This window comes from Beta vulgaris, chromosome 2 (assembly GCF_026745355.1).
Source record: "Beta vulgaris subsp. vulgaris cultivar EL10 chromosome 2, EL10.2, whole genome shotgun sequence".
Classification (NCBI taxonomy): domain Eukaryota; kingdom Viridiplantae; phylum Streptophyta; class Magnoliopsida; order Caryophyllales; family Amaranthaceae; genus Beta; species Beta vulgaris.
In genome coordinates this window covers 40424239-40496327 of record NC_079203.1, presented here as the reverse complement: position 1 = coordinate 40496327, position 72089 = coordinate 40424239, and the positions used below count along the sequence as shown (strand labels likewise).

The window sequence follows — 72089 nt, the reverse complement described above, 5'->3', positions numbered from 1 at the left end:
GTGTTTTTTAATTTTCAAGTAATGGTTTAAATTGAAGTTAATATGGTGGCGAATAAAAAATCGTACATACACTAACTATAGACCATGACATTAGAGCTACTGGCCATGACATGCTATCAACCATGACATTAGAGCTGATCAAATGAGCTCCGACCGGTACCACTTGAATTTCTCTCAGGCTTGGGTAGATTTTTGGCTCGATTTGTGAAGCCAATCTGACCTTTTGAACAAGTAGAAAATTACTTTTTAATTTCAAGTTCGGTCGGCCCGACTTCGGCACAAAAATTTGGCCCGGTTTGACCCCACCAACGGGTATTTTTCTTAGACATGGTGCGGCCCGACTCATGATCAACTCTAAACCATGTACTACCCTCAATATTAATGTTTTTTTTTACAGTACCCTCAATATTAATGTTGACATGGTATAAGATCAATTATGACGTAACGTCTCCTAGGAAAATTTGTTTACATAATGCAAATTGTATATCGTCAGATAGTAAGCATTAACAATATTACACCACCAATCTACTCCATCAAGCATGAATATTTTGAGAGAATCATGTGGGAGTCTAATGGTTGGAGCTCTCACCTCCAAATTCCAACGAAAGTACATAAATATTAAATTATTAAGATGTTCGGTAAATTTTCCTATTCTCATCTTAGATATATATGCTCATCTCAAGTTCTCAACATATATCTCCCACTTGATTTGCAATACCTAATTATACAAAGTTTGCTGGTAAAGAAATTCATACTCAGTCGAGAGTTCGAGACAAGGGTAAACAGAATTTCAAGAGAATATTAAGAAAAGAAGAATAACAAAAATTACTACTTCATAGCTAAGGTGCTATCTCATTTATACTACAACTTACACCATTGCAGACTCCTAGTTATAACAACCAATCAACACGTAAAGCTAACCACTTGCAAATAAAACTCACATCAACTTACTACTGTAGTATATTGCTGCACATGGTGAACCCCACCCTCCTTCACACTTCACTTGTGTGAAAATAAATGCAAGTTTTGTACTATTCAATGTTAAGCATTTTTGCCACTCATTTTCCTTAAGTTCTTCTATTGAGATTCAGGCCAAAGAGAATGTTGTCATGTCTTGTAGCTTAGAGTGGGGAAAAAAAGGATAGTATATGAAGTAACAATAAAGAAACACTTAGCATTTCAACTATCAAAGTTCTTCATTTTACTGATTTATAGTTTCAATTTTTTCTATTTCAAGTTATTATAGTTTCTAGTATTCATTTCTAAATGATCTGAGTCTAGAATCTAGGCCACCTGCATTATTAAGTTGACAAGTCAATTTATATTCACATGTAGGAATTTGGAAGCTTATGTGCCAAATTATAGTACTCTTAAGATATTTATGGATCAAATTATATCTATATCATTCACTAGAAACAAACATAAATATATAGTGAATAGTGGTAGGTATTTACTTATTGACTAGCAGTAGATAATTGCATATTGTCTAAGGTGAAAGTATTGGGTCAGACCGTCTGACCCAATACCTTCCGTCGGACGGGCTGAGCCCATCAAAACGCGCGGGCTTTTTTTAAAAGTATGTTTCATGGCTGGACCAATAGTTGCCATCAAAATATTTAATCTTCACAGTCACGTTGCTTCTAAGAGTTTCATGGCTGAACGTGAGGTCCTTCATAGCATCCGACATCGAAAGTTAAAAGAGAAAACATGGAGAAGAAGAAAGATGAAGACATGGAAGAAGATCATGGAGATGCCAGATCTGAGAAGAAAGAAGAAGAAGAGAAGCGCACGTTAATGGCAAGAACAACTCCAATTACCAAGATCTCTTCACCGGAAAAGCCGCTGTTGTTTGGTTTCTTTGGCATCTTCCTTTTCTTTTTTTGATAATTTCAAGATCTCTAACCCAGTACATCAAAGAGGAGAAAAGAAGACTAGAGCCACGCCAGAAAATCAGATCTTCTTTGGCATCTTCTTCCCATTTATTCTTTCAGTTGGTATTTTCCATTTTCAGTTGGACTATTTTCCATTTTCAGTTGGACTTTGTTTTGTTTCAGTTGGACTTTGTTTTATTTCAGTTGGACTTTGTTTCGTAATATGTATACCAACTGAAACAAATAATGGACCAACTGAAACAAATAATGGACCAACTGAAAGAAATAATAGGCCAACTGAAAGAAATAATGGACTACCTGAAAAAAAAATGAAGACTACCTGAAACAAAATGAAGACTACCTGAAAAAAAATGAAGACTACCTGGAAAAGAATAAAGACCAACTGAAACCCAAAGTAAGTCTAACTGAAGCACAAAAACCAACTGAAAAAAAAGAAGACTAACTGAAAACAAAATGAAGACTACCTGAAAAAAAATGAAGATTACCTAAAAAAAAATGAAGACTACCTGAAAAAAAATAAAGACCAACTGAAACCCAAGTAAGTCTAACTGAAGCACAAGTGCTTCTAACTGAAGTCGTCCGACGAGAATATTGTGTCGGACGAGTCCGACACAATACGTTCTCTTGTCTAAGAGTGTGATCCATATTTTACAAAAAGCATTATGTAATTTTACAAACCACTAAATTGTCACTACTTCTAAATTATTAACCAGTGTATATCTGTGAATGTATACTAGTAATTGATTTCACCAAGATTATCACTCTAACAAATGTATGAGTAAAAATAATGGCATTATTGACAAAAAAAAACAAGGAAGTAAATTCTTGAGAAAAATAAGGGTTTGTTCTCCCCGGCTTATTTTCAGTTCAGTTCAATTCAGCTCTGGACAATACTTTTACTCTCACATATCACTATTCATTTCAATTCAACCCAGTTCACTCGTTTTATGTCGAAGAGAACATACCCTAAGGCAAAATATAGAGGTTAGCAAGGTTTGTGAAAATCTCTTCCAAAAGAGTATAGACATTAAGACATATAGTGGCCAAAAAAAAAAATTGGTCTCACCAATCTCCCGAGCTTTTGTTAATTGTTATAATATTTTCCTAATTATTATCTTTTATGTGACGAAAACTATTATGAATTGTACATCTTGCATATGGTATTTCCTCTTTCTTTAAAAAAAAAAAAAACTAACACACTTTGTATGTTTATATTTATCCACATATTTCAATTTAACCATCATAAATTCTTTATATATAAGGATAAACATATATAGTAATGTGGGTTATTGTTAACTTCGTCCTAATATATGTATTTTCAAAATTTACTTATATGTGTCAAACTATATTAAAAAATTTGAAAAATTATTAATTTTACATGTAAGTAAAAGATAACATAGCTAACACCACATAAAGGATGATTGTTTTAGATAAACCAAGTACCAATCAACCATGTTAGTCTGTTAGATGCAACAAAAATGGAAGATTTTTATAGGCGTCTTATGGTATAGTTGACTCTGATATGTGCTTAATTGCTCTTTATAAGCCCAACTTAACTCTAATTAGGACCACTAAAATGGTTGATGATAAGGAAGTACACAATTAATTTCTCTTTCACTCCAAATGTGTTTAGTTGTCTTGGAATAATTATGATAGTTTGGCTTTTGTAACCAATACTAGTAAAGACTAAAGAGTACAAATTGGCCGTCCAACAAGAAGCCAGTGCAACATTACCTCAAGACCTCAACTTTGGGCTCTTTTTACGGATTTCCAATGGTCGAGGAAAAAACGTCGATCAAAGGAGGTTATGCGTAACTGCAAGAGTAATACCTTAAAGAAAGATGAAAGATCCTTATGTTTCAATTGTGTTTCTGTTGGGTATAGGGTCATACATAGAGATGGCAATGGGTAGGATCTGGACAGGGTCCTCTAGGATCCAGATCCAGATCCGTTTTTTAGGCAAAGATCCATATCCTACCCGGATCCGCTGGGTAATAAGAATGAGGATCCAGATCCAGATCCGTATGGATCCTACGGATCCGGGTCCTAAATGGATCCAAAACGGATCCTTGCTTATTGTCTTCAAACTATCCTAATTTTCACAATAATTAAAGATTTTAAACAATAAAGTGATCTAATATAAACCAAAAAATACATTTTATTTTTGAAAAATAACCATTGTAACTACTTACAACTATTCAATTATCAAAATGTAGATTAGTTATCAACCCAATTTTCGAACTTAACTATCCAGTGAATTCGCACAAAAATCGCACATTAATTGGAACAAATCCAAAATTCAAGCGAAAATCCGTTTTACATGTAATAACTAATTTTATCAAAATATAATATTAAATTATAATAATATTATAAAAACGGGTAAACGGATCTGGATCTGGGTAATTATTTAGGACCCGGTCCAGATCCATATTTTTCGAGGAGGATCCAGATCCTACCCGGATCCATAGGGTCCAAAATTTGAGGATCCAGATCCGTCAAAAATGGATCTGGATCCACGGATCCGGGTAGGGTCCATTACCCACTGCCATCTCTAGTCATACATGTGACCATTAATTAAAATAATTTTACTTCTATCGTTCATTTTTAATTATACTAGTTTGACTTTTACATCATTTACATACTCATTTTTCTGTCTTGACTCTTGCATCATTTACGTATTCATGATTTACCATCTTTGGTGACTTGTGCATCACATAATTATGTAGGATCTTGTTTAAATTGTCTCTCTATATATTATTAACTTTTAGTTAAAAAAATTGGATTTTAAAAAAAAAAAAAATTTGCTTATAGATAATTGAAGATACCAATGATTTAAGTATTACATTGACAAAACGTGAAAACTAAAGAACTGCAATTCAAAAGGACTACGGAATGCCTCGGGTTTCTAATATTTCCATGCCAAGATTAATAGCATCTAATGTTGCATAGTTCATTGGTTAGAACTTTACTATATTAACTTGAGGTCATGGTAAAATTTTGTACGAAACATGTTTTTAATTTTTGAATGTACGTTGATGACATAGAACGAAACAAATAGAGGAACATTGTCATGTGCGTGGTGTGTAAAGTTCATGAAAAATGTTTTTTAATATAAACTTGCTAATCAAGTTCACATTTAAAACTAACGACAAAAAAAGTTTAAAAACATTTACATTTGTAGTTTCAATATTATTATTTTTAGTTTTCAAAAAATAGTGAAAAAATGAAGTATACAACGGTAATTAGAGGCAAAAGGCGACACAACCTGACACCCAATACAAATTCAACGGATTCGGATCAAAAATGTAAATCCAATTTAAATAAACGGGTTGAACCCGTTTAATAAATGGATTGAGTTAGAGTTGCACTCTCGTACACGACGTACACTACCTATATCTCAACACGAGCGCTGATAAGCGCATACCCGGTATTTGTAAATACCGGGGTAAAGTTGTAAATAAATACAACTTTTTTTTTTTGGGTTTTTACTTACATACATTCATAATCTGATTCACATTATAGTTGATCTGATTCACATTGTAGTTGATCTGATTCATATAATAGTTGATCTGATTTCTCTCCTACATAATTAGAGTTGTCTAAATTGTCATTAAGTTAACTTTTTTTGTCTTTTTCTGGCAAAATTACTAACATATCCAGGTATAGACACTGTTGACCCATACCGGGTATGCGCCAATACTTTCTCATCTCAACACATGTTTAGACGATTGATAGTATTTGTTGCAATGAGGTGGCAAGTACTGATTAGGTGTCTGTAGGAGAGAGAGAAATGCAATATCCCTTTCCCGGTTGCCGGTTGGGGTACATTGTTTGCTGTCGGAGGGGCATTACCCTACAAGGGGATGCACGGTGGACCCCGTTATAAACTTCTCTTCATTTCCTGATTCCAAACAATATTGCGTAGCCACAAACCCATGCAAAAAAAGCGGGGTAGTATAATTACTCAATCTACATGGTGTACTACGTCCATTTCACCTTTATACATCAATTTACTTTGTACCATAAGAGCACCTCCATCCATGGGGCACCCCATCTTTTCTCTCTCCTCACCTTATTTGTCCACCTCATTTTCCACTACCTCCCCATTTTACCTTACTCAAATTTGAAACACATACCTCCACTCATCTACCTCCCATTTATCTTCTCTCTCTTATTTCCTATACCCCACCACCTTTTCTCTCTCCTACTTTCCCATACCCCACCAATATTTTATCTATTGATTATATATTCCATATGTAACATGATTTCTTTGTAATTAAATAAAAAAATCGTAATTATCCTCATTAATTTCATAATTAATCAATAAATAATTGATACACTAATTAAATTCGGTAGTTGCTAATTACGCTATGTAAATTGGTAATCACGCTATTAAAACGATAAATCGTTAATTTATGCTCATATTTTAATTAAGCTACTTAATTGAGATTTCTTACAACAATGGCTACACTTAATATTACAAACAATAATTCACTCATCATTGGTTGATTGGCGACAATTGTGCCAAATGTGTTGAGCCAAGTCCTTTTGTAAGGAGTTGTGAACATCTCTATCCACGCATCAGCTCTATTTTGCAAATATTGTTGCATCCCTATATCATTGTAGCGACCAGGTTGAACATAGAATGTTTCAAGCCTATGGCTAGACGAAGTACTAGCAATCGAGGCATTTTCTTGCTCGAAGTCTGATGCGTCTTGATAATTTAGATATGTATCCCGTTCATCCTCGACAATCATATTGTGAAGAATGATACACGCCAGCATTATTTCCCACATTAAGTGTTCATCCCAAATGAGTGATGGCCTTTGTATTATTGCAAAGCGTGCTTGTAAAACCCCAAACGCACGTTCGACGTCTTTCCGAACTGATTCTTGACGTTTGGTGAACAACTCATCGACGGGAGATAGTGGGAGTCGAATTGCTGGCATGAACACTGCCCATTTAGGGTAGATCCCATCTGTTAGGTAATATCCCCTATTATAGGTATTACCATTCACATTAAATGTGACCTCAGGAGCTCTTCCTTGATAAAGATCATCAAACACCGGAGAGCGTGCCAATACATTGATATCATTGCAAGTTCCCGGTGTTCCGAAAAATGCATGCCATATCCACAAGTCTCCGGAGGCCACGGCTTCTAGAATTACCGTTGCAGATTTGGACCTACCTTGATACAACCCTTTCCATGCTCGTGGGCAATTTTTCCATTGCCAATGCATGCAATCTATGCTGCCCATCATTCCAGGAAAACCCCGCCTTTCCCCATCACGTAAGAGGCGTTGCAAGTCGGTTACCGTAGGCCTCCTTAAGTACTCGTTCGTAAAAACTTTTCGAATTCCTTGCACAAAGTGCACAAGGCACTCCTTTGCTGTTGATTCAGCAATTTTGATGTACTCGTCGACTGCGTCAGATGCTGATCCATATGCTAGACACCTCAATGCTGCTGTGCATTTCTGATGACTGGATGCACCTAGCTTCCCAGTTGCGTCTGGTAGTTGTTGAAAAATTTGTCTTTCGCAGCGAGTGCGTTCATAATTCGAAAGAAAAGAGGACGACGCATACGAAATCTGGTAATCCACTTTTCAGAAGATAAGATTCTCAATAGATAAAAAATATTAAAACAATACAAACTAGGATAGTAAATACTAGAATTATGAAAGAATTAAGGATACTAAATAAAACAACCTTATAACTAAACTACTTCATAAACTCTTCTCTCAGCTTCTCATAGTATTCGAACTCAACCGCATCAAGAGATGGTTTGGTCATCAATAATTGATACATCTTGAACCTCATTTTCTTTCATCTCGCTGCTTTTGGTAATCCATCATTTCTTCTATATTTTTCCTTATTGTAATTCGTTCACCTTGCATTTCACTTAAGGTGTTGTTGAAATCATCTAAACTTGTAGCTACTCCTTTCATCTTTCTTTGTGCCTTAGCCTTCTTCTGACCATCCGGGCGAACTGATACAACTTCATCACTTGACCTTTTTGAACTTGATTGACTCACAACAGTTGAATCATATCCGGGTTGCCATCTTGAAAGGTGTCTCATTCCCATCCAACAATGGTACAATTTGAAAGCTTTATTATTTTGTTTTTGTTTGTATAGTTCATGAGCTTTAGCCTCTACATCCGTAATAGCCATTCCACTTGATTTCATTCGCTCGGCTTCACCGAGTTGCGATACCCACAAAGTCACGAGTCGGTTGATGGTTCTCCAGTGCGCTTTAATTGACTTCATGGTCCTTCGGTGGATGAGTGATGGTTTTTTTACCACTTCAGCATCGTAGATGCGCTTGATTTCTATCCAAAGCTTTGCCTTTGACTGATCTGTTCCCACTAATGGATCACCACCACAATTAAGGTATCCGGAGACCAATGCTATATCCTCATCATGTCCCCACCTTTCTTTTAGTATCTTATTTTTACCTTTTCCACCTTGGTCCGCTTCATCTTCATCATCATCATCATAAGCATCATCATCGTCTCCGAGTTGTTGAGTTTGGTAATAATCTCCAATCGGTATTCGGTTATTGCTCCCGTCTCCCCCTGGAGTTGAAGGATTTTGATCCATATATTGAGACATTGGAGATGAGAGATTCACCGGAGTATGGGGCGGGGTTTCGAAATTAGAAGGTTGTTGATTTTGGAGTATAAATGCTTGGAATAAGGCTTGTATTTGAGGGTTATTGAGCATATTTGGATCAAAAGCAATATTAGTATTTTGACGATTTGGGTTTTGTTCGAAATTTTGATGGAAATTTGGATTTTGTGGGGAATTTGAATTTTGTTGGAAATTTGGATTACTTTGGAAATTAGAATTTTGTGGGGAGTTAGAATTTTGTGGGAAATTTGGATATTGTGGGTGGTTGAGATTAAATTGATAATTTGGGGTTCTTTGAGGCCTATTTCCATAATTAGAATTATTAGGATTCATAATTATGGATAATTTGTTTGGAAGTATTTAAAGAGTAGAGGAATAAAATATATAATTAAGATGAGAAAAATTAGAGAAATTAAAGATTGGAAAAGGTAGAGAAATTTGAATGTATCTAAAATATGGCAAAATTGGTCTCTATTTATAGACAATTAAAAATATGAACGTTGGTATAATTTTTTTTTTTTTAATTAGCAGATTTTTTTAAAAATGGCAAAATTGTGCAACGGCTATTTTAAAAATAACCGTTGCTTTTAAAGGAGAAGGTGACATTTGTCACCTTCTGATTGGGCGCGCGTCAGAATTGGCCAGCCAGCTCACCCTTCTTTTTTTCTCCCTCTGCCCGCGTCAGAAATCATGGGCAGCTGCAATTTTTTTTCTCTCTCTCACCCGCCATGTGTAAGCTTCCTATTTGTTATTCACTTGGGCACCTCCCCTAAAACTTGAGCATCCTCATTAAATGGGGAACCAACCCCACTCATGGGGAGCCCCATTTGAGGAGAGAGAGTGTATATGGGGAGGGTAAAATTTGCCATTGGAGGTGCTCTAACAACAAACTTTTTAAAAAGGTTATACTGAAAAAAGAAAAAAAAAAACAGATTTAGTATATACAATTCTAAAAGTTAATAGTAGATATTCTTATTAGGTTAGAGATTCACGATCAAATCATATGTAAATAGTGGTGGTAATGGAAATCTCAAATTGGATGTTTAATTATACTACCTTTGTACTTTTTAGTTGCATCATTTGGTTTTGTGACACTATTCATCAACCAATTTTGTTAAGCTATTTCGCATTATTATATAAGAAAAAACATAGTCAAGTGGGGTCTTGTTAGATTCGTCTCAATGCAGGGATTCCAAATATCAAATTTTTATAATTTTTACATACACCTAATAAGAGATATTAACGTTCAAAAATTCGTCTCGACAATTGTAAAAAAAACAAATGGTGCAAATAAAAAAATACAGAGGTAGTATAATTGTTTGGGCTCAATAAAGGGCCCACCCAATGTATATGCCACATCATCATAAATCACCAGACACGTGACATATTGGGTCCCACATGGGAGTTGACCTAGCTCTAAGGTGTCTAGAGATCCACATATGGCTAAAAAGGCCAATTGCCTGAAAAGACAACACAGCTATATATTGATCCTAGGAAAGCTCATCCCATCAATGTTACCTTATCAAAGAATTCGTAATGCTATGAATACCAATAGTCTCCTCAATGAACAAGTATTGATTTATCAACTAACAAACTAGAGAATCTCTCTCTAGACTTTCTCTCTCTACCTCAACTAACTTGACCGTCGGATGTGGGCGATCCCGTAAACCCCGAGGTAGTCTAACGTTGTCTTTCAGGTTGCAATTCAGGAGAACGTTCTTGGACTCAGTCCTACTTAGCACACTTTAGCAATCCTCAATTTCTAGATAGAAATAGTTTGGCGTCGCTTGTGGCGACTTTACAAACAAAGTTGCTTCGCCTCCACTCATCAAGATTCACCTCATTGTTATTCAGCAATGGCTCCAACCAAAAACACTCGCTCTAGACCCCAGCCTTTGGCACGGGCTCAGAGATACGAATGGGCGGGACCCCTCGTCCTCTCACCATCGAAGGTCTGAACGGACACCCCCCCAATTGGATCCCCATTGGATCATTGAAATTATTCACTATTGTTACATAAAATCTTTAAAATTAATTTTAAAAATATATAAAATTATTAATATTAATGAATGATTTCATTGTTTTTGAACTTGATTGAATTATAATATATGCAATTTGATTAAAATGTATACAATTTGATTAAAGTATATATAATTTGGTTGAATAATTATTTGAGCTGGTCTGGTCGTGGTTCATTGGTCGGGCTGGACCGTTTTATGGAGCGGGCTGGGCGGTTTTAGTAGCGGGCTTCATGGGTTGGCCTCAAAAAATTCAACACACGATCCACCCACCAATTTCACATTTTGAGGCGAACTAACAAGACTTTTTGCAGGCTCGACTCACATGGCCCACAAGGGGACAAATACGGGGATAAATAAGAGTTGATATGAATCTAGATAGGGGATAATAATGGAGTATGAAAATAAAAATGTCTCAAAATGACCCTTTTGCCATTAACAAAAATGGAGTAATAATAATAATTTCATAATTTTGTTTTCTATTACTAAAATAAATCTGTAGACACATAATCGTGTCTCGCCATTTGAGGATTCAATGATGAAACATACCGCAGTATTAGTTGGCGCGACCCAACGGAAGAGCAATTTAAAGAACCACTCCAAAGTTGTGTCTCAAAATGATATTCTAAAGTCCAATTAATTATTCATGATAATTAATTGTATTTGAGCTCAATTCTTTGAAGAGCTCAACTAATTGATGATTAATTCATTTATTTTCATAAATAAATATTATCAAAAGATATTTTTTATATAGTTAAAATTAGATTTTATCCCGTAAAATCATATATCCTTAGTAAAAAGATAAAAAAAATCTTTTAAAACGTGTTTCAAATAAAGCTGGCAAAGGCTCGCCAGGAGTCAGGCTGGTGCGCCTGGCGCAGGTCTGTCAACCTGTGTCACGTGCACTAATCTGCACCTGACACGTGGATTCCTAACTCATTCAGAGTTATGCGTCAAGCGCAGTTCTCTGCGTGAGACGTGGAGTTTCTTTTATATCTTTTTCAAAACGCGTGACATGTGTACGCTTTTTACTGGGAATGTCGCGTCATGCGCTTGACACGTCAGCTGCGCCAGGCGCATGAGGCGCAGTGTCGTTGTGCCTATAAATACTTACGAACACAAGTTCTCTCATAATAATCAAATACTTACAAAAATTTCAATCTATTCCTAATCATTGCGTTCTTGGTTCCACGATTGCTCCGCCTAAAGATTGTTGTGCTCTTCAATCTAAACCGCATAGGTATAATCCTAAGGATCCTTAAATAAATTCTCTATTTTTATATTGAAGTTACTAACAGTTTTCTTTCCTGATCTTTAATACAAAATCGCTCTACATTGTATATTTTAACCTCTTTTATTTTTGTTATTATACTTGCCTTTGTATATTATATGCTGGCAATCGTTCGATTCATATTATATGATTGTCTTGCATGATTGTTATCACCCACATGTTATTATAGCTAAACAAGAGCGTGCTAGAGAATTGTTCTAGCACTAATCAGATTATTTTGGACAACCTGCTAGGTTCCTTGTAAAATTGATTACATAATAACATAACGTTAAAAAAGTAGTCTTTTTATGTGTTTCCTGAACCAACTTAGACTAATTATTTTTAGGGTGTATAAAAACGTCATTTGATTATTCTTTGACATAAAATATGAAATTAATTGATATTTATTAGTAGATGCAGCAATGGAAAATATAGCTCCTGACTGTATTGTACCCTCACCCCCGAACTCAATTTTTGGTTCACTTTCACCATCTACGGAGTCATGATGGGGAAATTTACATTGGATAATTTATCCCTACGATTTTTCCATATCCAATTAGGTTTATGATTCTTCCTAAAAAGAATTGTTGGCGACTTCTTTCAAAACAATTTTCAATAAAACATTTACAGTGGGTAGTCAAACCTAATACGCGCTCACACCACGTAGGCGAATTAAAAACACGCCTACAAAATCAAACAACGAAATGATATCTCACTCTACATCCAACCCTTCATTCCTAATACCAGATGTTTTAAAGAAGTACTCCCTCTATTTTTTTTATATATATATAATTGCTACATTATTGTTGTATGCACAACAATTTAGGCAATGTCACTTTCATGCTTTTTGGATGGTACTTTTTGGCCTATTTAATGTAACATTGTTAAATTAGTTTAATTTCCGTCATCATTCTCATTGATTGTCAGAATGTATATTTATACATCCTAAATAGAGAGTCCTACTTCATCACAGCTTAGGAATAACAATCTTATTTCTAATACATATCATATATAGAGTCCTAACACCCTCCCTCAAGTTGGAGCGTGCAAATTGCGAACGTCCAACTTGGACAGCAAAAATTCAAATTGAGTCCTACCAAGTGCTTTAGTAAAAATGTCTGCCAACTGAAACTTAGTAAGAACATATGATGGACTAATCACTAGACCATCAGTCATTGAATCTCGAACAAAATGACAATTTGCCTCAATATGTTTAGTACATTCGTGAAACAAAGAATTCATGGCAATATATAATGTAGATTGACTATCACAATAGAATCGCATTCCTACAGGATGCTGCTGAACTCCAAGATCACCTAGTAGTTGCTTTAACCACTTTAATTAACACACAATAGCAGCCATAGAACAATATCCTGCCTCTGTAGACTATTAAGACATTGTAGGATGCTTCTTAGTCTTCCAGGAGACAGGAGAATATCCCAATAATAAAAACCACCCACTCAGGGATCTCTGAGTAATAGGACAACTAGCCCAATCAAAATCACACCACCCTTCAAGGCGGAGATCGCTGTCAGAACGAAAGAATATTCCTTGTAAATATCAAACCACTCGCAGAGCGGCCTCCCAATGAACAACCTTAGGTGTCTGCATAAACTGTGACAAAATATGAACATAATACGCCAGGTCAGGTCGAGTAACAGTAAGATAAATCAACTTGCCCATCAATCTTCGATATTTATCTGCATCATCAAACAAAGGACCATAAGCCAATGCAAGTTGATGGTGCTGCTCCATAGGAAATTCGGCAGGCTTGGAACCCAATAAGTCAACCTCAGATATGATATCCGAGGCAGATTTGCGTTGACTCGTAAAAATTCCATGTGCCCCCTCGCAATTTCAAGGCCTAGGAAATATTTCAAAGCACCTAAATCCTTCATTTTAAAACATTTGCCAAGATAAGATTTGAAGTTCGGTAAAACTTTATGATCATTCCCTACAATAATCATATCATCAACATAGAGAAGAACGTTCAGTTGAATATTTTTCTTGGTCAGAGTGAACAAGGAATAGTCAGAATAGGAATGCTTAAACCGATAAGCTTTCAGATCTGTGGCCAATTTCGCAAACCAACACCTAGGTGCCTGCTTCAAACCATACAACGTTTTTTCATCCTGCATACCAGATTAGTTTCATTCCTGAAACCCAGGAGGAATCTTCATATATACTTCTTCCTCCAAATCACCATGTAAATATGCATTATGGACATTCATCTGATCGATATCCCATTTTTTCACAGCTGCAATAGCTAGGAAAGTACGAATCTTTGTCATTTTCGCTAAAGGGGTAAAATCTCATTATAATCAACTGTTTCTACCTGATGATGATCAAATATAACCAATATGGCTTTCAGGCGCTGCAAGTTACCGTGCTCATCATATTTCTCTGTATACACCCACTTACTCCCCAAGGCCTTCTTGGCAAGAAGAAGAGGTTGCACTTCCCAAGTGTCTTGATCTTTTGAAGCTTTTATCTCAGCTCCCATGGTTGTGCGCCACCCTTCATGCTTCGTAGATTCTTTAAATGAGTTTGGAGGTTTCATTGCAGTTATAACAGCTAGAAATCTGCGATGTTTGTCATAAAACTTTTCACAACAAATATAATGTGTAATAGGATAAGGAGTACCTAAGGACGTTGATGAAGAAGGTGCCGGAGCAGATGAACTTTTCTTTTTCACTATAGTATGAGTCACATAATCCTATAATTTTTTATTTGGGATTTTGTTTCGCCTGCCCCTTCCCAATATCTCAACACCATCCCCTCGTCTTCCTCCCTGGATATGCACCCCCACGAGGCTCATCCACAACCTCGCAAGACTTACCACCATTCGGCACCCCAGCATCCGGAGCCACACGCTAGGCAGTCCACGAGGTTCACATGCCTCACCATCTGTGTCGAGCAAAGACCGAGGGCCATCCTCGCGACCATCAACACCCACATGCGCCCCATCCCACGTTGCACCAAGTCCCCCTTCCTCCATCACGGGAACGTCAACATGGGGCATGGAAGTTCCTCCTCACAGAATTCCAATTCCACAGTAGTAGGGGCATCATTCGACACTTCAGACACACTAAATGGAAATTTATGTTCCATAAACTTCACATCCAGGGAAACAAAATATTTCTTGGTGTCTAAGTTATATAATTTCCATCATAACTGAGTGTAGGATTAACCAACAAAAACACACCGACGAGTCTGACTAGCAAATTTATCACCCCCAATATAAATTATATGCATAACACAAAGAACCAAAAAATCTTATATATGTCATCGTATGGGTTTCTCCAAACAAACATTCATAGGGAGTTCTATTATTTAAAACAACTGAGGAGGTTCTGTTAATTAGATGACAAGCTACCTAAATACAACCCCGTCCCCCCAAATCTCAAAGGAATATTAGCCTGGAAACGTAAATCATGGGTAACATTTAAAATATGTTGATTTTTTCCGTTCAACCCTGCCATTTTGTTGTGGAGTTTTAGTACATGAAGTCTCAAATATGATTCCTTGTTGCACAAAATATTTTTTCAGACAATTAAATTTGATTTCATTATCACTGACTGCGCACATATTTAATTTTCTGATTAAATTGTCTGTCAACTAAAGCCACAAAGTGTAGAAATATAATCTCAATCTCCAATTTATTATATAACAAATACGTCCAAATAGTGCGGGGAAAATCATCTACTATTGTTAAAGAATATGAGGCACCACAAGCAAACTTTGTTCGATAGCCCCCCCATAAATCACAATGAACTAACTTAAAAATCCTACTAGCTCTACTATTACCTTTAGGAAAACTAGTTATAGGTTGACGGGCTCGAAAATAAACATCACACTCATATTTATTGCAACTACTAATACTCGATGGACTCACACACGGTAAACGACGCAAAATTTTATCCCAATGGTGATCCAAACGCTTATGCTAAATATCTATGCGTACCATGCTATCCACACCCATGATCTTCACCTCTGGAACACCCCGGAAAAAAAAAAGAAAAGTCCATCTGCCCTCCAATCAGTGTCCTCGTCATGTGGTCTTGTAATACACATAACATTTTAGTGAACTGAACATACAATTCGCAAAATCTAATAACTGCGGGATATGAATAAAATTACAATCAAGATTAGGCACATATAATACATTAGTAAGTTTGAGATTGCCAGGAAGAGTGACATCTCCTTCATGAGTAGCTTCTGCAGAACTACCATCTGGAAACCCCACCGGACAACCATTTATTTTTCGAGTAGTAGTCCACTGCGAAATCGTGCTTGTCACATGATGAATAGCACCAGTATCCGAAATCCATAGAGACTCACCATTCAATCGATCCTTAAGTTTAGGCAAATTCAGCATGTCCAAAAGTTGTTGCCACTGTTCAGTGCTGATGCCGGCCAAATCGACTCGTACCGGATCCCGAGGTTGCAACGACGACGCGCCGTTTCTACCTATGGGTTTGCCACTGGAACCTCCAGCCACCACCTTGTTTGCGCGAGCAGATGGACCCGTTCCATGACCCCCACGACCACGGCTAGACCGACCGCCGCGACCTGCTGCATCCCCACGCATAGTCCAAGGACGATCATCCCAACACTTTGGGTAACTGACCAATTGAAAACATTTTGAGGCATCATGACCAGAACGATTACAGTGGGAACAAAAAGAGGGGATCATTCAAATTTTTGGGCTTTGGACGCAAATCAGCTTCGACGCACTCGAGCCACACATGCACTCTTCTTAAGCGATGATCTGGTACGCGCACGTGCTAACTGCCAATAGGTGGCGGTTCCTGTGCAAGAAGATGGGACTGGAGCGGTCCTTACGAGTCATCAGGATTGATCAGGGTGGAAACGATCTTGAGTTCGGAGTTGCTCAAGAAAAACCAGGACTTGTCACTTCGAGTCACCGGTCAAGTAGGTCGACCCAATTTCTTGAGTGGACAATTCGTCCCCCAGTTGAGACAGGCGGCCAAAGTATTCGGCCAGCGATTCGCCCTTTTGTTGCTTACATTCGCTAATCTCATATTTCAATTAACACGTATGTGTCCCATTGGAGACAGAAAAACGTTCTTAAGGTGAGTCACAAATCATGCGTTCTAAAAGAAAGAGATCGACGAATGGACTTGAGGAGAAATAGTGTTGCACAACCACGAATCAAGCATCGAATGAATCGTGCTCCAATCTGCCAACTTGTCTGCAGTTGTAGGTTTAGGAATCGTTCCATCCAGAAATCCAAGTTTTCCTTTTGCATTCAAAGACATGCGAACTGCGCGTGCCCAATCATCAAAATTATTTTCTTTCAACTGAATCGTAGTGATTAAGTTGCCAAGATTATCATTCGAGCCTAAAAAATAGATTGGGTCAAGTTTGGTGTTGTTAGTTTCAGGTGAGTCAGTTTTTTCAATCATGATTACTCGTCGTGTGCCACGAGAATAGGTTCGAATCAAAGAATCTATGATGAAAACTCAAGCAAAGGTCCGAAAAAATCAAAGCTTTGGATCTAAATTTGGCTCAGCTGATTTGAGCTTAGGGTGGATTCGATTTTCTTTAGGTTTTTGGGTAGAGAGGATTTTCAATCTCTGACTCTTGATACCATGTTAAATGAGGTTCAATATATGTCATCTTTCTGATTAATTGTGAGAAAAAATTTATACATCTTAAGTAGAGAGTCCTACTTCATCACAGATTAGGAATAATAATCCTATTCCTAATACATATCATATATAGAGTCCTAACAAAAATAACGGAGACATAAAAAAAATATTACTTTCTGGTGGAAAAAGAGAAAAACAAATATAATAGTATTACTTTATGATGGGCCAACTACCCCAAATAAGGAAAATGTAGCAATTAAAAAGAAACGATCATTTAAGAAAAATGTAGCAATAAAAAAACAAAAATAGTATTAGGGTGAGTTTATCTCTCAAACTCAACTCTAAACTTCAGACTATGCCACATCAAATTTCCACAACTTTTTAGTTTTATAGACTCACTCCAGATTCATGCTAATTCTATATTTTATCCCTCATACTCTTCACAGACTAGGTTTTAAATTGATTTTTTTTTTTAAAAAAAATGTCAACTTTTAAGTGGCTAGAAATTTCATTCCTTAAATGTCCTGGTCTTAAATGGAGTCTTTAATTATCAAACTCACTCCAAGACTCTCATCTTTTTCTTTCAACATTATTGCATAATCTTTACTTAAAACTCCCCTTAAGACTATCAATATTCATACCTTTAGATAAGTGATAATTCTAATTTACTCCCTCCGTCCCATAATATAGTGCCTATTTCATTTTTGGTGGTCAAACTTTAAAATCTTTGACCGAATATTCTCATTTGTATATATAAAAAACATATTCATGTAGGATCTTGTTAGATTGTCTCAATGTGTAGTTTCATAATATCAACTTTTTATTTTTTATTAATAAGGAATTGAAGATATTAAAGGTCAAAGTTACGTTTTGGAGACCGTGAAAAAAGAAACAAGCACTATATTATGGGACGGAGGGAGTAGTTATTTTGCAATTTGTTAAGTGATAATTTTAATTTAGTTATTTTGCAATTTGGTGAGAAAATATTGGAGAATCAATATAAATTTGTCCTAGTTAAAACTAGAAAGTGGAAGGAGGAAGTGCAATTCTGACTGCTCATTTGCAATTGCATATTTGCATATTGCATGCCTCTCTTGACTCTCAGCTCCCAGGCCTCCAAGAAAAAGAAAAAAAGAGTCAGGAAGAGAGGGGTGAGAAGATGGGACAACCGGACAAGTGACCTTCCCGAGGGATAGAAAAAAAAAAGGAGTGGAGTAACTTTTCATTATACAAGAGGTAAAGAATGCCAAAGCTGGTAAAAACCCACCATCATCATTTTTATCTCATGTTATGATATGATTTCTTGATTTTTCTTTGTACTGTTTGATTTGATATGGACCTTTCTGGGTCCCACGCACCTTAGCTCACTAGTGCATTTCTCTTCACCCATCTTACATTTTTACCCACTCATTTTTATCTGGATATTCTGTTTTTTTTTTTCAATAATAATCTCAACTGACTAAGGTATCGTTTGGTTGCACTTGGGAAGTTGATCTTCCCTTGATTTTTCACTTCCCATGAAATTTCACTTCCTAGGAAGTAAACAAAATTGTTTGGTAGGCCATGAGAAGATGGAATTCCCATGGGAAGTGGCACTTATCTAGGGGAAGTGGGGAACTAGGTAAGCAACTTCCCCCATTGTGTGGGAAGTAGAACTTCCTATGAAGTGCAAATTCCATATTTTGCAAAACAACTTCATATTTTTACTTCCTAGGAATTTGCACTTCCCATGATTTGTTTTGTCAACCAAACAAGGCCAGGGATAACATCTTAACTTGTAACAAGATTTGAATGCATAACCTCTTGCTATTATACATTACACAATTATCATTTCAACCAACTTTCAATCATGCTTTAAGTGTTCACATTATTATATTTGTATCTTTTAAATGTTGAGTTTTCTTTAATATATTCTAATGGGAATGGAAAAAAATGCATATCAAATTTGGAAAACAATACCAACCCGGAGCAATGCCCAGACCCAAATACTAGTTAGAGGTGATTAAAAGTAGCCTGGATCAAGATAACTAGAAAAATGCCCAAGTTTGAGCATAGTTTCATGTAGAGATGGTCATTGGTACGGGCTGGGCAGGCCGGGTCGCTGGCCTTAACGAGTTGGACTAGGATTTCAACACCCAAGATCGGACAATGAAATTCATGGGCTGGTTCGTAGGCTGAAACTTCTTGGCACACACCGGTCTGTTACCAATTTTCAAGATTCGGTATGCGATTTTGGCGGTTCGTTGGTCTAGTGAGCTAGACCGGACTAGGGTGCATGAGGGTTTTTTTTCAAAATTATTTAATTCATGGAATTATTCATTGTTGTTACATAACACGTTTAAAATGAATGAATGATTTCATTATTTTTGAATTTAATTGAATTATAATATATGCAATTTGATTAAAATATACACAATTTGGTTGAATAATTACTTAGGTTTGGCGAGTTCGGGTCATGGGCCGGGTTGGTGCAGTTTTGGTAGCGGTTTGGACTCAAGAAATTCGACCCATGACCCAACCGCCAATTTCGCAGTTCGAGCCGGTCTGGAACAGGCTTTTTGCGGGCTCGACCCACACGACCCACGAGGTAGGCTGGGTTGGATTGGCCGGCACTGTTGATCATCTCTAATTGCATGCATGGTTCGATTTTGATTTTTCTTTTAATAGCCAAATAGGTTTTGTGCAAAAAAAAAAATTGCTAGAAGTTTTATCCGACTCAACACGGTGTACTGAATTTTTTGGACCCGACTTTGCCTGCTATTTGATCATCTTTAGCTAGAACAATGTTTTTTTTCGCTTTAAATGAGTTGATTAATGTCGATTTTACCTATTTTTATAAAAGTTTATAGAAGTAAGATAAGTTGAGGAAAATTAATTTGAAAGATTATACCCTTATATGCTGACAAAATAAGAGCACCATTAACCATGATTGGAAAAAAAGATCATGGAGGTGATTGAGAAAAAATGGGCCTTAACCATGATTAGAAAAAAGATTGTGGGATGAATGAAGGTGATTGGAAAAAAAAAAAGATGGGACGAGTGAAATGGTGATCAGGCGTGGGAGTGGGACCCACTGCCTGGTCAGCATTGCACTAATTTTTTTTGCCTCACCCAGCAGCAAAAGGCTGCGTTTTGCTGCTGGGTGAGGCAAAAAATTTTTGTCTCGCTGACACGCTGCAGCTGACACGTGTGTCAGCGCCAACTGCAGCGTGACACTTGTCTCACCCGCCAAATGTCAGCTTCCTATTGGTTCGTTAAAATATAACCGTTGTAAATTTTACAACGGTTATATTTTAAAAAATATAAATAAAAAAAAAAGAAAAAATACCAACGGCTCTATTTTTTCGAGATCTATAAATAGAGACCCATTTTGCTATACTTTGGACACACTTAATTTTCTCCCTCTTCACTAATTTCTTCTATTTGTTCTAACTCTTCTTCCATTGCTCTTTAATTTCATATTCTTATAATTATGGATCCTAATCATCCTAATTATATAAGAAATTCTCAAATTATTCTCCTCAATATGATAACCTCTACCATGAATCCCATCTGAAAATGTCAACCTATCATACCGTGAAGATGATGATTCTGATGGTTTTGTGGTAAGAGGGTTTGGAGTGAACATGAAGATGAACTCCTGATCTCCGCATTTACGAACACGACTCTTGATAAGGTGAGTGGGACGAACCAAAAGAAAAATGCCTTCTGGGGAAAAGTTTGGGAAGCTTTCGAGACAGGAAGAATAGCACACCCAACAAAAATTGCTCCAAGAAATGCTGCTATGTTGAAAGGTCGTTGGAGTAGACTTGCCAATACATGTCAGAAATTTGGTGGCAATGCTAATTAAGTTTGAAATTTTGATATGGAGAAGTTTTATGCACTTTTTTTCTTAATTAAGTTTGTAATTGTCGCACCAATGTAGCATTTTATGTATTTCGATCTTAAAATTATATTAAAAATGCTAATTGTGTCTCATATCAATAAAAACGCTAACTAGTTTCGTATTTAATTACTTAATGAAAACACTAATTACATACACTAATTATTAAAATGATAATGAAAATTTTAATTTTAATTTTATTTATTTAATTAATTAATAATAAAATATCAATTAGTAATTAATATTTCATATCATTAAAAAGTAAATAATAAAAATATTGTATGATGGTAGTTGGGTGATGAGAGGGAAAAGTAGTTGGGTGGGGTCAAAAAGTAAGAGAGAGAGGAAAAAGTAGTTGGGATGATTGAAAAATGGTTCATGGTTAAGGAGATGAGTGGGAAAAGATTGTGGGATGTAATTTTTTAGAGAGAGAAAGTTAGAAAGAGAGTGGGATGATCTCTTTTTTCAATTGTGAGTAATGGTGCTCTAAGCAACCATCACTTATAGTGGCGGTAACATAACTCATGTTAAGAAAGGTTATCCATCATCCAATTATATTTGGGCGCTCCTCCTATTTAATGATGAAATAAGTTGAAGTAGCTCTAGTATTGAGGTTTGTTAAACATCGCCCTAAAACTACTTAAAATTGCCCAAAGTTTATTTTTATAGATAATTTTGCCCTTCCTTTTTTTCCACACCTCCACCACCCACACCACCACCACCTACCTTCTCCACCCACTCGCGACCTCCACCGCCATCACCTACCTCCACCACCCACCTGCGACCTTCTCCACCCACCTACGACCCTCCCGTTCAACACCAAGCATTCATTGAGTGATAGTTTTAGAAATCAAACCACTTGAATACCCTCCGTAATACTATTAGAAGAGCTAATTTTTTTGCCAATAGTACGTACCCCATTCCAGTTCTGATGTACTGCCATTATTATCAAGCATTAGCATGGTACATACCTGCAAATTCTCCAATTCTGCATTATGAATGAAGAATGCAAGGACTGTAATTTTTTACTCGTGTGCCCATGTATAGGACTGTAATTCTCCACCTGCGACCTTCACCACCCATTCGCGACCTCCATCGCCAACTGCGACGTTCTCCACCGCCAACTGCTTCTACCGCCATCACCTACCTCCACCACCCACACGCAAAGCTTGCGAATTTTTTTTAGGGTCGTGGGCGAACGCCCGCCGTGGACATTCGCCCATGACCCTAAAAAAATTTCGCCAGAATCCGCGCAACCACAAAAGAGAAGAGGTAGAAGGTAAAGGGGAGGCTCGATTTCCAGGTTTAGTGGTGGAGGAAGAAGAAACAGGAGGTTTAATGGTGGAGGTATTGAGGAAAAAGAAACTGCAGGTTTAATGGTGGAGGTAGGAGGTTGGGGTATTGAAAGAGAAATAATGAGGTAAGAAGGGTGGTTGTTGGGTGGGGGTTAAAAATGTGATTTCAATTTTTTTTGGGCGATTTTAAGTAATTTTAGGGCGAAGATTAGAAGTTGAGCTAGTATTACGTACTTCTCTTAATGCATCATTATACAAGTTAGGCCTCCTCTCAATCTCCATAAATACTTTGACGACTAACAATTGGCCATCGAAGTTCATCCTTACATATCCAACAAGCAAGAAGTATGTGATTAGTATTATGGATGTTACTAATGAAAGACACAATGTATGAACGGAGTTGATCAATAATAGCATGATAATTCGTGGAACTTTTACATGCCGTCTTCGATGGACTAAGTCATGACTCGTGAGAGTTGGCACTACACGCAAATCAACGATCAATTTCTCTAGTTAATATGAATTCATCAAAATTCCAGACAATGGACGTCAAAGCGAACAAACCCAATATTTTCCAAATCATGCTTTATTTTGTTGTTTGATACACCATTCGACAAGAGTCTCTTGATATGTCACTACTACATTTTTAATCAAAGGCAATGGTTAAAATAAGCTATTGCAACGATTATTTTTTATACCGTTGCAGTAGGATCATCTATTGCAACGGCCCATTTCAATTTAGGTTCATGAATTAAGCTATTGCAACGACTTTATAATAACCGTTGCATTAGGTATATCTATTGCAACGACTTGCTTATTGTCGTTGCATTAGATGGAATTATACATTAACACAATTAAGGGTGGTCGTTGCATTAGACATTATTTATGGCAACAATGATCTTTCCCACTATTTTTTTCACGAAATTTCAAAACCTCTACAAAAAAAAACTTCTAACCTAATACCCTCACATTTTCGTAAAACAAAGAAAAAAAACTCATTCACACTCAAGTATTAAGAATTCCTAAGAATATCTGCTTGAAAAAAATTTCAATCTCCGAAGTCTTTCAACTGCTTAATGTATGAGAATTGCGATTATCAACTAAAAGGAAGAGGAATTCCAGAATTCACGAGTTTCTTAATTCATGAATTCCTAAATTCACGAGTATCTGCAAAACAAAGGAAACGGAAGAATTCAGAATTTCATGAAATACCTCCGAAATTCAAGTCTTCAACGCAGAAAGTAGGCGAAATTATTCAAGAAAACTCAAGCAAAGAGGCGCAATTCGAATTACCATTCGAGCTTCAGAGGTATGTTCTTCAATTACAATTGTTATGAGAATTTTAGGGCCGGTGACTTCTTCAAGCTATATGCCCTAATATCTCTGAGCCATGGCTTCTCACTATTATAACAAACAGTCCTTGAGTTTGAATGACTTTCAAATCTATCTAGTTTAATGTGAAATAAGAAAAATAATAAACTCTCGTAAAATATGTAAGCTTGAGGATGAGAAATTATTTGACCTGATTTACACCACTCAACTGCAAAAAATTGACAGTTACTAAGTATCAATTAAGTTCTAAGTGATCAATTTTGAAGTCTCTACTCTGAACAACAAGGTTTGCAAAACTGTTCCTTTTTGTTTTTGATTATTTTTGTTTCTGGGTTAAAGGATTCTTCTGGTTTTTGGACACAAGTTGTAATTTAGCTGAAAAACCAGGTAAATTTTAAGAAGTTTGTTGTGTTTTCTCCATGAATTTATGTATTCTTAACTGTCAGATTGAATTTAAGTTACAGAAGTTTGACAAGCAAATGGGGTAAAACAATAAGGGACAGAGGATTATCTATGTTTGCGTAGACCATTTTGCCAAAAAAGTTGATACAGGTCTTGGCCCTTGGTTGATGGAACCGCAAAAACTGACAAATGGAAATGGAAATCATACACCTTGAGTGCCCAATTAAACTGAGATGAGAGATTTAGATGTTAATTAAGAAAAAATAAAACAAAAGTAAGCTCTGATCACCATGGATCATCATGGAGCAAGTAGGTCGATTTATTATGCTAGTCATCAAGGCAGCATGAAACATGTGTGCCAAAAACATTTCGGTAAAATCAGGTGTACCTCTGGGGCTAAAATTCTATTTACCTCAATCTGCATACAGACTACAATTGCCTCGTTACATTGTTAGCTTTTGCGGTCTACAGATTTACGAGCAACTGTGGAAATCCATCTAGTTGCTGGATGACCATAACACAAGATGTCAGACCTCGAAAATTTCAAACAAATCAATATTCTTCAACTTTGTGCTAAAATTCCCAGTGTATGAAGTATATATAAGATTGTGCACAACATTCATTGTAAAGCGTGTGTGTTTCCATATAATGGAACAGAAGGGGGGGGGGAATGGGCTAGGACAAGTTAGAACAAGCTTGGCAGGCTAAAAAAAAAAGCAGTTGTATGCATGGGTCCATGTAGTGGCTTTACATATTTAACTGACTAAATGGTCAAGTTCTCTGCATAACGCTAATTCGAAAACGTGAACTCTGAACTTGTAGCTATGTGATAGCCATTAAATGGATGGTTTTGAAAGTCGTGGTGCCGAACTTTGACAGTTATACTTAATTACGAAAGCCATTTCACCTGTTATAATGTTGTACTATTTCTTTTGTGTATAGAAATGTTTATAACTTCTAGTTTTGCCTCTACAAAAGTTTAAAACTTCCTATCTTCCTAAAATTATAGGGTGTTAAATGTGTAGTTTCATAATTCTATTTTTAACTAGCAATAAATGTTTAGATCAACTTGAAGTATATTATGATATTAAGGTTCTCTTGTTTGGAAAGTTGAACTTCAGAACCAATTATGATGCCTTGGTTGCTATGCTTCATTGTGAGGAGTGACTGACTACTAATAAAATCTGATATTTCCTGAGTCTTGCTGGTGCAATTGTGCCATGTATCTTGGCATTATGATTGAATTGCTGGGTCTTTGTATGCATGGTTTGGTGTGACAAACCACCACTGTTCTTTGTGTACCATGGCCTTACCATATTCACCATAATTTGTTAGTTGTTGTTGGGACCCTTTTGCCATTGTATGTCTTTGGCTTCTCTACGTGTTTGAAACAAGAGCAAAGTAATATCTACAAGGAGCAAAGAAAGAAATTTTACAATCAGATCAGGAATTTCAAGAACAAGAAAAAGATTCCAGGACTGAGTTCTGATGAACATGTTAAGCATTATAACAATATAAGGAACCAGGAGGGTAGGAATTTTCACTAAGTTGCTTGTAGTATTTGGTGGGAACAAACGGCATTTTAGTGATGACTCCTCCATAGGGCTTTCCTCTTACTACAATGTTAACATTGGTGCCTGCTTTGTGGTTCCCCGACTTTACATAACCCATGGCTATGTTCTTTTAAGGTAAGTACTAAATCTTCCAGTAGTGATTTCACCGATATTTTCTCCTTTTTCATTATGAATTTCACTATGACCTCTAGCAGGTGGCCCTGAAGATATGAACCCAACTCGCCTCCTTGAAGGACCATCAGCTATTTGTTTGAGTATCGATTCTGCACCAAGAAACCCACCTTCTCCTCTCCTCCTCTTTCCAACAGCCCATGTCATTCCTGCCTCAATAGGTGTAATGCGTTGTTTGAGGTCGTTGCCATACAGACACAATCCAACCTCAAGCCTTAAACTGTCAATTATATCTAAAAATCAATATGAAATTTTTTAAAGTCAATTATCAGCCTGGAAAATGTATATTACTATCTGATTCATATGTATACTACATTTGTCTAGCTTGAGCAATCAAACAAATGCAGTGGAGAATCAATGAATGCATGAAGTGTGAAAACAAAATTATCAACAATTCAAAAGGCATGCAAAGGCCTGAGATGGAAGCGGGAGAATCATACCCTGTCCTAGTGAGGTAGCAAGGGACTCCACTGATATAATACCAATGTGAAACAAGTAAGGTCACATAATGATACTGAAATTATTCAGGATCAATGTCTTTCTTAATTTGCTAATAAAGGTATTATGCATCAAAGTCGTATATGTTTTCAAATCACAGATAATCCCTTGTTCTTCATTTTCTATTGATATGAAAGAGCTGCCTCCATGTTATTTAGATTAATAATGCAAGCTACTGTAATTTTGTCTCTTTTATATTGTCATCTCCATCCCACATTATTCTTATTATAGCAATAATGCAAGGTATTGTAATTTTGTCTCTTTTTTTGTGTTGTTGATGGTGTACGTTTATTAACTATTACAATGTTTGAATTTTTAGGTGAATAATGAACCAACTGGAGGAGATCAAACGTAGACGTCTCACTATACATACTATCGGCCAGATTTAGCTAGCTATATTATAGTGATGCGGTACTTGGTGGTTAGAAGGAAAATGATTTATATGTACTTATTAGAAGTATTTGTGGTCCTAAAACAAATATTATTAGTTAGGTTTGATTAAGTACATTAATTTTCGTTAATTAGGATTTTTCATGTATACTCTTAATTTAATTATTTTGGAAATTATAATATAGATATGACAATAATTTTTGGCATTTCAAGAGTATTTTTGCATTTGTTGCTTCGTTACTAATATATATCCAGGCTGTAATATTATAGGTTTTCGGTAGGCATCAGGAGGGGTTTTTAAAAAAAAATTCCGTCATAAAGGCGTTGCAATAGCTATATGATAGTGTTGTAATATATAGAGAGGCGTTGCTATAGAAGCCAAAATGAGACACAATATGAATATTAGGGTCGTTGCAATAACTATCGAATGACGTTGCTATAGATATAGAGGCGTTGCAATAGACCTTATAGATGACGCAACGGCTCTATACATCTATTGCAACGGCTTTGTGGTAGCCGTTGCAATAGGCCCCAAAAGTCGTTGCACTAGGCCTATTGCAACGCCTCCAAATGCAATGGTTCAAAACCGTTGCAATAGGTCTACTGCAACGACTTTTGGACCTATTGCAACGATTTTTGTGTGTTGCCTTTGCCTTTTAATGTAGTAGTGTGTTTAAACGTTTTAGTATACATGCAACATTTGTTATTTGATGACTATTTATCAACCAATTTTGTATCATTAATTATGTAAGAGAAAACATATTGAAGTGGGTCATGTTAAATTTATCTCAATGCGAGGAATTCAAATATCATCTTTTTCTTTATTTTACTTATATGCAACCTGAGATCATATTAACGTCCAAAGAAGCATGTTGGAGTTGAAAAAACAAATGTTGCATGTAATGTGAAACAGGGGTAGGCCTGTTTTTTTGGGGGCAATTTCAACTCAGTTCAATTCAAATCACTTAAGTTCAGTACAATATGGTCTAGTTCAGTTACTTTCTTCTCATAATTTTACTTTAGTTCAGCTCAAAAGATGAGGGTCGGAGTATATGAATAGAAAAACTTTCAACAAATATAGAGCTTATAGTTCTATCATAAATCAAAGCTTATAAGCTAGTAGTATTGAAGAATAAAATAGGCTTATGAATTCCTATATAGTTTTTTTGAGAAAGAGAGAAAAAATATATCATGTACAAAAAGGTGTATTTTTAGTCATGATTATAATATATTTGAATTATTTTTCTTTTGTGAAGGTGAAAAGAAAAGTTTTAGGAGGCCCTCCTAAAACATCAATTAACAAGGATGAAATGAAGAGCTGAATTAGAAATGTCTTATACCAGAAAAATGATCATCGATCAAGTGGCTGATATTAGCAATCTAATATGCTACTTTGACAGTTTCAAATTAAATATGTTTGATATGCCAATAGTTGAAATGTTTGAGGAGAGTCTTGATGAGCATGATGATAATCATAGATATGGACTACAAGCTTTTCAATATATTCATGGATGAGCATGCTCTTATCAATACATTAATACCTCATTTCAGTTCTCGAAAATGCTAATTTGATATAGGGTGAGTTTATACCTCATATTGGGAGTTTTAAGGGGAGTCTTGATGAGAGTCTTATGACAAGGTTCGGCTATATTTGAGTAAAGTCTTGGACAAAGTCTTGTGTTTGGGTTTTGATATTCAAGACTTTTTTCAAAACTCTTGCCATGCAAAAGATATATTTTAAGGCCAACAATAAAATGCCATATGTCTAATTCCTTTTTTGTAAAGTAGTGTGAAGATAATACGAGGAATAAAGTATAAAATTGGAATAAGTTTGAAGTGAGTCTGTAGAATCAAAGTTAGTGAAAATCTGATGTGACACAATCTGAAGTTTGGAGTTGAGTCTTAGGGATAAACTCACCCTAAACACTAAACTTCAGATTGTGCCACATTAGTTTTTCACTACTTTTGAAACTTTGCGGACTCACTCGAGACTCATTCCTATTTTATACACTATCCCTCAAACTCACTACAGAATACGTTTTAAATGAATTTTACAAAAGAAGAAAATAAAAATGTCAAGTTTTAAGTGGCTTAGAAATTTAACCCCTTGCATGTCATAGTCTTTGATGGAGTCTTGAATTATCAAACCCACTCCAAGGCTCTCAACTTTTTCTTTCAACATTATTGCATAGTCTTTGCTAAAGTCTCTCAAAGTTTTTGCTAAAGTATCTCAAAGTCTTTGCTCAAGACTTTCCTTCATATTCCCAATATTCATACCTTAAGAATTACTCACTCCGTTTCAAAATATAGCTCATGGTTCTTTTTGCACAAAATTCCAGATGTATATTTGACCTACAATATATTCTATTTCATATTAGTAAAAAATATAAAAAGTTGATATTATGAATGTACATATTGAGGAGAATATAACAAGACCTTACATGAGTATGTTTTTTTTTTATATCAATGAGAATATTTGGTCAAAATTTTTGAAATTTGACTTTCAAAATAAAAATATGAACTATATTTTGAGATAGAGAGAGTACCAGTATTATAGTCCAAAATAAACTCTCACTCTAGTAAATCAAACCATTCTCATTAAGGATGACAACGGATCGGACTTGGATCGGATTATGCATAATCCGACTTTGACCCTATAAGAAGTCGGATTTTAAATCCGAGCTTGACTTCAGCCCCGACATTTGTCTCCAAAATCTGAATCGATAACGAATCAAAATCCGAAAATCCGATTCTGACCGGATTTGAATTTCGAACATGCGACCCCGAACCTGACCCGACTTATTTTTCTGCACATTTTTTTATATAATAGAATAGTCTTCTATAATACAATAATCTAATCGTTATAATTTAATCTAACCATTATAATTTAATCTAATCACTACAATTTAATCTAATAATCATATGGAAATCTTATATAGTACAAATAATCTAAATACTGTTATTATTTTAACAATCATTTATTCAATGAGAAAATCCTATATAATACAATTGGTTGAAAGTCGAGTCAGGTTATACATATAAAATACATTAACATAAATAAGAAAAAAGTATTGATTGACTCAAAAGTCGGAGTTGGATTTAGATGTGGGATTATTTTATAAGATCCGACTCCGACCCTCCTCTGACTCGCCCTCCTCCAACTCGGGGTCAGACTTTTTAAGTAAGGTCGGATTGCTCTTTTGTCAGAGTCGACTTGAATTTTTTTCTGCACATCGAAACGGACTATGGTCTCATCCGGATTGAGTCCCTAATTCTCACCAACTCCTTACTCATCGATTATGGGCAAAGCAAAATTTATAATAGCAATAAATAGTATAGCCTCATATTTAACCCACAAGCCTACAATGTTTCAAAAGAAGAACAATGGGCAAAAGCATAACTACCAAACTAGTGTTACAAACCATAAATGTGAAAATCTCAATAATGACAAGAATTCCAATATCCACCCCCCTACTCAAACCTCACACAAAATCAATTATTTCAAAATTACCAATCTCCATAAAGTAGTACATAAAACAAGCAAATTTTTTTCCCCCTAAAAAAAACACCCAAAAAAAAAAATTATCTCAAAAAAAAGAAAAAGTGAAGAGTTTTAGAGGAGAGATAAGAAAAAGGAGGATCACTGTCAAGTCCAAAAAGTAGTAATAAGGGAGGCGTCTGCAGGTGCTCAGACTTCTCTCTCTCCTGCAAAAAAAATACAGCTGCTCCTGTCAACACCCAAAACAACAGAAAGCGACCCTTCTCTCTTTCTCTCTCATTATCACCTAAAATATGGAGGAAAGAGAAAATTTGATCAAAAACTAAAACCCAAAAAAACTACTCCTAATTTATTGCAAAATTTTTACTAGTAGTTTATAGTAGTAGCTCCCCTATATACTACAAATTACAGGTGGTCCTTTAAAAACCCAGAATTTTTGCAGAGCTAAAAACTAGTCCTTTTCTTCTCTACACTAATGTCACACTGCATTACATAATTTCTGTCCTTCTCTTTCTATCTCTAGAATTGAATTTAATTGAGGAGGAGAAAATGCAATGCACATTGTGTTGAGTTTTTATTCTCAAGAAAGAAAGGGTGCACCTTTCAATTTTTTTTAGGAGAGAGAAAATTGATTAAAAGGGCAAGTTGATCGTGATTTTTATTCACTCTGCTCAGTTTTTGTATGAAATTTCAGTTTGTGGGTCTTCTTCTTCTTCTACAATTTTGACTCTTTTTTTTCCCCTGCTTCATTTCACTTCACTTCTTCAACAGTGCTTTTTAATGTTGAAAACCCAGAAAAAAAGTGAAGTGTTTTTTGGGTAGAAGTTTTTTTTTTCTTCATTTAAGCCTGGAATTTGGATTTTAATTTGTGGGTTTTACTGGGTTTGTTAAAAAGCTTAAAAAAATTGAGGTGGGTTTTTTGAAAAACTCAAAAATGGAGGTGGGTTTTTTCTCTGGATTCCAACAATGGCGGCATTCTCTTGTTACTTTGGTTATTCTTACTTCTGTTCTGTTATCTAGCTTGGGTTCTGTGGACTCTGACGATGGTAAATTTTCTATTAATCTTGTTCTTACTCTTTCTCTCTCCTCTTGATACATTTTTTAATTAGTTTTTGTCTGTGTCTAAACAATAGTTAATTTACCAACTTTCTGTGTGATTAATATAGTAATGCCACTTTTTTTGTCCTTAAATCATTCTTAAAACGAATACCCTGATAGTAGAAAATTTTAGTAGATATTTCTTCTATTTTTTAATTGTCCTTTTCTCACTATTATATTCTCCAAATCTTCCTGAAGTTACAATTATTTAGGAAGGTATTATGATTGTCGTTGATTTAGGTAACAACAGTTATTTGAGCCGTTATTTTATTTTTTTAATAAGTACTTAGGTTTAGTCTTATCATTTGAGAGTGATTTTTTTTAGCTCTATCTTCTTTTTAGATTTGTCAATGCTATTTCTTACTTTTGCTCAATGCTTTCCTTTTTCTGGGTAGGTGAAATACCTTTTGCTGTCTTATCAATTTTTAGTTTGGTATATAATGAATTTGTTTTAATGAACCTTTATTTTTGTGTGTTTGTTTTTTGGATTGAAAGGAGTAACACTGTTGGAGATTAAGAAGTCAATTAGGGATGTAGATAATGTCTTATATGACTGGTCAGATTCACCATCAGCAGATTATTGTGTATGGAGAGGGGTCACTTGTGACAATGCCACCTTCAATATCGTCGCTTTGTGAGTTTTTGTTCATGTTTTCTTCTTCTATGTTTCTCTCTTTATTAAATTTTGTTTTGTTTTTATTTTATAATTTATATATTATTTATGTCTTTTTTGTTTATCCTTGAAAAATAGTCCAACTAAATCATCATCATGCTATTTTGGTTGTTTTGTATATTGGATTTGTTCTTTATGTAAAAGTTTTTAATGTTTTGTTTGCCTTTTGGGTGGTGGGATCAATCTAGGAATCTTTCAGGGCTAAATCTTGATGGAGAAATTTCATCTTCCATTGGAGATCTCAAAAGCTTACTATCAATGTACACTATACTAACTTTCACTTTTTTCCTTATGGCCTTGCCTATATATGATCAATTGCTGATATATCGTATGTTGTTTGAACAGTGATCTTAGTCGAAACAGGCTCTCAGGCCAGATACCCGATGAGATTGGAGACTGTTCTCCTCTGAAGAGCTTGTATGTTTCATTTGATTTGGAACCTAGGTTTATAGGTATACAAACCTCTATATGTCCAAAGCTTATCATGACTTATTTTTCGTGAACATTTGATATTAGGGACTTGTCGTTCAATGAACTTTACGGGGACATACCATTTTCAATATCGAAGTTGAAACAATTGGAAGCTCTGTAAGGATTCATCTGCTACTGATCAGTTGATTGGTTTATTGTGCAATAATGAACTCTTAATTTTTCGTCATCTCAAATGGTCTTCCAGGATCTTGAAGAATAATCAATTGACTGGCCCAATCCCATCCACCCTCTCTCAGATTCCAAATTTGAAAATATTGTAAAGTTCTGAACCCGTGGTTTAGTTGCAAACTTTTGATCATTATCACATTGTTTCAAGTGCTAGATAAGTACAAATTTGATAATTCATTCATCATTTATTCAGAGATCTTGCACAGAACTCTCTAACAGGGGACATCCCAAGGCTTATATACTGGAATGAGGTTTTGCAATATCTGTAAGTATAATACCAGCATTTCGCTGAAGCTTTATTAGATGATGTTGTAAGCATAATTTTTATCGTCTGTTCTGGAGATTGGTATATTCACATACTTCTTGATGACTCGCTGAAATGTAGTGGGCTTCGGGGAAACAATTTGGGTGGGACACTCTCACCTGATATGTGCCAGCTGACTGGCTTGTGGTATTTGTAAGTCATCTATACTTCTAGCTATATATGTACTTCAAGCATTTGACACTTACCTAGATCTTAGTAATGTGGAGTCCTCTAATTTTTGCAGTGATGTTAGAAACAACAGTCTGACTGGAACTATACCTGAGAGTATAGGCAACTGCACTGCCTTCCAAGTATTGTATGTCATTAAACTTCACTCAAGTTGACTTGTTTATACTTTGCAGCTTGATTACTGAAGAAAAATTGCTCATTGTTTTCTGCTTTAGGGACCTGTCGTACAATCAACTCACTGGGGAGATCCCATTCAACATAGGATTTTTGCAAGTTGCAACCTTGTATGTGGATGAAGAACCTCTAACTGTCTAATTATTTGGTTTATTTAATGTGCTCTGACCAAATGACTTTCTTGTCAATGCATAGGTCATTGCAAGGAAATCAACTTTCAGGGGAGATTCCTTCTGTTATTGGCTTGATGCAGGCACTTGCAGTGCTGTAAGTTCCTCTAAAATGAATTTAATACTCCCAGAAGTGTGCTAACTTGATATAAATGATAGTATTTCTTGACCCAGGGAATAGTTCCATTAGCTTTACAATTCTCCTTATCATTGTTGATATTTTGTCACTTTCAGGGATTTAAGCTTCAATCAGTTGACTGGTACAATCCCTCCAATATTGGGGAATTTGAGCTATACTGAGAAGCTGTGAGTATCAAATTTATCTTTTTACTTATGTTTTCTTTTGTTGTTGCTAGTAGATTTTTATAGTTGCCTTGGCCAGTTTAGTATCATATTATCAATCTTTATTGAAATTTAATATTTTGATTATCTACTGAATTGATTATGTTGTCAATGTTTATGTGCTGTATATGTGGTTTAACTGTTTAAGTGAACTGTTGTGTGTTGCAGATATTTGCACGGTAACAAGTTGACTGGCTCAATTCCTCCGGAGCTTGGGAACATGACAAAACTCCATTACTTGTATGTGTTTATGGGCAAAAATGCCATATTTCTAAATCACTATTTCATGAATTGTTTCTGTATCTAGGTGACTTTTTGTTGATGATGCACATTACTAACTGTTTGTCATCTCTCTGTGAATTTGGATTCTTAGGGAACTAAATGACAACCATCTCACTGGACATATTCCGCCAGAGCTTGGGAAGCTTACGGACTTGTTTGACCTGTAAGTTTACTTTTATACTCAGTAAAGGTGGCGGGCATCACATCAAGCATCTTACTTGGTTAATTTTTCTATAGAAATATTGCAAACAACAATCTTGAAGGCCCCATACCAGGCAATCTCAGTTCGTGTGCTAATCTCAATAGCATGTGAGTTACATACTTTATGTTGATCCCTCCAGCTATGTGTTCCAACATTCAATTGTGGTTTAATATTATTTTTTTTCCTTTTTTTTTTGTTTTTGTCAGTAATGTGCATGGCAACAAGTTGAATGGAACCATCCCAGCTGCCTTTGAAAGCCTGGAGAGTATGACATACTTGTGAGTGATACAAACCTTGTGATGAGAAATTAATTAGCAAGAATGATCAAATCACTGAATACTTGTAAGTTCTAACCCAATGAACTTTTTGGAGCCGTTCTGTAGGAATTTGTCAGCCAACCAATTAAGAGGTTCTATTCCACTTGAAATTTCTCGAATGGGAAATCTTGATACGCTGTGAGTTTCGTTTTCTGGTTTCTCCTTTCGGTCTATGTTGCACTTGTCTCCAGATAAATGGTGAGCTTAGTCAAATGATAATTTTTGTTTTATTCAGAGACCTTTCTGACAACCATATCAGTGGATCTATTCCGTCACCTCTTGGAGACTTGGAACATCTTCTTAAGCTGTATGTTTAATTATCTGAAATGCTGATCCATAAGAAGTTCAAAAACTTCATCCATCTTGCTCAATTTTCTATTTTATATGCAGGAACTTGAGCAGAAACCATATAGGTGGATTAATACCAACTGAGTTTGGCAACCTCAGGAGTATTGTGGAAATGTAAATCCTTCGCTGCTGATATCTTTACAATCCTTTTAAGACTTGTACTTACTCCTAAACTAATATCTTTTACCTGCCTTGCAGAGATCTGTCTAGTAATCAGCTTGTTGGTCCAATCCCACAAGAGCTGGGTCAACTGCAGAATTTGTTCTCCCTGTAAGTTCTACTGGATGCTTACTTTCTTTTTACATTTTCCCTCCTGTTATTGGATTGTTACATCTTCATTGTAATATGGTGGCAGGAGATTGGAATACAACAATTTGTCTGGAGATGTGTTGACGCTGATGAATTGTCTCAGCCTTGCCACGCTGTACGTTCTTTAGGAACACTCCCCTGCCCCTGCCCCTGCCCCTGCCCTTAGTTTCAAAAAATTATGGACATCACTTGTAAATAACGTATCTTCCCTTTATATGCCTGACTAATATATCAGCTTACGTGGTTGTTTCTTGCAGAAATGTGTCATATAATGACTTGGTGGGTGATATTCCTACAAGTAACAATTTTTCAAGATTTTCGCCAAACAGGTAACGGCAGTTATGTTAAATAGAAGTGCTCTATGTAATATATGTACCTTCAACTTCGCTGTGGTTTTTTATTTTGAATAGATATGTATCATGATTTTGTCATTTTATTTTTCTCAGCTTTATCGGGAATTCTAATCTATGTGGATATTGGCGTGGTTCAGCATGTCATGATGCGCCTCCCACTGACAGAGGTAAATGTTGCAATTTAAAAGCATGTGTGATGGATTACTCAGTCACGCATCATGCCACTAGTTTTTGAGCAAGTGACATTTTACTTGTACTCCCTGCCTTTCTAAAGATTTAATGTTTTTGCTTTATGACGTTTAACTTTTGACTATTGAATAGTCTTAACTTTGTTGAGATGAATTCCTTTGCTTAATTCATACTTGAAAATGCTACTGCAAACATTTTTGAACTTCTAAAGAAAAAAAGTTTTGCAATTGTTCTTGGGTGTCGGAAATATTATTCTCTACCACCTTTCTAGTAAATTACAAACATGCTAGGGTACTTCAGTCACTTGAATAAATATTGAGCACCTGTTTACTCACTTTAGGCAATGATTTAAATGTCGGTATTGTGAAACACGAGAAAATAGTTACCATCTTCAAACTTGTCTCTGATCATCAATTTAGGCACCAAGTACCTGTAGTAAAGTTTTAGCTCTTTCATCATTCCTTGATCCCTTGTATTTGGTTTTCTAATATATTCTTTTGCATATGGAAAAAAAAGATTCTATGCGATCTCGTTTTCTCAGAATGTTGTGTTTACTGTTTTTCTATTATCTTTAACACTTTCCGTAAATGGCTAGTAAATGTGTGTAATCTGGATGGTCAGTGCTGTTTTCTCTAAGTTATTTTATGTTCTTTGGCGTATGCAGTTTTCATATCCAAGGCAGCCATTTTAGGGATCGCTTTGGGAGCACTTGTGATTCTTCTTTTGATATTAGCTGCAGCTTGCCGTCCTCATAAACCAGCTCCATTTTTTGAAGGTTCCTTGGAAAAACCAGGTTGTTTTTCATACCCGTTCCATGACTTTATTGAGCTACACTTTTGCTGCTTTTGCTTATCATCGGTTTCTATTATTTTTGGGCTATGGGGAGCTGGGTGTGTTTCATCTATCCAAACAGGATGCACCTTGCAATGATATTTGAGGACTCTATTGAGTTCAGCCTTAATCACTCAATGCTAGTGAGAATGTATTAGGGCAACCTCCTTTTTCTGCCCTTTTCCAAATTCTGTTTTTAATTAGCATTAGTTATTAAGGAATTGTATCTCACAAGTCACGAGGTATAATTGGCAATTGATTTCTTGTGACAATGGCAACAAATGTAAAATTGAATTACTGTGGTTATTGATGTCTGGCAGTTTGTTCTGGTTTATTGATGCTCATATTTTTAATTTTCCACATAACGTGTCATCTCAAGGTTAAACGATTGAACTCTTAAATAAAAATATTAGCTAGAAATCGAATAACTGATTGTGCTTTAAGCTGCCTTCTCCGTAATTTCTGTAGTTTTAATATGTGATTATTGTCTGTTTTCTAGCAGTGGTTAGTTATTCATCACCAAAGCTCGTGATCCTTCATATGAACATGGCACTACATGTGTATGATGACATCATGAGGATGACCGAGAACCTGAGTGAGAAGTACATCATTGGTTGTGGAGCCTCCAGTACTGTTTACAAGTGTGTGCTGAAGAACTGCAAACCTGTGGCAATTAAAAAGCTTTATTCTCATTACCCTCAATCTTTAAAAGAATTTGAGACAGAACTTGAGACAGTTGGAAGTATCAAGCACCGGAATCTTGTTAGCCTGCAGGGATACTCCCTCTCTCCATCTGGAAACCTACTTTTCTATGATTATATGGAGAATGGTAGCCTCTGGGATCTACTTCATGGTAAGTTTGTGACTAAAATTTTCATAACTGAACTCTTTTACTCATGGAGTTTTCTGAACGATCAAGTAGATAAAACTGTTTTTTACATGCTTGCTGTTTTTTTTTTTTTTTTTGGCAATGTACATTTATTGAAATGTCCTTTTTATTTAGATTATGCACAGCTGAAATTCGTGAAACTTATTGTTCAATTGAGTGACTTCAGAGGGTTAATTTTGGAGAATACTAAGGTTCTTATTTTTCTTTTTGGCTCATGACTTGCGTAAGTACCTTTGATACCTTCTCGTCCCATATTTGTATGTTATGTTTGTCACTAACTCACTATGTAGATACTATGTGTTTCATGTTTCTTCTTCTCTGTTTCGGATATCTTTCAGTGCAATATAGGTTTTAGGATGTGTTTCTCTCCATTATCAGAACTCTAACCACTGTACTTTAGATCAGGTTTTGAGTTTTCTGCTTAATTCTTGTATTGAACAGGGCATGCAAAGAAGAAAAAGCTGGACTGGGAAACTCGTCTTAGAATTGCATTAGGAGCAGCTCAGGGTCTTGCATATCTTCACCATGATTGCAGTCCTCGTATAATCCACAGGGATGTTAAGTCATCTAACATCTTACTTGACAAGGACTTCGAACCTCATCTTACCGATTTTGGCATCGCAAAAAGCGTGTGTGCCTCAAAGTCCCACACGTCAACCTATGTAATGGGGACCATTGGTTACATAGACCCTGAGTATGCTCGCACTTCACGGCTTACTGAGAAATCTGATGTTTACAGCTATGGGGTTGTTCTGCTTGAGTTACTGACTGGAAGAAAAGCTGTGGACGATGAGTCAAATCTCCATCATCTGGTTAGTTTAGTATTGTAGCTCAACTTACTGTTTGAATAATTATTTCATTGTCTTACTTTTTTGCAAGAGTGCATGATGTTAGAGGTCAAATGATAAATTTTTTGTTACAAGGCTCTTATTCATTTACTACTTCACCCTCACTCTTGCCTACTAGTTTTCACCTGGCGTACGTTAAAAACTAACCAATAGTCTTGCCTCTATTACATCAAGCGAATTAGACAACAAGTGGAAATATGGATTTATATCGTTCGGGAAGAAATTTAGCAAGTATTAAACAATATCTGGGGTTGACAAATAGCTCTAGAAAACCCTAAAGGGCCATTAGATATATAAAGAAAATCATGTAGATGTGCATAAAACCTCCATGTTGAAAATTATCCTGCATTCATTGGAGAAATTTGCTCAAGGTCATCAGTTGCCTGAAAGTACCTCACTTGCTCAACCATTTTACAAGTAGTTCTGTTTCCTTTCCATAAGTTACCTAGCTATCTACAGCGACATTTCTACTTGTCCAAGAGATAGTGAACAATTTAATGATGAAAGTGGTAATGGTAGGTCAACTCACTCCGGTTTTTATTAGTTTACTTGTTTTGACACTATTCATATACATGACTTTGACTATCTCTTGGCATTTGTACATCTTGAAAAATAATCATGTAAGATCTTGTTGGATTTGTCTGAATGTGTATTATTCAAATATCACTTTTTGTTATTTTGGCTTATTGAAAATTAGAGATATTAAGGTTCAAATTAGTGACTCGGCAAATGTGCCCTAAGGAAATGGGTAAACTAATAATAACTGGAGGGAGTGCATTGTAATTTCTAGTACCGTATAATGAGTTTAAAAGAGATCTAAACATGTGCTTGTTTTAGCCAATTGTTTCAAAGCAATATGTGAAAGTGGAGCATTTTTACATCATGGGTGCATGTATCTTGCTGCTTCCCTTAATAAACGCCTAACGTCTTACATAATTTTATCTTAATCATGTAGATTTTGTCCAAGGCGACAAATAATGCAGTAATGGAAACTGTTGATCCAGAGATCACAGCCACCTGTAAGGATCTCGGAAATGTTAAAAAAGTCTTCCAACTCGCACTTCTTTGCACTAAGAAGCAGCCCGGTGATCGACCCACAATGCATGAAGTTACCCGTGTTCTCACTAGCCTCATTCCTGAAACGCCTGTAAAACAAGTTGCTCTTACCCCATTACCGCCACTCCCACCTTCTCACATGCCATCGTACATGAACGAGTATGCCAATCTCAAGTCTCCTCACATGGTTAACTGCCCTACAATGAGCACATCAGATGCCCAGCTGTTCCTCAAGTTTGGTGAAGTAATATCCCAGAACAGTGACTAATTAATATATATGGAGAAGTAATTAATCTTTAGAGCATAAAAACGATGAAATGTGTATATTTTGGTACCAATCATTGCAAGTTAGGAAATATTGAAGTGATAGTACCTAGTAGGGTGATGTCTAATTTATCAAAAAAAATTCACCAAGAGGTGTAAAAGGCTGTAAAAAAAGAAACATTTTAGAGTCAGGGATACCAACTGATGGTAGTTTTTGTAGTACTCCTTAGTATCAAATTGAATATATGTGGGGTCTCTTATCTGCTAAGTTCAAGCTTCTTGTGTGATCTTATTAAGTATTTTTGTGACTTCTGACTGCAATAAATTATTGTGCTCTGTAGTGCAGCAATAATATTATATAGTGGACCCTGTACTGTATTGTATCATTGTGTGTACTACACTGGTAACTGGTAAGTTTTGTTTTGAGTTATCAGACTAATGCTATCTGCCACCATGTTACCTTCTAAGATACCAGTCATGACTCTTGAAGACTCTGATTTTAAATTTTTTGCCAGTAAACAGTAGATTATCATGTTCTATGAGAAATAATGCCAATTTTTGACAGTAAACAGTAAATTACCTTTTCTATTGTCAGCAATAATGCACTCTTGATCTTGAATGCTTGCATTATTTTAACAATATTTGGTTCTTGAATATATAAACTTTGAAGATAGGATAGTTTGCTGGAAATTGTGTAAACTGCTCTTTTTTGGAATTAAGCAAAAATTTTCGAGTCTTAATCTGTTGGTAGACAAGTTTATTCAAATTATACACAATCAAATCATATGTGCAAAGAAGTAAGGCTGCAAGGGTTATCGTAACCTCATCTTTGAGTTGTGTAATTCTGCATATTTGCTTTTGCATGAGAATAGATTAATAGAGAAAAGTGAATTGATTTGTCAATTATGTCCTGTACAGTTTCAATTCAATTAAGCTTTGTTCAAGTTTAGTTCAACTTAGCTACTTTCATCACAATTTTACTTTACTTAAAGTTAAATTTAGCCTAACAGTTTGTTTGGTACAAAGAATTTGGAAGGAAAGGAAAGGAACTGGAAGAAAATTTATTACTTTTCAATGTTTGGTTCATTAAAAAAAAATTAAGTGAAAGGAAATGGGAGGAAATGGAAGGAAAGACTCTTTAATAAAATTTCACTTTACTTTCCTCCCAAAAGCGGGGAAATTTGGAAAGAAAGAGAAAATTTATACCAAACATGGTTTGTTTTCCTTTCTCTTCCATCTTTTTCTTTTCTCTTCCCTTTCTTTCTCTTTCCTTTTTTTCCTTTACTAAAAATAAACCAAACACACTGTAAAGGTACTCAGTATTAAGATCATAATACAGTGGTGTGCTATACTACCTCTATGTTATTTGTTTGTAACAATTTAACTTTAATTTTGATTATAGACCTGAAGCAGATTTCAATATATATTGTCAAAATGAAAGGTTTATTTTTAACTAGATGATAATAAATTTTTTTCAGGATCATAGTGTAATATGGGAAAACAACATATGCGAGAACCAAAATGTTGAAAGTTGAAACTAATATAGTGGCCGCACGAGAGTTTATATTATGGTGAGCCTGATTTGCCTATCTTACAGATAGATCATAGATGCTATCACCACTCTCACTTGGGTACTCAAGCAACCAATGAGAACTAAAGAAGCCTCAATTAAATGGCCGCAATGGTACAACTTACAAGCAATCAAGACCCTCAACATTACAAACGTTAAAAAAGGGCATCTCTAGGTGAACCTCATCTTATATTACTTGTTCATCAATATGGTAAGCTATTTGGGTTATGATAGTGTTAGATTATGGAAAACTCCTTCATTGGAGTGTTATGTATTGATCCATATATATAGGTTTACACAAACCGAGTCTGATCATGAATAGGAAACTATACAAAATATATCCTAACTTTACAGAAATATATCCTTCTAACAAAAATATTATCCTGAGAAAATATATCTAATATTATTCTCTATCACACCCCCGCAGTCATAGCGGGAGGAGGACGCACGCTAAGACTGGATTTAAAATCCAAAAATAATTGCCGAGGGAGTCCTTTTGTGAAAATATCTGCAAACTAATACCGAGTAGGCACATGTAAAACACGAACTTGTCCTAAGGCAACCTTTTCACGAACAAAGTGAATATCCAGCTCAACATGTTTTGTACGCTGGTCCTGAATCGGATTGCTGGACAAATAAATAGCACTGATATTATCACAATAGACAAGTGTAGCCTAACGCAGGGGACAATGCAACTCGAGTAAGAGATTGCGCAACCAACAAGATTCAGCTACAACATTAGCGACGCCGAGATATTCAGCCTCTGCACTGGACCTAGAGATGGTAGCCTGACGCTTAGACGACCAGGATATAAGATTGTCGCCGAGGGAACAACAATTGCCGGAAGTAGAGCGACGAGTGTCAGGACACCCGCCCCAATCAGCATCAGTATATGTGACCAGTCGCAGGGAAGATGAGGGATATAAGTGTAAACCATGATCAATAGTGCCCTGAATGTAGCGCAAGATGCGTTTTAAAGCATCATAGTGAGAGACCCTAGGGTCGTGCATAAAGAGACAGACCTGCTGAACAACATATGAAATATAAGGACGAGTGAAGGTGAGGTATTGTAGAGCACTTGCAAGACTGCGATATAAAGTGGGATCATGAAACTTGGGTCCAGCGTCGGCACTAAGTTTGGATTAGTGTCCACAGAGTAGCAGCTGGCTTGCAACTGCCATACCTCCCGCTCAAGAATTTCTTGGCATACTTGTACTGAGATAGTAACATATAAGACGATCCTGGTACAGCAATACCCAGAAAATAACTCAATGTCACAAATCAGACATGGGGAACTCAGTTTTGAGCTGAGTGATAATCCGTTCCCGTAATAGATCAGAGGAAGTGACCAATAAAATATCATCAACATAGAGAAGTAAATATGCCGTGTCGGAGCCGTGATGAAATGTGAAGAGGGAGTTATCACTTTTGGTGATCATAAAGCCCAGGCGCAAGAGGTGAGAAGCAAAGCATTGATACCACGCACGAGGAGCCTGTTTGAGACCATATAGAGCCTTGCGCAGGCGGTAAACACAATGAGGTGTACGTGAATCAACAAAACCCGGAGGTTGATGCATATAGACGGTCTCACGAAGGTCACCATGAAGGAAGTCATTTTTAACATCAAGTTGATGAATAGACCACTTGCGAGCCAGAGCTAGACTTAAGACAGTACGAATCGTCTGTGGTTTGACAACAGGGAAAAAAGTTTCATCACAATCACCAACTTCCTGAGACCTACCATCACAAACAAGCCGAGATTTGTGCCTTTCAAGGTCACCATTAGATCTAAACTTATGTTTGAACAGCCACATACAATTAACAATATTCACCCCCGTAGGCCTAGGCACCAAATCCCATGTCCCTGTTTTAATAAGAGCACCATATTCATCTCGCATGGCCGCATTCCAATTAGGATCAATTAATGCTTGTTTTGGATTTTTCGGCAAGGGAGATTTGTGAGGAGCTTCAGCATGGAGGTTGTATTTGGGATTGGGTTTAAGGATGCCATGTTTGGACCGGGTGACAAGGAGCGAAGGAGGGGGCCTGGTGGGCTGCATGGTGGGCTTGCCATGCAAAGGAGGGGGCGAGTAAACAGCCATGGGCTGGACTCGCGACTGGACAGGAGGACGGGCCTCGGTAGGCGCAGAAAGCGCTGGGGAGGGGGGTCTGTTGGGGCTGGGCCTGCTGGGTCGCATGGACAGGAGAGGGAGGCGGGACAACATCGGGTGTGGCTGGGGCAGGTGGAGTTTGTATGGGCTGGGCGTGAATCTGGGGTAAAATGTGGGTGAGGAGCGGGGAAGGCTCATCTGTAGTGAGAAAATGGTAGTCACTAACGGAATATTTTGTGGAGGTCATGAAAAGGAATGTGGATTCATCAAAAGCAACATGACGAGACAAAATAATTTTATTAGTGGCCAGATCAAGACATTTATACCCATGGTGATTGGCCGGATAACCCAAGAAGACACAAGGGGTGGACCTGGGAGACAATTATGGGGAGCTGTTGTAACACCCCCGAAATCCACGCGCGCCCACCACTGCTGCGTCGCGTCGACTTCGGGCGTGTTACCGCCGCGATGGAACGCAAGGCATAATAAGAGTTAACGATAACTTAAAACATTAACTTGAAAACTAAAATGCAGGAATCAAAATATAAATACAACTCGGGAATCATCAATGACCCTTTCATTCAAACCACAAAACATATATAAGTCTTAGAAAAACCAATAATACTTATTTAAAAATGCTTTAAATGTAAATACCCAAGCCTAGTCCCCGTATGCTCGAGATTATGCAGCAGCACCAGCACACCTAGTCTGCTCCCCATTGTAGCATCAATGGTTCATCGTAGTTCATCAAACACATAATAACACACAATCAGCTATGCTGAGTACGTAATGAACCATTGAATTTATGTAAACATAAATGATGCACACATGAACAATCTTAAGCATGATGCTACACTATGTTACATCCTTTATCCTTTAACCTTTAATCTTTAATCTTTAATTGGCATCGAACGGGCACCGTCATCTTACTAGAATCATACGGGCTACTGAATCTTAACAGACACTAGGTCTGTTAGATGAAATGCAAATACGGTTTTGTTCCGTCTCACACCCATCACCTTAGTATGCATACCCCCAAGATCGAACGGAACCTTCCGCCTACTTGAGTGTCAAAAATATAAGGACACTACTGTCGTCACAGTAGGCCTGCGTAGGAGCGTAGGACAAGTCCCACACTCCCCCCATTGTTCATCACTTGTAGGGAGTCCAACTACAAGATATTGCCATAATTCATTTTAATATTACCATTCATTTCATAACCACATATAGTCATTTACCTTTCTCTTAGTTACAATGCTCAAATCGTATCTCTTGTAACACTCTTTACACTATGGATACATAGAATCAATTACCTTTTCTCTTCATTAAAATGCTCAAATTGTATCTCTTGTAACACTCTTGTTACACTATGGATACATAGAATCATTTACCTGTCCTCTTAGTTACAATGCTCGAATCATATCTCTTGTAACAACCTTGTTACACTATGGATAGATTAAAAATGCTCTTGTTTATACTACGATAGAATTACGCATTCCAATGCAACATATCAATTTCAATTACAAATGTCTAACCAGACAATCTCAATCAATCAAACGTTCCTATCATGCTTCTAGGTTCCAATAACTAGATTGCAACTAATCATGATACTAATACTTGGATTAAACTGGTACGCGTACGTACCTTGTAACGGAGAATTTTCGTGTCTTAATCGAATGTTCCGCTTATGAAATTGGGACCTAAACCGTTAAATAAAAAGCTTTAGTGCTACGCTTGGTAAATAAACAACTACTACGTAACTAAGACTAACGGTTTAATAATTCAAGTAAACGATTAATAAACCCTTGTTTAAGAATTTTCGTTACTTTTCTTATTATAAAGAGTTTAACGTCTTTTAGGAACAAAGCTAGTGAACATACTAATATCAGTTAGTGTCATTAGTCCACTATCTTTACCAAACCAGTTAACTTATAAGTCCAACCATGCTTTATGTCCAAATCTTATGTCCAAAGTCTTAGGTCCAATCAGTATTATGTCCAAGAGTTATATTCACAATTATAGCAAATAATAAAATGAACTCATTAACTTAATTATTAATTAACTAATTATAATTTAACATAATTATGAAAACATAAATTATAATTAGACTTAATATAATATATTCAATATATAAAATTGATTTTTATACCGTTAAGCTTGCCGGAAATCAAATTCCGGCGACCGATCTCCGGCAACAGCGCAACACACTCGCGCACTACCGCAGCCCTCGATCCAGCCTCGTTGCTCGCAGCACACACACGACAACACGCTTCGTCGCTTGCAGCCTTCGCACCAGCACCGCACTCGCAGCCCTCGTCGCACCAACCTCTCGCACCTTCGTCGCGCTTCGAGCCTCGTCGCACAACGTCGCGTCCTGCTCACTTGTCTCGCACAGCCTTCGCACCCCTCGACGTTTCACCCGACCACACACCACAACTCAGCGCGCACCCTCGTCCCTTGCTCGTCTCGCAAACACCGACACGCCTGCAGCCTCGGACTCGCGAAGCCTCGTCCACGCGAGCCTCGCACAGCAGCACACGGCGAGAGAGAGATGAAGAAAAGGAGGAAACACGACAGAAAGAGAGGCAGCGAAAGGGGAGAAAGAGCAACGAGAGAGAAAAGAAGGAAAGGAAGGTGATGGCTGAAGGAGGAAAGGAAGAAATTTAGGGTTTCTGAAGTTTTTCTCCTCTTCCTTTCCTTTTTATAACCTTCTACAAATAGTAACCCTAGATCGGGTAAACTCGGCTTAACTTTTATAAATCCGAAATTAACACAACCGACTCGTATTAATATTATTATATTCTTACTATTAAGTAAATAATATTAAAATACCTTTTAATTAACTTCCTTATATTTTCTTAATTAATACGAATTAATTCTCAAAAATACGGAGTATTACAGGCTTTCCCCCTAAAAGAAGTTTCGTCCCGAAACTTGGATAGTCTTAACGACGATTTTTGCACTTCTAAGTCCCAAAATTTCATAAGCGTTTTCTAACGTTCGCACAACAGATCAGCAATAATTACAAATAACTATCATAATTAACATACTTTGGGTGAAAGCGCGAAATTCTATCGCATTCTTCCCCCCTTAAAAGAAAAGTTACGTCCCCGTAACTCACGTACCTCTTGAAAAAGCTCAGGGTACTTCAGACGCATTGCATCTTCGGCTTCCCAGGTGGCTTCTTCAGTATTTTGATTTCTCCACAACACTTTGACAATTCTGAGTCCTTATTCCTCGTACTACGCACTTTGCGGTCTAGATTTGGACAGGTTTCTCCTCATAGGATAAGGTTTCGTCTATTTCGACTTTTTCGGTTCAAGTACATGTGACTCATCAGGTACGTATCTCCGGAGTTGGGATACGTGAAACACATTATGGACCCTTTCTAAGTTATTGGGCAAATCTAGGCGATAAGCGACTTTGCCTACTCTCGCCAGAATCTCATATGGTCCTATGAATTTAGGGCTTAGCTTCCCCTTTTTCCCGAATCGCATCACTCCTTTCATTGGAGACACCTTAAGCAATACTTTTTCCCCGACTTCGTAATTCTCATCCCTTCGCTTCTGATCCGCATAGGATTTCTGCCTGTCCTGTGCAGCCTTAATCTTTTCTTGAATGAATCGCACCTGATCCACTGTCTCCTGAATCATCTCAGGTCCTAACACCACAGTCTCACTAATGTCGTTCCAACACAAAGGGCTACGACACTTTCTCCCATATAGTGCTTCAAATGGTGCCATCTTAATACTAGCATGGTAGCTGTTGTTGTATGAGAATTCTATGAGGTCCAAATGGTCTTCCCATGATCCTTGGTATTCTAAGGCACACGCTCTCAACATGTCCTCTAAGGTCTGAATAGTTCTTTCGTTTGACCGTCTGTAGCTGGGTGAAAAGCTACTCATCAATAGCTCACTACCAAAGCTTCCTGGACCTTTTTCCAGAAATTCGAAAGGAATCGCGAATCTCTATCTGATACTATACTCGTGGGTACTCCATGCAATCGAATGACATTTTTCACATAGGCCTTGGCTAAGGCTTCCATACTCCACGTATCTTTCATAGGTATGAACCTTGCTGTTTTGGTTAGTCTTCCACTATCACCCATATGGTATTATTGCCTCCCCGACTCCTAGGTAAGGCTACAACAAATCCATGGATATGAGTCCCATTTCCATGTCGGAATGTCTAAAGGTTGAATCTTTCCTTGAGGTCTCTTGTTTCACTTTTGACTTTCTGGCACGTTAGACATTTGGAAACAAACTCAGCTACTGCTCTTTCATCCCAGGCCACCAGAACATCTTCTTGAGGTCCTTATACAACTTATCTCCCCCTGGGTGGACGGAATAAGTCGTGTTATGACCCTCACCCATTATCTTTTGTTTCAATTCTTCACATTTTTGTGGCACACACCACCTACCCTTATATCTTATGCTTCCATCCTCATGGATCGCAAACCCTTCTGCTTTTCCCTCCTTAAGCTTTGCTTTGACTCGCTCAAGCTTCACATCCCCAGGTTGACTCTCTTATTTCGTCTAGAAAGTTGGCTCGATGGTTAAGGCACTCAGCAATCTTTCTACCTCCCCTTCATGAACAACTTCTATCTGGAGTCTAGAAAACTCCTCACAAAGTTTGTCGGCAACGACTAATGTATTCAGGCTATGGCTAGACTTGCGACTTAACGCATCAGCAACGACGTTGGCTTTACCCTCATGGTACTGGATGTCTAAGTCATAGTCCTTGATGAGCTCTAACCATCTGCGCTGTCTCATGTAAGGTCTTTCTGGGTGAAGATGTATTTGAGACTTTTGTGATCGTGAAGATTCGACAAGTCACCCCGTAAAGGTAGTGTCTCCAGATTTTTAGGGCAAACACTATTGCGGCCAATTCTAAGTCGGTGTTGGGTAATTGACTTCATAGGCTTCAACTGCGAGACGCATAAGCTATGACCTTCCCATTTTGCATAAGAACACAACCCAACCCATTCTTGGACGCATCACTATACACATCATATCCCTCATTCCCATTAGGCAAGGTTAGGACAGGGGCTGATGTTAACCTTTCTTTGAGCGTTTGAAAGCTTTCTCACTGTCCTCATTCCAGTTAAACCTACAATCCTTCTTCATCAAAGTGGTCATGGGCTTTGCTATTTTGGAGAAGTCTTTCACAAATCTCCTATAGTAACCGGCTAAACCCAAGAAACTTCATGTCTGTGACATTCTTTGGAGTAGGCCATTCACTCACGGCTTTGATCTTTGCAGGATCTACTGACACACCCTCCTTGGAGACAAAGTGACCCAAAAATGACACTCTTTCCAACCAAAATTCACATTTCGAAAACTTCGCATATAGTTGGTTGTCCCTAAGTGTCTGCAAAATGACTCTCAAATGACCCTCATGTCCTCCTTGCTCCTAGAATAGATCAGTATATCGTCTATGAACACAACGACAAATTTGCGAGGTAGGGTCGAAAGATCCTATTCATAAGATCCATGAAAACTGCAGGTGCATTAGATAACCCAAAAGGCATTACCGTAAACTCATAGTGGCCATATCTAGTCCTGAAAGCAGTCTTAGGTATATCATGATCAACAATCCTCAATTGATGGTAACCTGACCTTAAGTCTATTTTGGAGAACACCCCGCACCCTGAAGTTGGTCGAACAAGTCATCAATCCTAGGCAATGGGTACTTGTTTTTCACAGTGACATTGTTCAACTCTCGATAGTCTATACACAACCTCAAACTACCATCCTTCTTTTTCACAAATAAGACGGGTGCTCCCCATGGTGACATGCTAGGTCTAATATACCCTTTGTCGAGTAGTTCCTCCAACTGGTTTTTCAACTCGTTCATTTCTGCTGGAGCCATTCGATATGGGGCTTTCGAAATTGGTCCAGTCCCAGGTACTAGGTCAACGGTGAACTCTACATCTCTCCTTGGTGGCATACCAGGTATATCTTCAGGAAAAACATCCGAACTCTCGGACTACTGGCACATCCTCAGGCTTAACGGATCATCCTCAATTCTTCTCACCGAACACATAAATAGAGGCCATCCCTTGTCTACATAGTTCTTAAGTTGTAAGGCATTGATCACCTTAATCCCGGGTTCTCGAGGTATTCTCCTATATGACACTCTTTTTCCCGAAGGATCTCTCAGTTCCACTTTCTGCGCATCGCAGTCTATCTTAGCCATGTACTTTCCAAGCCAATCCATCCCCAAAATAAGTCTAGGTTTGATAAGTTAAACTCTATCAGGTCAGAAGGAAAGAAACTCTCTCCTATTTTCAGTGGCACTTTTAGAAATCTTTTAGAGCATTAACAGTCTCCCAGACGGAATGACTATAGGCATAGAAATCGACTCAGACTCGATCAATGTTAAAGTCCTAACAGTTGAATGGGCAATAAATGACAATGATGCTCCAGAATCAAACAATACTTTAACAGGAGTGGAGTTGATAGAAAATGTACCCGAGACAACATCCCTTCGAGCCTCTTGTTCTCTAGTCGACATCATATACAGCTTCCCCTTGCCCTTATCTTGGGAATTGGTTGCATTGTTCCCATTAGATGTCTGATTATTGGTGTTGGTTGAATGCTTGGAGTAGTTAGAATTCCCATTATAAGCACTTCCCCCATTTCCATTCCCGTTTCCATTTCCATTTCAGGGCTTGTCCCCATAATTCCCCTTCCTTTGGTCATTGGGGTTGATCAGTTTGTTCTTCGATAGCACTCATATGCCCTATGTCCCAATTTCCCGCATTCTCGACATTCCACCTTGTTACCCTCACAGTCTCTACCAGGATGGTTGTTAGGGCACTTTCTACACCTATAACACGCTCAGATCTGCGGTTATTGGTGTTGTTATTGCGGTTATTGTTGTTGGATTAGTTGTTGTTATTGGGTCCCTTACCGAAATTCCTTTGAGGGTCTTGATGGTTTTGGTTCCCATTATGCTTCTTCTCAAACTTCTGGACCTCAGGGTTTGGATTATCCTTTTCTTTCTCACCCTGCTTACCCCCTTCCTCTCTCTTCCTGATGGCATAAAGATGAGCAGCTTTGCCAAACACATGATCTAAAGAGGTGAATGTATCTCCCCCTAGTCTTCCTTGCAGGTCAAGGGTAAGTCCTAGTTCGAAACGTGAGGCTTTAGATTCCTCAGTAGGTGCTATTTCCGGGGCAAATCTCATCAGCTCGATGAATTTCCGGTAGTACTCCTCAACAGACAGAGTCCCTTGTTCCAACATCATAAATTCCTGGGCTTTCTGCTTCTTAAGGTATGGAGGGTAATATTTGTCCCTTAAGGCCTTTTTGAAAGTTTCCCACCCAAAACCAGGCTGACTCAGGATTGCTCTTAGCTTGGGTCCACCAGAAATGGCATCCCCTGAAGGTAGTAGCTCGCTAAGGGCACAGTTTTCTCATCAGGGCAGATAAGGTGAAGAAAAGTTTATCGAATTCCCCAACCCATTCTCTAATTCTTCAGGTCCCCCTTTCCCATTCAGTATTGGTGGGTTCCTACGGGCAACCTTTTCGGATAAATCCCCTTCACGATTGTGACCTTGGGCTAGGTTGGCAGTGATTTGCACCAAGTCACGTATCGATTGCTCGATATTCAGAGAGGTTTCAGGCGTGCCTCCCTCCCGAACCATTCTACGCTGAAAATAACATAATAGCTATCTCAGTGACACACATCATCCTGTCCTTTCTTAACCAATACACATTGCACATATAGCAAGCATTGTCACGAACAAATATTAAGTCTTTATTGACTTGCAACACAAACATCTCACATGAGACGTCACAACCATAACAAGGAATATCATAAAGTATCCTTAAAGGTTTTCGAACATATATCATATATATGTATATATATGTATTTAAGAGATAAAACGATCTTTCAATCAAGTAAATAGTTTTGTCGCAACATAAGGTTTTGGTTCAACACCATTTTTGAAACATCCTTATACATCCTCTTTACCTATTCATATTCGAATATTGCAAGAATCGTTCGCAACTTCAATTGAACAATCAAACAACACATATGAGTCAAGACACGAAACAAATCACTTTAATCATTCCTATGACTTAATGCACATAACATAATATGTTCTATATGCTCCTATCCCATACTACCCATTTTGAAATCGTTTTTAAAACGTCTTAGAAAAACCACGCGCGCCCACCACTGCTGCGTCGCGTCGACTTCGGGCGTGTTACCGCCGCGATGGAACGCAAGGCATAATAAGAGTTAACGATAACTTAAAACATTAACTTGAAAACTAAAATGCAGCGGAATTAAAATATAAATACAACTCGGGAATCATCAATGACCCCTTTCATTCAAACCACAAAACATATATAAGTCTTAGAAAAACCAATAATACTTATTTAAAAATGCTTTAAATGTAAATACCAAGCCTAGTCCCCGTATGCTCGAGATTATGCAGCAGCACCAGCACACCTAGTCTGCTCCCATTGTAGCATCAATGGTTCATCGCAGTTCATCAAACACATAATAACACACAATCAGCTATGCTGAGTACGTAATGAACCATTGAATACATGTAAACATAAATGATGCACACATGAACAATCTTAAGCATGATGCTACACTATGTTACATCCTTTATCCTTTAACCTTTAATCTTTAATCTTTAATTGGCATCGAACGGGCACCGTCATCTTACTAGAATCATACGGGCTACTGAATCCTTAACAGACACTAGGTCTGTTAGATGAAATGCAAATACGGTTTTGTTCCGTCTCACACCCATCACCTTAGTATGCATACCCCCAAGATCGAACGGAACCTTCCGCCTACTTGAGTGTCAAAATATAAGGACACTACTGTCGTCACAGTAGGCCTGCGTAGGAGCGTAGGACAAGTCCCACACTCCCCCCATTGTTCATCACTTGTAGGGAGTCCAACTACAAGATATTGCCATAATTCATTTTAATATTAACCATTCATTTCATAACCACATATAGTCATTTACCTTTTCTCTTAGTTACAATGCTCAAATCGTATCTCTTGTAACACTCTTGTTACACTATGGATACATAGAATCAATTACCTGTTCTCTTCATTAAAATGCTCAAATTGTATCTCTTGTAACACTCTTGTTACACTATGGATACATAGAATCATTTACCTGTCCTCTTAGTTACAATGCTCGAATCATATCTCTTGTAACAACCTTGTTACACTATGGATAGATTAAAAATGCTCTTGTTTATACTACGATAGAATTACGCATTCCAATGCAACATATCAATTTCAATTACAAAGTCTAACCAGACAATCTCAATCAATCAAACGTTCCCTATCATGCTTCTAGGTTCCAATAACATAGATTGCAACCTAATCATGATACTAATACTTGGGATTAAACTGGTACGCGTACGTACCTTGTAACGAGAATTTTTGCTGTCTTAATCGAACGTTCCGCTTATGAAATTGGGACCTAAACCGTTAAGTAAAAACTTTAGTGCTACGTCGTTGGAATATTAACAACTACTACGTAACTAAGACTATACGGTTTAATAATTCGAAGTAAACGATTAATAAACCCCTTGTTTAAGAATTTTCGTTACTTTTCTTATTATAAAGAGTTTAACGTCTTTTAGGAAACAAAGCTAGTGAACATACTAATATTAGTTAGTGTCATTAGTCCACTATCTTTACCAAACCAGTTAACTTATAAGTCCAACCATGTTTTATGTCCAAATCTTATGTCCAAAACTCTTAGGTCCAATCCAGTATTATGTCCAAGAGTTATATTCACAATTATAGTCCGAATAATAAAATGAACTCATTAACTTGAATTATTAATTAACTAATTATAATTTAACATAATTATGAAAACATAAATTATAATTAGACTTAATATAATATATTCAATATATAAAATTGATTTTTATACCGTTAAGCTTGCCGGAAATCAAATTCCGGCGACCGATCTCCAGCAACGGCGCAACACACTCGCGCACTACCGCAGCCCTCGATCCAGCCTCGTTGCTCGCAGCACACACGCGACAACACGCTTCGTCGCTTGCAGCCTTCGCACCAGCACCGCACTCGCAGCCCTCGTCGCACCCAACCTCTCGCACCTTCGTCGCGCTTCGAGCCTCGTCGCACAACGTCGCGTCCTGCTCACTTGTCTCGCACAGCCTTCGCACCCCTCGACGTTTCACCCGACCACATACCACAACTCAGCGCGCACCCTCGTCCCTTGCTCGTCTCGCACACACCGACACGCCTGCAGCCTCGGACTCGCGAAGCCTCGTCCACGCGAGCCTCGCACAGCAGCACACGGCGAGAGAGAGATGAAGAAAAGGAGGAAACTGCGACAGAGAAGAGAGGGCAGCGAAAGGGGAGAGAAGAGCAACGAGAGAGAAAAGAGGAGGAAAGGAAGGTGACGGCTGAAGGAGGAAAGGAAGAAATTTAGGGTTTCTGAAGTTTTTCTCCTCTTCCTTTCCTTTTTATAACCTTCTACAAATAGTAACCCTAGATCGGGTAAACTCGGCTTAACTTTTATAAATCCGAAATTAACACAACCGACTCGTATTAATATTATTATATTCTTACTATTAAGTAAATAATATTAAAATACCTTTTAATTAACTTCCTTATATTTTCTTAATTAATACGAATTAATTCTCAAAAATACGGAGTATTACAGCTGTAGCAGTCAAATTAGGATAGCATAGACAACCAAAGACCCGAATGTGAGCATATGATGGGGGTTGGCCAAACAAAACTTCAGAGGGGGAGGTGTGATGATGAAGCTTGGAGGGTAAGATATTGAGGAGATAGGTGACAGTTTCGAGGGCATGGCACCAATTTGGGAGAGGGACGGAGGCATGAAATAGAATGGTACGCATAACACTGTTAATGGTACGGAGCATGCGTTCGGCTTTACCATTTTGAGAGGAGGTGTGCGGACAGGAGAACCTAAAGACAATGCCATGTTAAAGACAAAATTGTTTGAAAGGTGCATTGTCAAATTCACGACCATAGTTGCTTTGAAATGATTTAATGCGTTTTTCAATTGAGTGTTAACGTTTGATATGCTTGAGATTTAAACTTTAAGGGGACAGTCCACACATAATGAGTAAAATCATCCACTAAAACCAGATAATATTTGTGGCCAAGAGTACGATGAATAAGAGAGGTCCATAAATCAGCATGCACAATATCAAAAGCAAAAGTAGTAGTACTAGTGGATAAAGTAAAGGGAAGGCGAGTATGTTTGCCAAGTTTACATGAATTGCAAAAATTAGAGTCAAACTCTTTATTACAATCTATTAATTTTTTATGCTTTAATAAACTAAAAATTGGTGCTCCAGGATGGCCGAGGCGGCTGTGCCAGGTGGGAGATGAGACAGCGGCTAAGAATGTGGCGAGGCAAGCAGAGGGAGTGGAAGAGGTCACTGGATAGAGATCCCCCGAACTATTGCATCTCGTAAGAAGAGTCCCCGTGCGAAGGTCCTTCACAGAAAAACCAAAGGGGTCAAACTCAACAGAGACATGGTTGTCAGTGGTAAATTGGCGAACGGAGATTAAGTTTTTAATAATTTTTGGGGCAAGGAGGGCATTACGTAAGTGAAGGTTGGGGTTGGTTTGGGGAAGGGTAGCATGACCATAACCCGTAATGAGAATGCGAGAGCCGTTGCCAACTAAAATATGATTATTAGTACTCAAATTAAACAAGGGACAGAGAGTACCTGAATTGTGGGTCATGTGTAATGTGGCGTCTGAATCCATGTACCACGAGTCATCTAGGGGTTGAAGGCCCATGGTGGCGAACGCATTCCCGAGGTTAGTGGGCATCATGGGTGGGCCATGTTGAGGAAGTTGGGTCGCGTAAGCCTGCTGGGCTGTTGCTGGGCCACGCGTAGGGTAAGAAGGGCGAGCAGGGGGCTGCTGTTGTTGAGGGTATGGGCAAGGGGGCTGGGCCCAGGTGTGGGGCGCTGGGGGAGCCCAGTACGGCTGTTGGGAATATGGGGCTGGTTGGGAGGCCCATGTTGGAGGATTAGGAGTATTAGGCTGTTGGGATTGAGGGCCCCTACCTCGCCCTCGGCCTCCACGAACCCCGGGACTGTTGGCCTTGGCCACGACCGCGACCACGACCATTAGTGCCGCCACCACGCGACTGGTTGGCTGGGCCAGATGAAGGCGGCGCCGGCGCCGGAGGAGCAAAAAAAGTCTGGGCGGTGGTTGTAGGGTCATGGGCGTGGCACGATTCCTCCAATAAGAGTCGAGAGCGGGCGGTTTCGAAGGTGGGCAAGGGCTCCGTTTGCTGGATGAGGGAAGCAACGGTGTCGAAATCCATATTGACCAATCCAGCGACCATGCGGAGAACCAACTTCTGTTCACTGATGACTTGATCAACGTTGGCGAGTTGATCCTTGAGGCCCTTTAACTTCTGACAGTAGGAGGAGACGTCGGAAAAATTCGACAGATGTAAGGAGTTAAATTCGTTCTCCAAGTAGACAGCACATGTGTGTTTATTGTCTTGAAAAATAGCTTTGAGATGATTCCATGTCTCCTATGCTGTGACGCCGCGGTAGAGGATGGTTTGAAGGAGGTCGAAGGAAATCGTCCCATAGATCCATTTTTTGACGATGGAGTCAAGCCTGGCCCACAACGCATCATTGATGGCCGGTATGGGGATGCGAGGGTCGATATGGTCAAGCACGTTGCACGCATGACAGTGGGTTTCGAAAAGTTCGACCCAATTGGAGTAGTGGGCGGTTTCACGATCAAGGAGGATGGGGATTTCATTCTTTATATTGCTCACAGACTGAGCCGGGTGGTATTCCGGCGTGGAGGCAGGTGGGGGCTGTGAAGGGGAGGTCATAGTAGGATCATCTATCATCCTTGGCCATGAGGCAGCAAGCGAGAAGTAGGCAGAAAGAAAAAAAATTTATGGCTCATTTGGTAATTGGTCATAAATGGTGGTAATGGGAATGAATTTGTGTGTATATTTGTGAAAAATATCATTGTCCATTCCCATGGTAATGCTAATTTATCCTAAAGTGTCCATTTTCCTTCTTGAATTTTCATTCCCATCCAATACCACCTTGTAGGTGGTAATGAAAATTGCTTCCCCTTGAAGACAAAAACACAAGTTTAGGGGTGAGATTGCTTGCCCCAAAGAGAAAAAATGCCTTCCTATGGAGATTTTAAGGGTGCTTCCCTATTAAAATTACACTTAAAATTCATTCCCATTACCGCAATTTATTAACAACTACTAAACGGGCCGTTAATGTGCGAAAGCGGTTCGGATCACCTATGCTCTGATACCATGTTAGATCATGGAAAACTCCTTGATTGGAGTGTTATGTATTGATCCATATATATAGGTTTACACAAACCGAGTCCGGTCATGAATAGGAAACTATACAAAAGTATATCCTAAACTAGACAGAAATATATCCTTCTAACAAAAATATTATCTTGAGAAAATATATTTATATTATTCTCTATCAGATAGAGATGGCCAACAGTGCGGCCCAATCCGGCCCAACCCACCTCGTGGTCGTGTGGGCTAGACCCGCAAAAAGCCCGATCCAGTCCAACTTGAATCGTAAAATTGGTGGGTGGCCTGTGGGCCAAATTTCTTGAGCCCAGGCCACTAAATCTCGCTACTAAGAAAGATTGAAATACTTACATACAGTAATTAAAAGCACATTAATAAATAAGTATAAGTAATGAAATTGCATCTTTAACTAATGTTTTTTGTCAAAACTCTGAACAACCCCATGAACCATGACAAAAAGAGACATAAATATTGCAGTCCTTTTTCTCTCTCTCCAATTCTTAGCTACTCTCCCAATTTTCAAACCCATCTCTCAATTTCACGTAATTCTTTTATCTTTCTATTTTATTGAAACAATGCATTCGTCACTTTTTTTTCTCTTTTATATCATTTTCCTCAATTTTCCCCAAATCAAACTAACACGCGATTTCTCCTTATTCTTAGCTAAACCTCTCGAACTCAATCTCCGCTTTTGTGGACTTCGAAGAGAAGCATCGAGTTTCTCAGTGAGTTCTCGGTGAGTTCAGCTCCTGAGTCGCCGGGTTCACTCTCCTGAAACCTTTGATAATTATGATTTCGTCATCATTTGAGCTAGCTTTGACGGTCATGGCGATGCTCTTCATGTCGTCGATAAGGTATTTTCGAATATCGAATTGATGAGCTAAAATTCAATTATGGGAACAAATTTTTAATTTTAATATATGGGTTGAAGTATTTTTTTTTTTCTCAAATTCTTTATAATATTTGGGCACACAAATAATACATGTTGAAGTATTTTGTCTCAAGTTTTTTTATATTTAGGCACAAATTTGAAGATATTTTTTGACAAAATTAGATATTTTTTCCGACCATTTATGATGTAATTTCAATTTGAATTTCAACTATATTTGAATGGAATTTTAAATAAACTGTAATTTGAGTTTAAATTTACTCGAACGTATTACATATTCTTAAAATTTACTGAACATAGAACATTACACATACTTTTATTTTCATTAACAAATTACGTAATTGATTAACAGTAAAGTATTCGCAAATTTAAGAATGTTGTATTTGAAAATGTCATGAAGCTCTAATCTATGAAGAGAACTGATTTTTTTTTGGTTTGAAGTTTGTGTTTGTGTTATGGAAAAATTTATTTGAGTGAATTTGAATTTAAGTTGTCTCTATAATGTGAATGTCGTGTATTTTTTTTGTTATTGTATGTGGTATTAATGTGTGGTTATGAATCTTTTATTTTAATTGAATCTTTTATTGGCAGTTTATGTGTTTGAGCATTATATGAGTTGATTGGATTTAATAGAAATTTGATTTTTTTTGGGCAAGTTTATGCATGGAATTGGTTTTGATCGATTATCTGCTAGAGGTTGTATATGGAAATTTGGAATGTAATATTTATGTTGTGGAGGGGTAATTAAGTAAATTACTAAGGGGACACCATTGCTCCTCTCTTGGCTTATATAATAGAGATTATCTATATCACACAAATCAATTGTGATATGTTGGAAATCGAGAAATTTAATGTCATTAACATTGTAAGGAAATTTGTCAATTACGAGTCCACTCATGGTACACACGGGTGTACCATGAGCATGGTACACCCAGGGGCATTTTCGTGATTAATTGGAACTTCAGGGGCATGTTCGTAATTTTGCGCACTCTCTCTCCTCTTCCTCTTCCGCGTGTTCTCCTCTTCCGCATGCTTTCACTGTCATTTTTTCCGGCGATGCTGTCGCTGCTTTTGCTGCTGCTCATTTCCCACGATGCTGTCGTTTTCATCTCGTCGTGGTCTTCTTCGGCGTAAAGTTTTTGGGGGTTTTGGTCTTCATTTCCAGATCTCGAAGATTCAGATTTTGCCATTGATGAAGATGACCAAATATTCGAAGCTGATGAAGGTTGGGATGATTGGAAAGCAGATGAAAACGAGGAAAACGGCGAAGAAGATTTTCAATTCAAGTGTTTGTTCTGTAAAATTCAACTTCATTTCTTCTGATTCCTTGCTTCAACATTGTAGTTCAACACACCATTTTGATTTTTCTGGGTTAAGGAGAGAGATTAGTCCAGGATTATGGTTTGTTTACCTTACTTTCAAATCTTTTGTTTCTGATTTTTACAGTTTATGCAAGCTAATGATTGTTTTTTTGTTATACGGCCGCCGGAGTGGTTGAGATGTGGAGGAGGAGAGAGAAAGTAGTTTGTTCATGGTGGTGGTGGTGTGGACAGTGCTTATTTACCTAATTTGTGCTTATTCAAGTTTGCTCATTTTCTTAAATGAGTAATTTGTGCTTATTCAAAGTTTGCTCATTTTCTTAGATGAGTAGAAATGTTTGCTCATTTGCTCATTTTGCTCAGTTGCTCATTTTGTTTATTTTGCTCATTTGCTCATTTTGCTCATTGCTCATTTGCTCATTTGGAGAAAATAGCCTTGGGTGTACCATGAGCATGGTACACCCAGGTGTACGAAAAATATTCCCGTCAATTACTATCTTTTAAAAATGGTAAATTTGTATTTACGACTGTTTCTTAAAAAAGTTGTTGATTATTACCTTATTATTCATCTACATTTATTATTTATAATATATCTGAGTGTAACATACTCATGGTACACTCAAAACTATATTTTGCTCATTACTTATTTGAAATTATGCGAATGAGCAAAATTCTACTCATTTCTAATTGTTTTTGCTCATTCGTCCAAATGAGCAAACTTTCTCAAATGAACATAACTTTTTTTCATTTTGAAACTGCAATATTGATTTCAAATATCAAATAAGTCCACCATTATTATGACACTAGCATTTTTTGCACGCGATGCGTGCTTGATTTTTTTCAAGACGGAAACTCAATTTTTTTCGACGTATGTAAAAGTCAGAATTCGAACATATGACATACAAAATATAATTGTTTTTAGTTACAAAATTTAATTGGTTTAGACTCTGTCATTTAAGTCTCTCATAATTTTTTTTAATTTTTTTTTATTTTTTTACTTTTCAAAGTTAAATTCTATAAACAAAATAGAAATTTTATTGAATTTATCTATGATTTCTAATATTATAATTTTTTAGTTGATTTTTGAATTAAGTACACTTCTTCAGATATTATGAAGAAAGTGGACAATTGGATTTCAAGTCAAATTTTTGTGAGTATGTATTGACATTATAGTGTATTGGTTGTAGTTTGTAAGTTAATTTTTTGTTTTTGTAAAGTGTACTCATTTGAGTAATTTGCATAATGTAAATTATACAATTATTTTATTTTAGTTGACTTGTGAGTGATTGCTATAATTTTATTTCCAGTATTTTTATTTGAATCTCCCTTTGGTTTGTAAGTGAATTTGTAATTTAGAAAGAAAAATGGGTAAAATAAAAGAAATGATAATTTTTTAGAGCAATGATTTGCAAGTGAATTTTGTGAATGTTTTTGTATGTATTGACGTCCTAGTATATTAGTTTTAGTTTGTAAGTAAACTTTTTGTTTTTGTAAAGTTTTCCGATCATTTGAGTGATTTTTGTGATTTTTTTTATTTCCTCAATTCTATGAGTAATTTGTAAAGTTTCCTGATATAAGTGATTTCTGAGTGATGTTGAAACTTAATTTTCGGTGGCTTTGTTAGAACCCCCATTTCAGTATTGACATTCCTTTTGTAATTTAGAAAGGGAAGGGGGTGAAATAAGCATTTCAAAAAAGGACACCATTGCTCCCCCCTTCCCTTATGTAATAGAGATAAAAATTGAATCTCCCCATGTAATACTCAATGACTAATACCCCACTCTAATTGGAACGAATAGAAAAATGATTAAAGAACGAGCCCAAAATAAATTTTTTATGCCCAAACCACATTTCTAACCCATTTTCTAAGTCCAAGTAAATTCATTTTAAAAATAGTTTTATTAAAGTCGGATTTCTAAAACCCCTTTTCTAACTCATTTTAACTAACAGAGTAAATTAAGTAGTTTTATTAATTATCTAAATTATTTTCAAAATTATCTTTTTTATAAAATTCTTCTTTATGTAAAGTTTTGTAAAAACATCTATCCTTGTTTAAAATATTTTCTACAATCTTTTCTATAAAAAAATCTTTTAAGATCCCCAACTTACCATATAATATTTCACACTATCTATACTCATACTTCACGTAGACCTGGCAAAGTTGGTACTGATCCGAAAATCCGGTCCGAAATATCCGATCTGGGTCCGAACGAGACGGTCTGATCCTTGATCCGAAACGGTCCCGATCCGGTCCGAATCCCGATCCGAAATAATCTTGATCCGAAACTCATCCGAAATCCGAATGATCCGATATAATCTTACCCGATCCGAAACCGATCCGACCCGAAGGTAAACCGATCCGAAATTATTGGTTTCGATTAGGCTTTGATCCGAAATACCCGAAACTTACCCGTTTTTTTATATAAAAAAATATCATTGCCATAAGTATTCCATTCATTCCACCATAGTCCGATTCCGATCCGAAATAATAGTCCGAAAGATGACCCAATCCGGAACGATCCGATCCGGTCCGATCCTGGTCCGAATGTAATTTGATCCGAAAACGGCCCGATCTGAATTGGAACGGTCCGATTCCGATCCGAAATAATAGCCCGAACGATGACCCAATCCGAAACGGTCCGATCCGGTCCGATCCCAGTCCGAATGTAACTTGATCCGAAAACCGCCCGATCTGAATTGGTCCGGTCCGGTCCGAATCCGATCCGATTGGTCCGATTGCCAGGTCTAACTTCACGGCTAATCATATAATACAACCCTCCTAACCACATTACACCATAATCGCCTAATACCTTATCCCTACATCTAATCATCATACTGCATCGTCAATCCTCATCATCCTATAATCATCACAAAATCATCTACCTCCTAATACCTCTTACGCCTATTGCAAAGAATACCCATTATTGTAAATATTATTTACGTTCACAAGCTAATATATAGAGAAGTTTACTGCACTTAGGCTCCGTTTGGTAGGGCGTAAAATATTTTCAGTGTAAAATGATTTTCATGGAAAACAATTTACAATGGAAAACACAATTCCAAATTTAGTTTTCCGTTGTTTGGTTCGATGTAAAAAAAATGATGAAATGAAAGGAAAATGAAAGGGAAAGTAAGGAGGTAGTGAGAGGAGTGTACAAGAGAAAGAAGGAAAATAGTTTTCCCTTCATTTTGAAAGGAAAATGGTTTTCCATCTTTGGGAGAGTAAATTTAACCCAAGGGAAAATGGTTTTACACTCTTTTGCCAACCAAACAATGTAAAACTCAAAATAGAGGAAAACAGTTTTCCGGGAAAACGTTTTACGCCCTACCAAATGGAGCCTTAGTGTAGAGATTTAAGTATTATAAGCGAATTTCATGAATCATATTCATAAGCACTTAAAACAGGATCACATGCACATACAATCAAGGATCACATAATAGTTTAGAATTAACCTTTGAAGCGTGATTTCCACGAACCTTGTTATAATCCGAAGATAGAACATCAACTGTGATTCGTGTACTTGATCCACCAATCCGGATCAACACTCCACCAATGTTAGTTGGAAGGAAGGAATTATTTCATCTTCTTTCTTGGAGTAACGTGACTTTTGGAGAGAATAGGAGAGGGAAGAATAATGAGAGAGATCTTGTATTTTTTCTTGTGATTGCCTAGCTAAATAAACAAGTATATATATTTATATTAGGAAATCCCCTTCCCTCTCCCCTCTTGGCCGGCCACCCTAGAGCCTTTTATGTGCTCTAGGTTTTTCTTTTGTTGATCCAAATAATATGTGTGACCTAATAGGATCCATTTAATTGGGATTCAGATTTATAATTTACTAACACAAAGTTCTATAGCATTCTCTAGCAAGACGTATAGACGACCCAATTTAATGAATTCATTATCTCCATAATACGTTCCATATTATATTTAGTAATTGCATTAAAGTCGAGGACATAATAATAATAATTATTATTATTATTGTTATTGTTGTTGTTATTATTATTATTATTATTATTATTTTATTATTATTATTATTATTATTATTATTATTATTATTATCATTCTCAGTTGTGGATTTGGCAATAATCCAAAATTGCTTCTTGTACTCCATGCTCAAATGGAAGTGATGAGGCTAATTTCTGCTGCTACAGCAGAAGATCTACTAAACAGAAATTATAGGAAGTGGTGTAGTGGCAGGTTGATTCGCAGGCTGATCCCTTGCAATTATGGATGTTTGTAGATTAACCTTTTTCCCTCCATTAGACTCTTTCATCACACTTGCTTCTTGAGTGCTTCCCTCTGCATCATAAAGTTGATTGGGAAAGTGACATTCCCATCTGTGACTTCAAACTCCCCTCCTCCACAAGCTGTTGCATGACAAAATCTGGAATCCTCACTCCAAGTTTCCAACACATTTGTAGCATAATCAAACATTGAAGCATAATCCCCCTTTTTTTTTTAACTTATTAGGCAAAATACTAACACCCAAATATTTCCCAAAAGAAATTGTACTTTGAAACTTTTTGGTGGCCATCCTTCTAACCTGTCTATGGACCAAAAGGATCTAAATCCTTTTCACAAATTTCTCTTTCAACTAGTTTGGCGGTTCCTTGTTCCTCCCACATCAAAAAGAACCCAAGCCAATTTGCACCAGGAGGGGGGGAATCATGATCTCAAATCTCAATGAGCTATGTTTATGATTTACCTTCGGAGAAACCAAGTCATGGCTCGTTAACTATATATTTTTTACGTGATATATTGCTGCGTATAGGTAAAACCGCAGAAAATGATAATCTAACGCGGTTCATTGGGAAAATCAGATTAGGATATATTTTGGGTGTCACACAATTTGATCATGTATCTTTCAAATTAAGGTCTATTCGTTATTGTTTTTGTTTTGATATTTCTGAATATTAAAAATTATTTCTGGGAAAAACCGCAACAATATATTTATTGTATATCAGATTTATAAAGTATATTGCTGCGGTTTTTGGGTAAATGTTTGCGATTTAGGGCTGATATTAGATTTTCATGTTCATTTTCCTTAATTCCCGCATTTATTCTCATGTTAGAACATGTAACACCAAAAAAAAGTAAAAATAAAAAATAAAAATAAAGAGCACTATAAAAGAGTAATGCACCATACCAGCCACATCACTCATGTCATGTCAGTTGTTGTTCATTTATTGTTTCACAGGCATAGACTAGCCTATGGTATGCCAAATCTCCCTGTATATATAAATAAATAAGAAAAAGAATTTATTAAAAAACGAAAAACATATATACTTGTACATAGTATAAGGTGAACGCACTACTGAATATAATTTGAATTTTTGAAAATATTTTTCTTATAGAGTATATTACCACGGGAAAATCAAGAAATGACAATGGGCGAGGCAGACGAGGGGGTAGGGTTGGGCGCAATATATTGCGCAGGCTGGGCTGTGTGCGACGAGGCAGCGGAGCTGCGTGTGCGAGGGGGGGGGGTCCAACAAGGACCGAGATACAGAAAACGTGGAAGGCTCACGGGCAACGTTGGTCAAATGCCAATCAAATGTTAGGACCAAGGGTGAAGTGTAAGGCACAAAAGACGCTGGACCAACCAAAGTACGATAGGGGATCTTATGTTCATGAAAAAAAACATGACGACTAGTGACGACTTTGTTGGTAGTAGGATCAAAACAACGATACCCTTTATAATCCAGTGCATATCCAATAAAAACACAGGTTTTAGACTTAGGTTGTAGTTTGTGATTTTTAGAATTTAAGAACAAAGGGAAGCATTCATAACCAAACGTTTTCAAAAAATGATAGGAAGGAGGACGATGAAATAATTTTTCAAAAGGTGAAACACCCCCTAAAACCGAGCTGGGCAATCGATTTATGGTGTAAGTGGTAGTATATGAGGCATCAACCGAAAATTCAGCAGGAATATCAGAATGAATTATCATAGTACGAGCCATTTCAATTATATGACGATGTTTGCGTTCTGCAACACCGTTTTGAGCTGGAGTATGGGGATAAGATTTTTGAAAAATTATGCCATTGTCACAAAAATGTTGTAGAAGAGGGGAATTATCAAATTCTCTGCCTCCATCACTTTGAAAAATTTTAATCTTGCAATTAAATAGATTTTCAACCATCTTTTGAAAAACAAGAAATTTAGAATAAGCTTTTGATTTACGACGCAAAGGATAAATCCATGAATATCGCGAAAAATCATCAACAAACACAACATAATAACGATATAATTGATTTGACAAAACAGGAGATTGCCAAGGATCACTGTGAATTTTATATAATGGATATGAAGAAATATATTCAACTGAATCAAAAGGTAAACGATGTATCTTGCCTAACTTACATCCAACACAATCATCATGAAACTTAGAAGTACATGTGATAGATTTATTTGAGCATAAAGATCCTAAGATACTAGAAGAGGTATGACCCAGACGAGCATGCCACATGTCACCCGACTCCTTAGTTACTAGGAAAGCAGGAACTGGGGTCTCAGGAGGGACAACACAAGGCTGAAGAGGGTAGACACCTTATTTACTGGATCCCCGAAACAGAACCTCCCCCGTTGTCTGGTCCTTAACAGAAACAAAATTTTTATCAAACTCACAACACAATCATTTTCTTGACACAACTTGTTAATTGATAATAAATTATGTTTCAAGTTAGGAACATGACAGACAGATGATAACTGGAGAGGATGACTTGTAGTTTTCAAGGTTAAATTTCCAGTACTTTTAATAGGAAGTAAGGTACCATTACCAACTACAACAAAACTAGACCAGTATAAAGAGTTTTAGCAGAATGCTTACCATCCTAAGGAGTCATGTGAGATGCAGCTCCCGAATCCGGGTACCAGACTAAATCATTAGCTTCACCACCAACAAACAGTGCAGCTAAGGCTCGAGTCACACTTTCAGAGGAAGAGGGAATAAAGCTGGAATTGAATCTTTGAGGACAATAGGCAGCTTGATGACCTGGAAACCAACATAAACCACAAGTATCGGAAATAGGGGTTGGGGTACATTGCTACTTAATGAATTACTCCCTGTAGACGACAAATCATTAGTAATATAATCTAGACAAGCCATACTATAGGATGACAAGTTAGAATATTTACTCATACCATTGGAGCGTCCTCGATTAGCATTGTTGTTGTTGTTGTTTCCAGAGCCACGAGAATTATTATTTCCCCCATTTCCACCACCATTACCACGAGTATTTTGATTGTTATTACCCCCACGATTATTGTTGCCCCCATGATTTATGTTGTTTCTTCCCCTATTCCTCCCTCCAGAATTAGACTTTGAGGAGGAACTTGATCCAGAACCAGTAGATTGAACAGCAAGTAAGGCATGATGAAAGGAGGAATCAGATCCATCCTTCGAGTTTATCAAACGTTGTTCCTGAAGGAGCAACTTAGGACGCAAATCATCAAAACTAAGAGGGAATAGATTATGCAGCAAAGTAGTGACAATCACTAGTAGAAAAATGTCGATTGGCGTCGGACCTGGGACCCCTATTTGCGTCGGACTTGGGTCCGACGGCACAAATCTCGACGCAGATGACCTCTAGTTGATCTGCGTCATATGTGAAAACGACGCAGTTTTGTTAGCTATTTGCGTCGCACGTTGTATACGGTGCGACGTAAATTCTCTCCCCATCCCTCACAGCTTCAAGGGAAATTTGCGTCGCACATAGCACAGTGTGCGACGCAGATGCATGATTTGCGTCGCACCCTGTTCTATGTGCGACGCAAATTCTAGCTTGGATAGAAGAGACCTTTTCTTTCGTTTTGTTAATTCAGAGAAATGATGTTTTCATTTGTCCATTAGCATTGCATTCAGATCAACAATAGGAAGTACAAAAGAATCAACAGATTATTATAGGAAGTAATGAACTTTATTATTATAGAGTTTAAAACCATTGCATTCAGATTTAACAATCAACAACTTTATTAATTGAAATGAATCGAAGTACAAAACAATCATAATAAAAAAAAAACCCCTAAAATCTAAAGAACAATACAATCTGGGTAAGAGCTAAGTGAGAAAATCTTGACTGTCATCTCCAACTTTAGTTCAGTTACACCAGTGAGATCTCATTTGGTTCAGCCGTTAGTTATTAGTCGCCCTTCGCCTTTGATCTTAGAGGAAGATGAAGAAAGACGGAGGGAGGGAGAGAGAATGAATCCCAGATCTGAAAATGAAAAAAATTAAATAAAAAGAAATCAGATCTGAAAAATGAAAACAAAAAAACTGAACTTCAATATTAAACATTCATAACTCAGCATTTTAAATTAGGTAAACAAAAAAAAAGCGAAAATTCAAAAGTGAGAAAAAAAAAATCAGAAGTAACCTCAAAATAATTAAGATAAAATCAACAAAAACAAATAGAAATTGGAAACAAACAGATCTAAAACCTTTATCTCGCTTTTTCCTTCGAAGCTTCACCACGCTTTTTTCGTCAGATCTCCAAATCACCAAATCCTTCCTTTTTTAGGTTTTTTTTCACTCGCAAAGCAAAAGATGGAAATTTGATGAATTCGAAGGGTTTTTCGAAGCTTCGACGAAGCCAGCGGGGTTCCGGCGAGACTAAGCAACAACAGCAAGACGCATGCGGTAGGAATCTAGCGGCCGTTCGTCGACAAGACGGCGCAGCAACAAGATGCTTCACACCACTGCAGAATTGCGAGACTCTGGAGACTATAAAACTCCTGCGAGCAGCGCTGGCGAACGAGAGAGAGGGGTCAGGTTTCACGGGGTTTTTGGGGTTTTCAATTTTGGAGTTCTGGGGTTTCAGAGACACGGGGAGAGAGAAAGAAGATTCGAGTGAAGGAGAGAGAGAGAGAGGGAGGTAATGAGAGAGAGAGAGGGAGAGAAAAGCGGCGTTCAGAGACAGTTTTAGGTTAGAGGGAGATGGGGAGTTGGCGTTTTAGTTTAAGAGGGAGAGGGTGAGATTCTGAGATGGATACGCGAATTTGTTAGGGCTCAGAAATAAGGACGGCCCAACTGATGTGCGTCGCATGGGCTTGGGGTCCGATGCAAATCAGTAATTTGCAACGCACCTTAAGGACGTGCGACGCAGATAGTTGTCAACGATGTGCGTCGGATGGGTCTCAGGGTCCGACGCACATGAGTGATATGCGTTGCATTTCATCTGGATCCGACGCATATGGCTCGTATCTGGTGCTTATGAGCAGTTGTTTTGCGTCGCACTCTGGCTCTCATGCGACGCAAATTATGTTTTTGCGTCATTTCCGTTGTAGTGCGACGCACTTGGGGGGACGCAAATCGTCCTTTTTCTACTAGTGTAATGTGATCATACTCAGAATCACGATCCAGACCAAAAAGTGTATACTGTACTAAATCTTGGTTCGACACAGGACACTGAATGGCAGCAAGAGAATCAACAATCACCTTAATCTCACGTAAATAACCATCCATAGCCTGGAAGCAGTCTTTTTAATACGAGTTAAACATCCCTTTAGTTCCATGGATCTAGCCATACTAGCATGCATAAACCTAGTTTGTAACCGAGTGCAAAATTCTACAGAAGTAGATAAATCATGCACATCCGCAAAAAAATCTCTAGACAATGTGGCAAAAATCCATGATTTTATTTGTTGATCCACACGCAAATATTCATAGAATTGATTATTAGGAATCGAAACATCATGTTCATCAATAATAGTTGCAGAAGGAATGGAAATTGCGCCTTCAACCATACCAAGAAGTTGATGGAAAAGAAGCAAACAAGTAATATGAGTTTTCCACAACAAATAATCTTCAGGAGAAGAAAGAGTAATCGTTACCAAATTACTGAGATTAGGCGCAGATATCTGCAATAAAGAGAAAAACGGCATTGAAAGGGCCGTTAGTGGCTGTTGGACGGCGCCGATTGGCGTCATGGTGGTGGTGGCCGGAAAACCTGGGGGGAGCCGAGGTGAGGCGCGCGACGATGAGGCTGGGGATGTTGTGTTCTGCAGCACCGATGAGAATCCAACGAAGCCATGCGTGGTGTGGCCTGAAGCAGACCAGGGCTAGGAGAAATAGGAGCCGGCGAATGACTCTGTGGTCGGGGCAGCGATGAATGAGAGAGGGGGTCTGAGGTCGCGCGTGGGGTTGGGTTGCGATAAAAGTGAGCCATAGGGCTGCGTGGCAGCGGTGCTCTGCGCCGGCGGAGGTAACGACGCTCCGGGGGTCAGCGGCGGTGGCTGCGTGGAGGCAGCAGAGGAGGCGGAAGCATGGGTCGAAAGATCCATCAGGAAAGAAAAATTTATTTTGGAGAGGAAATTTTTTTATAGAAAAACCTAGGCTGTGATACCATGTAGAAATGTGGAGAATAATTGTGTTAACTTGAGTAGGTTAACCCTGGCATTCAATATATATAGTGTTTACAATACAGACCTATGACTAATAAAAGACTATTCTATCATTTTACATACAATGTTATCTTATAAAAACATTCCAAAATAAATTCTCAATCAACTCAAAACTTTCACTAACCAATGCATATCAACAAATTTAAACTTCAAGCACAATCAAGCCATATTGAACATCAGGTTTGAGATAGATAATTGAAAATGGAATTTTACCACGTAGGCATGTACTAAACCATACACAATATACAAAATACAATTTCATTTATTTTGCAGAGAAGATCCCTTGAGGTCTCTCTCGCTCTCTTTTTTTTCTTTTTTAAAGATATAATGTTCTATGCTATGAAAAGTAACATGCTAAATTTTGGTTTCTGAAATAGAGATCTTCAGGAACAAATATGGCTTTTTTGGCAACACATACACCATCATTGGATCGTGCAAGCCAGACAGCTGCTCCCCCGATCACATTTTTGTGGGGTACGGGGAAATGACTACCATTTCTGTGCACAAACACGGCATTGGGATCTTGCCATATATGTGCAAGATTCACCAATATCTTTTTAGAGGATTCAACTCTGAATAATCTCGCACAATTTAATTGAAATGACTTTTTAGTCAAGCAAGCCATGAGGTTTCCAGGAAGTGGGTGGAATGCAAGGTAAGGCACACCAAGAACAATGAGTTTAGGAAAAGCAATGGAAATCAGAAACTCAACAAAATATATACCAGGATTTCAAACCCTAATTGGAAAAGAAAATATTAGTTTTTGGTCCCTAAATAAGACTTTTTAGTCCACTACCTAAGACTTTTTGGTCCCTGCATAGGACTTCCTGCATAAGACTTTTTGGTCCCTAGAAATGTTAGTTTAACTCTTGGCATGTGGTATATGAAATAGCTTTAACAGTGTTTAAACATGCATATTATAGTATATTAGTATGACGAGGAAATGAAATATTATTATTATTATTATTATTATTATTATTATTATTATTATTATTATTATTATTATTATTATTATTATTATTATTATTATTATTATTATTATTATTATAGTATGACGAGGAAATGATAGTGCAGAAAGAAAATCTAGCTATTGATAGATGTCTGTTCTGTATAATGTATATGTTCACCTCAAAAAATGATTAGTATTCTATATCAATTGAAAACATAAACTAATGAAAATAGTAGATCAACTCAAATATACATATGTTTCTAGCCATGATTGTATACTATGAATCATATCATCTAACTCTGCATCTTATCTTATACACTTATATAGTTTCAAAAGATGAAACCTGCTTCCTATACAAAACAAAATCAAGTATATTCCTCCATTTGCAATCATTATTCTAATTGGTAATAGCATCTCATCTTATTCGAAAGATTAAGCCCTGCTCCTACTTATACAAAACAAAATCAGGTACTCCATATATTCCTCCATTTACCATCGGTAGTATTCTACAGTTGTGGCGTAGACATTGTCATCTTAAATTCTGAATCAATAACCCTGCAAATAACAAACAATGAAAAGTACGGTAACATTAATTACAAAGATAGGGAAATTAATAATCAAATGAAAGAGTACTATAAATTGATTCGGAGGTAGCTCGAAGGATGAACGGTGCAAACACCAAAAAAAAGTAGAAAAAAAAGAAAAAAAAATTAAAAAGCACTATAAAAGAGTAATGCACCATACCAATCACATCACTCATGTCATGTCAGTTGTTCATTTATTATTTTACAGGCATAGACTAGCCTATGGTATGCCAAATCTCTTTGTATATATAAATATAAATAAATAAAAAAGAATTTAAAAAACGAAAAACATATATACTTGTACATAGTATAAGGTGAACGCACTACTGAATATAATTTGAATTTTTGAAAATATTTTTCTTATAGAGTATATTACAATGGGAAAATCGAGAGATGACTCCCCATTCCATAATTGTATAAATTTCATTACAAACACTCCACAATTTACCTTGTGATTTAGTGTCAAAAATTAAAGATGTTAAAATAGAGTCATTCATTCAGTCTTTGTAATGTTATTGTACTTACACATCAGCTTGTTGTGGAACTATTATATTCCTCGTTTCATATCCCTCTATCTCAGGCTTTTGTAGGACGAGCAAAGTAGCACGTTTCTAAAACCATGAAAATTACTGTATTAATTAAGCCTTACTTTCACAAACAAATATTACAATGAACTAGTTAAAGTATTTATAAAAAGAATAGAAAACTTAACAGTTTGATAATTGTACGTTGTAGTACGTCATTTCTCGATTGACCCCGGCGGCTAATTGAATCTAGTATGTCGACACTTTTTGCCTCCAAATTCAGGGTAACAACCCACCAATGACCGGCCTCCATCATGATCAACAATAGGGAAAAAAATTTCAAGCAACAGTGTGTCTTCAACACTAGGAACAAATATGGTTTTTTTGGCAAGACAAACACCATCATTGGATCGTGCAAGCCATACAGCTGGTCCTAGAGATGGC

The 72089-nt window shown here is 37.2% G+C and overlaps 2 protein-coding genes across 3 annotated transcripts; one reads left to right on the top strand and one right to left on the bottom strand.

Annotated features, from left to right (window-relative positions):
- Positions 1-6331: 6331 nt before the first annotated feature.
- On the bottom strand, positions 6332-8491 carry LOC104886554 (uncharacterized). Its single transcript, XM_010671003.4, has 2 exons — positions 7780-8491; positions 6332-7491 (listed from the first exon to the last, which is right to left on the bottom strand). The coding sequence occupies exons 1-2, from the start codon at positions 8489-8491 to the stop codon at positions 6332-6334; spliced, it is 1872 nt and encodes a 623-aa protein (XP_010669305.3).
- A 21900-nt stretch (positions 8492-30391) lies between these two features.
- On the top strand, positions 30392-40234 carry LOC104886553 (LRR receptor-like serine/threonine-protein kinase ERECTA). Of its 2 annotated transcripts, none has more exons than XM_019247496.3 (27): positions 30392-31514; positions 32062-32200; positions 32428-32499; positions 32585-32656; positions 32756-32827; positions 32916-32987; positions 33093-33164; positions 33285-33356; positions 33448-33519; positions 33608-33676; positions 33762-33833; positions 33971-34042; positions 34247-34318; positions 34452-34523; positions 34598-34669; positions 34769-34840; positions 34946-35017; positions 35115-35186; positions 35270-35341; positions 35426-35497; positions 35583-35651; positions 35794-35865; positions 35983-36056; positions 36743-36871; positions 37409-37762; positions 38240-38610; positions 39602-40234. In XM_019247496.3, the coding sequence occupies exons 1-27, from the start codon at positions 31403-31405 to the stop codon at positions 39968-39970; spliced, it is 2982 nt and encodes a 993-aa protein (XP_019103041.1). In that variant the 5' UTR covers positions 30392-31402; the 3' UTR covers positions 39971-40234. The 2 variants fall into 2 exon arrangements, with proteins under 2 accessions (XP_019103041.1, XP_010669304.1); XM_010671002.4 differs by having other exon boundaries at positions 30394-31514; positions 37412-37762.
- Positions 40235-72089: the final 31855 nt, after the last annotated feature.

What these genes read in the sequence shown, in the direction of transcription:
- LOC104886554 (XM_010671003.4), bottom strand. Translation starts at nt 8,491, where the DNA reads ATGGATCAAAATCCTTCAACTCCAGGGGGAGACGGGAGCAATAACCGA. An exon ending in CACCTTAAGTGAAATGCAAG is followed by an intron (nt 7,492 to 7,779) that starts GTGAACGAATTA and finishes TCTTCTGAAAAG; the next exon opens with TGGATTACCAGATTTCGTAT.
- LOC104886553 (XM_019247496.3), top strand. Translation starts at nt 31,403, where the DNA reads ATGGAGGTGGGTTTTTTCTCTGGATTCCAACAATGGCGGCATTCTCTT. An exon ending in CTGACTGGCTTGTGGTATTT is followed by an intron (nt 33,357 to 33,447) that starts GTAAGTCATCTA and finishes TAATTTTTGCAG; the next exon opens with TGATGTTAGAAACAACAGTC. An exon ending in ATGACAAAACTCCATTACTT is followed by an intron (nt 34,319 to 34,451) that starts GTATGTGTTTAT and finishes TTGGATTCTTAG; the next exon opens with GGAACTAAATGACAACCATC.